Source organism: Sorex fumeus, unplaced genomic scaffold (assembly GCF_029834395.1).
Source record: "Sorex fumeus unplaced genomic scaffold, SorFum_2.1 ptg000032l, whole genome shotgun sequence".
Classification (NCBI taxonomy): domain Eukaryota; kingdom Metazoa; phylum Chordata; class Mammalia; order Eulipotyphla; family Soricidae; genus Sorex; species Sorex fumeus.
This window is the reverse complement of record NW_026606089.1, coordinates 10103369-10175457: the sequence shown is the minus strand read 5'-3', so window position 1 is coordinate 10175457 and position 72089 is coordinate 10103369. Positions and strand designations below refer to the sequence as shown.

Sequence of the window (72089 nt, the reverse complement as noted above, 5' to 3'; positions counted from 1 at the left end):
CGGTATTTGAAGCCTGTGAAGTTATTAATTCTTAGTAACCTTTGTTGCCATATTGATTGAACATTAGGATTGTGACATTGCCAAAAATGAAAAAAAATTTTTTTTGTTTATTTTTGTTTTGGGTCTGTTTTTGGTAGTTGGTGCTCAGGGGACCATATAGTGTCGGGGATCAAACCTGGGCCACAAACCTGGACTTCTGCATTCCTTAGAATTATCTCCATCAAGGAATGATGGGGGCCAGAGAGATAGTACAGCTGTTAGGGTATACTTGCGTTGCACATGGCTTGGGTCCCCTGACCCTACCTTGAGCATAGCCAAATGTGGCCTCCTAAATTTTATCAAGTACTGAAAAAATAGTATTTCATTCCTACACACACACACACACACACACACACACACACACACACACACACACACTCTACACTTGCATTCTTACCATTCTCTTTTTGGCTTTTTCTGAATCACACCTAGTGGTGCTCAGGGCTTATACCTGGCTCTGCACTAGGTAGCACTCCTTGCAGTGCTCAGGTATTCATATAGTTGCTAGGGATCGAACATGGGTTGGTCGCATGCAAGGCAACCACCCTGCCTGCTGTACTCTCTCTCTGGCCTCTTACCATTCTCTTGTCTTGGTGTGTATGTGGGGAGACATGCATGGCAGTACTTATGGGGCCATATAATCCAAGGCATGTGCTATACATACATTTGAGCAGTATCTCATGTCCTGATTCTGCAAACAGCTTTGTAGTAGAATCAATTTTTGGGTTTTTTTGGGGGGGTCACACCTGGTAATGCACAGGGGTTACTCCTGGCTCAGAATTACTCCTAGTGGTGCTTGGGAGATCATACGGGATGCTAGGAATCGAACCTGGGTTGGCCGTGTGCAAGGCAAATTCCCTACCCACTGTACTATCACTGCAGCCCCAGTAAATCAGTTCTATACTTGCTCTGGGTCATATATCTAGGAAGTTACAGAGCTGAGTAGATTTAATCTAATAACTGTAACGTTTATTTTCTTTGTACTACAAAATGCTTTCTAAGTAATTATGTGATCAAGACTTATGTTTGAGTTGTGTTACTTCTTAAGCTATTTCATTGTTGTACCTAATTTTTGGGAGAAGCCTTTTATTTGCTTTCTTTTTGAGAATTTCTATTTTGGGGTCCTTCTGCTGATAATCAAACTGAGACCTGTCAGTAACTAATGTCCAGTTTTTCTTCTGTTTTAGAGTTTATATTCCCTGCATCTATGTGTTGAATAAGATTGATCAGATCTCCATTGAGGAACTAGATATCATCTATAAGGTGCCTCACTGTGTACCCATCTCAGCTCACCACCGCTGGAATTTTGATGATCTGTTGGAAAAGATTTGGGACTATCTGAAACTAGTGAGAATGTAAGTCTTTTTTTCTTCTCCTAAGTCTCCTCTCTACTTCCTATCCAGTGAAAAGGCAGCATTGCTTCAAGAATTAAACTGGGCTGGAGCGATAGCACAGCGGTAGGGCGTTTGCCTTACAAGTGGCCAACATGGCCGACCCGAGTTCGATTCCTCCGCCCCTCTCGGAGAGCCGGGCAAGCTACCGAGAGTATTCGATATGCCAGACACAGTAACAACAAAGTCTCCAATGGAGACGTTACGGGGCCCGCTCGAGCAAATCGACGATCAACGGGAGGGCCTTTACTTATCCTTAAATGATATTTTGGAGTTTTTTGGTTTTTTTTTGTGTGTCGGGGGGAGGTTAATTTTGGGCCACAGTTGGTGACTCTCAGGGGTTACTCCTGGCTTTGCACTCAGGAATTATTCCTGGTGGTGCTCTGGGGACCATATGTGATGCCGGGGATCAAACTCAAGTTGGCCACATGCAAGGCTACCCACTGTACTACCACTCCAGACCCATATACTGTGGAATTCCTTTTATGTTTTGTTTTGTTTTGGGGTCATACCTGGTCCTGACTCTGCACTCAGGAATCACTCTCATGGGGGACCACGTGAGCTGCCATGTATTGAACCTGGGTTCGCCACATGCAAGGCAAACGCCCTGCCCTTTGTACTATTGCTCCGACTCCATACTGTGGAGTTCTTTATTTCTTTCTTTATTTTTTTATTTTAATGAATCATCGAGAGATATATTTACAGACTTACAGACTTTCATGATTGCATTTCAGTGTTTAAGTAAGTCCTCCTCCCTTCACCAGTGCCCATTCTTGTGGAGTTAACATAATGTTTATTTTGAGATATAAACAAATTTCTATTATTTGCTGGCCATTCTTGAGGTACTTTCTTCCTCAAATTGGAAGTTTTCTTGGTCTGATGTTCTCAGGAGTGAAGGAGGATTGATTTGCATTCAATACTTGAAATATTCCAAGAAGTAGACAACCTCTGTTCCCTCTCTGTTCTAGTTATACCAAACCCAAAGGTCAGTTGCCAGATTACACATCTCCAGTGGTGCTGCCTTATTCCAGGACCACAGTGGAGGATTTCTGCATGAAGATTCATAAAAATCTTATTAAAGAATTCAAATAGTAAGTATTATAAGTCATGACGTGCCTGGTTTTTACTGTGAACTATTGATTCTAGTAACTAAGTAATTCTTAAAATAGAATTAAAGAAATTGGGCATCAGAGGACATACCTGGTAGTGCTCAGGGGCTACTCCTAGCTTAGTGTTCAAAGTTTGCTCTTGATGTTGAAGGGCTATGTGGTGTCATGGCTTGTACCTGGGCCTCCTGCATGCAAGGCATGTGCCCTTTGAGCTATATATTCTTGGTCTTCAATTATCTTATAGTCATGTTCTGTTAAATGAGCTCTAGATGCCTCTTTAGCTTAGAATGGTTGACACACAAAGCTCTGTGTCTTTAATTAGCTGCTTGGCAAACATGTGTTAATTAATTTGTGAAGGAAGATAGTTTTGATTAATACTCATTTAGAAAGATGTACGGGGGGCTGGAGCAATAGCACAGCGGATAGGGCGTTTACCTTGCACGCGGCTGACCCAGGTTCGATTCCCAGCATCCCATATGGTCCCCTGAGTACTGCCAGGGGTAATTCCTGAGCGCAGAGCCAGGAGTAACCTGTACATCGCTGTGTATGACCCAAAAAGCAAAAAATAAAAAAAAAATAAAATAGATGAATGGGTAAAGAAAGAGATAAGTATGTGTTTAAGAGAGAACACAGGCTAATCCAAGATAATAAAATAGGCAGTAAAATTGCTTCAAAACAGGCAAGCAAAGAAACATTGAACAAGCAAGAAAGATTAAGTGTTCAAGGGAGAAAACGGGTTTGAAGAGCAAGTTTTTTCTTCTTAAGCATCTTTCCCCTGAACTATCTCTCCCGCTCCTGGTTATTGGGATTTACTTTTATTTATTTCGGTTTGGTAACCACATTATTTGGCAATAATGCTCAGGGCTTACTCCTTGCTCTACTCTTAGGGGTCACTTTTGGCGGGGTTCAGGGGACCACATTAGGGATTGAACCTGGATCTGTTGCAAGCAAGGCGAGTGCCCCACCTGCTGTACTGTCTCTCTGATCCCACAAATGTTAGTTCTTCCTGCCAGCAATATACCGGTCTCACCTATTGAGATTTCCTCAATCTGGGTTTTTATGCTTCTCACTGCTGATACAAAATACAAAGCCACCTTTTATTTTACTTTATTTTATTTTTAGTTTCTGAGCTATACACGGCAGTTTTCAGGGCTTTCTTTTTCACCAGTTTCTTTTTGTGTTTTAGGAATCTCCTTAGCATTTAGTTGTTCCTTCTCCTTTGAGTGATTTTAAGTGCTTTTAGGACATTGTTTTTGATGGATGACATTGACATTTTTGAAGAGTACTGATCTATTTGTACATTCTCTCTTACTATGGATTTGCCCAATGGTTTCTCATGATTGACGTGAGATTATGACTTTTGGGTAATACTAAACTACTGATGGTAATATTTACTTCAGTCCCTTGGTTAAACTGCTGCTGTTTAGGTTTCTCTTCTATACAGATTATACAGATTACTCATTTTCTATTTGACAAATCTTAGGAGAGATATTTAAGCTATGCCAATTGTTTTTCTCTGTACAGCTTGTTTTTGGGACATTCCTAGTAGCTTGGTTCCGGGGGGTTTCTCCTTGCAGTGATCAGGGGACTGTGCAGTGCCAGGAATCAAACGGGTGCCTCCAGCATGCAAAACATGCACATTAGCCCTGTAAGCTACCTCCCTGGACCTTCTTTTTGATCTCTTGACTGATTTTAGTATCTTTATTTATTGCTGTGCCATTTTCCTGGTCCTGATTATTGCCTCTACTTTTTACATATATCTGTTAAACTTTTGGGGAGGTGGTAGGTGATTTGGGCTTTACTCGTTTGTGCTCATGGCACAGATCCCTTCTGGTTCTTTGTAGGGGTCACTCCTTGGGGTGCTTGGAGGACCATCAGTAGTGCTGGGGATTGAACGCCAGAAGGCCTTGTGCAAGGCAAGTGCCCACCTGCTGTACTCTCTCTAGTCCCTAGAGTTCTGCTGTGAGAATGATCACTTTTCCGCTGCTTACTAATTATACCAGTTCATATCTTTATGAATTCTTGAATATTCTACAGGCTGTAATCCAGTACTATAATTTTGTTCCTTGGATCTTTCCAATTTTGGACATAGGAACTTCCTCAGTTTGGCTCATTTGTTTGATAAGCTGATATCGTTTTTCATGTTTCATTTTCCCCTACCAGTCTGTTTACTTTTTGGTACTACTAAATGTTCCTGATTCATAATAACTTTTCCTTTACTATCCCTACAATCAATCACTTCCCTCAAAAACCCTGATTTTCAATATCTGTGTGTTAATGTACTTCTAGTTAGTCATTGCTTGTAGGTCCTCTCAGCAGAGTAAGAAAATGTATATGTGAATACTAATTCAAGCTTACATATTTTTTTTTTGCATCTCTCCATTTCTTCTCTCTCTCTCCCTCTTTCCATTGTCTTTGTCCTTTCTTCCCATCTACCTATCTACAGTTCTGTTTTGGGGCCACACCCAGTGGTGCTTCGGGCCTGTTCCTGCCGTGTTGCTTGCTTGTGGTGGTTTGTGACAGTGCTCAGAGGCATCATGTGGTATTCAGGAGGAACCTGGGTTTCCACATGAAAGCATGATCTCCAGCCCTTGGAGCCATCTTCCCAGTTCAGTCACCCATTGATAGTGATCTTAAAAACCGTGAATTAGTGGAGAGATAGTATAGTGGGTAAGGTGCTTGCCTTGCTCAGAACTTATCTCGGGTGGGTTCATTTCCCAGCACTCCTTTGGTCCCTTGAGACCTGCCAGAAATGAATGAACACAGAGCCAGGGGTGAACCCTGAGCATAGAGCCATGAGTAAGCCCTGAGCAACTCTGGGTCACGATCACGACCATCCTGTTGTTTGTCGATTGCCTCGAGCAGGCTCCAGTAACGTCTCCTTCGTCCTAGCCCTGAGATTTTTTTTAAAAGTGCCATATTCAAGGCTCTTTCAGGGTTAGGAGAATGAGACCCATCATTGTTACTGGTATTTGGCATATTGGGTATGCCACGGAGAGTTTGCCAGACTCTGCCATGTGGGCAGGTTACATTCGGTAGCCTGCCAGTTTGTCCAAAGTAGGAATGAGATGATAAGATGTCGCACGGCTAGAACCTCCAAACTCTGGGTACAGCCCCAAAAAAACAAAACCCATGAATTAGTACTGTTACTTTCAGTTTCCATTCACTATTATAAAATTGTTTTTTAGCTTTGCTCCTTTTCTTATTTTGAACTTCAGTAATGATAAATATGGCTTTCATTATAATCTATTTTAATTGTATGTAGATGAGTACATGATTGTAATGCATAATCCATTGAGTTTTTTTTTTTGGTTGAGGGACAACACCCCATGGTGTGCAGGGATTATTCCTGGCTCTGCACTCAGGGAGCATTCCTGAAGGGTTTGGGTGACCATATAGAGTGCTGGGGATTGAGCCTGGGTGGCCACATACAAGTCAAGCACCTTAGCCACTATACTCTGACCAGCCTCTGAAGATTTGTGTATTTTTATGTGAGAGAGAAGTATTTTAACTGGATTGCAGTATTTATAATTGCTTTCATCTTTGTAGACTGAAATTTTAAAAGCTATCTTTAAGCTGGAGCGGGAGGGTGGAGAGGGGCATGCTCTGGGCTTCTTCCTGGCTTTGCATCCAGGGATCATTCCTGATAGATGCTCACAGGTAGTGCAAACCAGCATGGGCTGCATATAAGGTAGGTGCTCTCTCTTCGTCCCTACACAAATACCACTTTAACAGTAGGAAAAAATTCTGTTTTAGGGGACCGGAGAGATAGAACAGTGGGTAAAGTGTTTGCCTTGCATGTTACTGACCTGAATTTGATCCCTGCCACCCCATCAAAAGTGATCCCTGAGCACAGAGCCAAGAGTAAGCACCCAAAACAAAAGAAATTCAGCTTTATGCCTGCAAATTATAACATTTATGATCCATTGCTTTCCTGTCCTCGGCTGCATGCACTCATTCTTTGTTCATATACAATGTGATAAACCATTTTTATGTTCATATTTTTGCTTTGGCACCATACATAGCGATGTTCAGGGGTTATTCCTGGGTCTGCACTCAGGAATTATTCCCAGTGGTGCTCAGGGGAACATAAGGGATCCCTAGGATTGAACCCAGGCTTGGCTGCATGCAAGGCAAGCACCGTACCCACTGTACTATTGCTCTAGCCCCAACATTAATGTTTTCTCTGTAGGCACTTGTTTCTGTTATCTTTCTTTATTTAATGATAATTGGTTTGTGGCTTTTTTTTTTTCTTTTTGGGTCACACCTGGCAATACACAGGGGCTATTCCTGGCTCTTGCACTCAGGAATTACTCCTGGCAGTGTTCAAGGGAGCATATGGGATGCTGGGAATTAAACCCGAGTCGGCCGCATGCAAGGCAAACGCCCTACCAGCTGTGCTATTGCTCCAGCCCCAGTTTGTGGCTTTTGATGTTTTGCTGCGTTGCTTTCCAGAGAGCTGAACCTATATACATATATTGTAGTCATCAGAATAGGAGACAATGACTTTAGGGCACTTTTGCAGGCACTGTATTTGTACTGGTAAAACTTGTTTTTTCTAGTTTGAGACAGTAATGCTTACCTTACATTGTTGTTGCTGTCTTCCTATATACTGCACTTAAAAAATGTATAGATATGTTTTATTAACACCGTTATTTTTTCCTGGTAACCTAGACATAGCACAGCAGTAGGGTGTTTGCCTTGCATGCAGTTGGCCTGGCTGAGCCGGATTCGATTCCTCAGCCCCTCTCGGAGAGCCCGGCAAGCTAACCGAGAGTATCTTGCCCGCACGGCAAAGACTGGCAAGCTACCTGTGACGTATTTGATATGCCAGACACAGTAACAACAAGTCTCATGATGAAGACGTTACTGGGCCCGCTCGAGCAAATCGATGAACAACGGGAGGACAGTGCTGCAGTGCTACAACCTATTATTTTTTTAATGAACTTATTTAGTAATTACTTTTGGAACACACACACATATATATATTTTTTAAGAGGGGGGTCACACCCGGTGATGCACAGGGGTTGTTCCTAGCTCTGCACTCAGGAATTACTCCTGGCGGTGCTCAGGGGACCATATGGGATGCTGGAAATCGAACCTGGGTTGGCCGCGTGCAAAGTAAACTCCCTACCCGCTGTACTATTACTCCAGCCCCACCGGAACATACATTTTAAAGAAGCTATAGGGCAAAGAGTATGAACGCAATTTACTACCTTTTTACATAGTTCTTTAGCATGTATAAGGCAGGTCTCAGCAAACTTTTGTTCACATTGCGAGCTCCTAAGAAAAATACCTCCTACGAAGTTGGTTGAGTATCAGTTACAGTTTCTTTTTAAGGAGAATTTGCCTCACATTTCTGAGTAAGGAGGACCTTTGTTTCTATTTCTTTGTTGTTCTGGTGCTATACCTGGGGTTACTCCTGACTGTACTCAGGAGTTATTTCTGGAGGATTTGGGAGACCATATGTGAAGATGCTGGGGATAGAATCCTGGTCAGCCATGTCCAAGGCAAGCATCCTATCTACTGTATTGTCACTCTGGTGATAGTATTGAATGGGAACACTATACTGATATATCTGTAAGATTCAACTGTACAATTTGAATTATTTATAGGTATTTTTCTGTCACCCTTTATCATTGTTCAACTAGTGTATCACATGTTTTTTGTGGGGAGGGGAACTTTGGTGCTTGGGGTGGGGGGTTTCTTTCATCGTGTGTTTTGGAGATTTTGTAGTTCCTGGGATGAAACCTGGACCTCCTGAATGCAAAGCATGCGCTCAATCCTCAACTTGAGGCACTATTTCTCCAGCCCCATCTCCCTAACTTTCTTAATAAATAGACTTTGCAACAAGAGAAACTTCCAAAAGTTTTTTTGCTTCTTTGTATGCAAAGTCTAAACTAAAGTTTTTGAGTATGGTCCTAGACTGGGGACAAGGGATCTTGATTGTTGTGGTGGTTTTTAGTAGAAAAGTGTCATCCAGGCAGATGGAATATTTACACTAACTCTTCTTTTTTTCCCTTCCATACAGTGCTCTGGTCTGGGGTCTGTCTGTGAAACACAATCCTCAAAAAGTGGGTAAAGACCATACGCTGGAGGATGAGGATGTCATTCAGATTGTGAAGAAGTGAAACCTTTCCCTTTCTCCGAGGCCAACCACAGCAACTTTCCCTTTGACCAAGCACCCTGTCCCAAGCCCCTTCTTGTTTTGGCAGCTACTGGATCAGGATTCAGGGGTGGGAGATAGAGGCACCCAAACTGGAACTTCACTTATCTTGGTTGTCACCATGTTTATTGAACTGCATAAAAGATCTGGTAGGCCAGCTGGCTATGTACAGTTCATGTGTCATGTCAGAATCTGTTTTGGGGATGATGGACCAAATGAGGAGGATTATACCTAGTGAGGTAGCAGTGGAAGGGGTATCTAGGAGCTTGGTCTTGTTAGATCTATAATTTATAGAAATGTGATGTGCAAAATCTTGATGTCATGAAAAACTTCCAATAGGATGTGGCCTTTGGGTCTTTTTTAAAATGGTCTTTTCTAGAGACAGGTAGACTTGATCTAAGCTAATTTCCTTGCAAAGTTAGTTCCTTCAGGAGATGTAATAATACAGCATATGCCTGATTAGGCAGGCACATCGATTTGAAATTAAGCCCATCTGTTATTAGCTGCAGGATTCCACACAAATTACTCAGCCACCATCAGTTTCCTCTTACAATGTGGTTAACATGTAGTTTACCTTCTAGAATGGGGATTGTTAGTATTAAGGGAGATTGTTCTTCAGCAGGTAAGATACTCGCCTTGCACACGGCCAACCTGGGCTCAATCCGTAGCATCCCATATGGTCAGTTGGGCATGCCAGGGTGATTGCTGAGCACACTGCTGGGAGTGACCCTATCCTCCCACCCCCCCAAAAAAAGTATGGGGATTGTATTTATAAAATGCTTAGTACAATATCTGGTATATTAAGTGAATACTGGCACCTATTGTCACTGGTCCTTTTCCTTTATGGAACTCGGCTCCATATTCAGAGCAAATTTCTGTGTTGGGTTGTTACATTGAGTGATAAGCTAAACCATGTTGTGTCTTCTTTGCAATAGTCTAGCCTTTTTGCTTGGTTCCTTATACTAAGGAGTGAAGGCACGGAGGCAGAATATTGCTCCAATGCTCAATTTGCAATACAAATTGCAGCTCTGTGTATGTGTGGAGGTGTGGGAGTTCAGATTAGGAAAAGTGGATTGCTTTAGAGTTTACTAATGATATAATCAGAGGTTACAGATTAGGAAAAGAATCTTTAAAAAATGAAGATGTGAAATCAGTTGGAAAAATCTGTTGTGAATTGAGCTAATGAGAATATGGGCAAAGGGATGGTGTGGATATGTGCACACAGGAGAGAGCTATACTAATTTACTCTTAGTTCTTTGGATATTTTAGAGCTTCTAGCGTTTGTGATGGGTGGGGATGGAAGATTATCCACATACTCTTTTCTAATACTTGCTCCTGCTACCTTACTGAGGCAGTTGTTTCCCTTTGATAGTCTTCCTGGATCTTGGGTTTAGCCCTTCCCCGGAAAAGATAAGCCCCCAGGCCCAGCCTGCTGTCATAGTCACTTCGGGATATAGACCTTGATATCACTAGTGAAACAGGCTGTGCTCTCTGGCACTGTTTCCCAGAATGGGTGGTACCATCCTAGGGGGTGATAGTAGGCTCTTGAACAGCTGAAGGTACTAGGTTTCCAGCAGAGCCACCATATAAGGAGGATCGGAATAGCCAAGTTTGGGAACTTCCAGCATAGCCTATGCTTTACTCCTCAGAGAAACTTGGGCTTTCTGAGCTATAGAATGCCCAAGGTTTGCTCTTCAGAGTACTTGGGGGGAATTATGTCCAACTTAGTTTTCATTGGCTAAGAATTTAGCAATACTAAAATGTTGAGAAGGATGTTGAAGTCTAGTTTATCCAAGACTTCAAGATGTGTTTCTGAATAGCTCTCTCAGCGTTCTGCTCTAGATCCCCTCATGCTTGGGGAGAAAATTGCCCTTTCTCATTTCTTGTGTTTAAATTCAAACGAGGTAGTTCTGGGAGGGGTAGAGTTTTGTGTTAGGAATGTTGCCCGGATGGGTAGGGCTACAAAGGCATGACATCCCTACAACTAAATTTTTTTTCCCCCAAGTGGCATTCTGTTTTGGGTCACACCCAACAGTTCTCAGGGCTTCCTCTTGGCTCTGCGCTCAGGGTTTACTCCTGACGGGGCTCAGGACTGTGTGGGGTGGTGCTGGGGATCAAACAGATTGGCTGTTGTAAGCAAGAATCCTGCCCACTGTACTACTTCTCAGCTCCTAAATGTTTTTTCATAACGAACTCCAGGACTACAGTGTGGCTTATGTTGTGCTTTTGGCTATATGTAACAGCAAGCACTTAATCAGTTGAAATAAAAGGAAATGTAGTGTCATGTAAGTTGTCCGGAGCTCAGATGGGCTTGTGACACCTGTCACATCACTGAGGATTTAAATTGTATCAAGCTATTGTCCACAGTAATTTGTCGACTGGTGGGCAGTTGATTCCCTTCAGTGTTTGTTGCAGTCAGCATCTAGAGGTTGCATATAAAGAGGGTTGAATCTATCTGAAGCTGTATCCTTGAAGCTGCCTTGCCAGTATTGTATGGCCTAAATGGCCACACCCAGCTGTGCTTGGAACTATATATGGGGCTGGACCCTCCTTCTAGAGCTACCATGAGTTTTTCTGCAGCTCTTTACTGTTTTACTTTGCTGTTTATACCTTGTATATATTAAGTTTCTTAAATTGTATTTCCAGGCCTGGTTGCTTCTAAACTGGTCTCATGCCAGCCAAACTTTTCAAAGCTGATGCATGTAGGACATTTGTTAGCAGAGATATCATTTTCTCTCCGCCCTCTTAACTCCTGGAAGACTGCATTGTTCTCTTTACCTTCCCTCACTCTGAATATACCAAATTAGTTTTGTTAAACTCCGTCTAGCTTCTTCAGCAACAGTGCCTATTGCGTTCTTGCTCCATCTCACAAATTACTGGCTAATAGCTTTGCCCTCGCCAGAGTCTAACATAAAATGGAAGTTCTTACTAGAAGCTCTAACTTGTCAGTGTGGAGTAGAAACTGAAACGTGGTACACAGAAAAAGATGTGGTTATCTGTGCAGTGCCATTATGGTTGGAGACTGCTTTCCAGCTCCTACCTGTCGAAACAAAACATTTGCCAGAATTTTAGACACAGGGTCTATTTCGAAAGCTGAGGAATGATAGAATACTACTGGGGGTTAGGGAGGACTAATGAAGTACTGCAGAGCCAGATCCTCTCAGTCCACAAAGCAAGGCCATATGCTTTATGTTCTTGGGAGTCTCAGAATAGGTGGGCAGTTCCACTTTTATTGGCCAACACCCTCAGTATACACGACCTTATGGTTGGATCCAGTTGCTTTGTCCTTTACTCATGAATTCATGAATAGTGAGTGTCATTTGACTCTGTAGCATGAAGTAAAAATAGATGACGTGTTGTTTTGTTTTTTAAGCACCCTGTGGTGCTCAGGGGTTACTCCTGACTCTGCACTCAGGAATCACTCCTGGCAGTGCTCAGGGGATTATATAGAATGCCAGAGATTGAACCGAGGTCAGCCTCATGCAAGGCAAATGCCCTACCTGCTATACTATCACTTTGGACCTAGTTTATGTGCTCTTAAGCACAAGTGTTAAGGAATATAACAAAATCATTTGAGCCTTGATGAAAATAAGTATTATCACCTCAGATAAGAAGACCTGTCCAAAAAAAATTCAAGACCCTAAAGTACTCTAGTATAATCCATCTCTTCAATGCAGTGACTACAGGTAAGGTGAATAATGAAAATAATTGAGCTGAACACAGTCATCTGTTAACATAGGCGTCCAAATCTTGAGGAAAGTTTTATGAAAAAGACTAGGGGTCAGAAGAGCCAGGGCTCTTCCCTTGCATGTGGCTGACCCGAGTTTGATCCCTGGCAGCCCATATGGTCTCCTGAGCCCGCCACGATTCCTGAGTGCAGAGCCAGGAATAAGGCCTGAGCACTACCAGATGTGGCCCAAAAACCAAAGAAAAAAGAAAAAGACAACTGTAATAGAGCAAACAGGAATTTCTGAGATTCTTCCCCGACACACCATTCCCCCCCCCCCCCCCCCCCTTTTGGGCACCAACAAACTGCTGGCTCTTTGCCCCAGTAAATGTGGGTTTGGAGAGAACTAGAAAATACATTTAAACTTTGTTTTTGCCAGGTGGGCTTAATTGTGGAAATTACAGAACATGGAGTTAGCCATGAGGCTAATACAGTTCAGCCCAGCTGGCCCATTTGGGGAAAGGTAATGGGGTGGTTTTTAAAGTTTAAGAAAGCTTCTCTCCTAATGAGATTAGAGTTTAGTTCTGATTTAAAGAAAAATCAAAACTTCAGATTGATTCCCTACAAGGAGCTTGCCTACTGAGCCCTATTTCAGGATCACCTGCTTGGAAGTAAGCAGGACTCAAGAAGAAATAAGCACAGCAATGGTATTCACTTCATTCACACACTTAGCATATGCAACTTTAATCAACCAAAAGAAAAAGCCCCAAATGTACAAGTGAAAAAAAAAAAAACCCCAAACTCTTGACACAGGCTACGTTTATGTACAGCTGTATAAGTTCAAAAAAAGCTATCCTATATGTATATACAAAAGTTGTTTATACACAGGTCTGTACATAAGAGTCTATACATTTATTTCCTCAGAACCCTTAGGTGCCACCTTTTGGTGAAGACACCAACACTTCATTCACATATTTTACAAAAAAAAAAAAAAAAAAACCCAAAACTTTCCAGGATTGACACACTGCATCCTGTATTTGGACCACATAGGCTCCACTCGATTGGTTAAGATCCTTCTGTGACAATGCAGACCACGCCAGGGTCCTGGGCTCTCACAGGGTGCTCCAAAGTAAAGTCCCAAGCTATCCCAAGATGAGGAAGCAGAGTTCCGACCAGGGTGCTGCCACAGGTCCAAGGTTAGGTTGAGCCCGTCTACCCGGCTCACTGTCGGTATTCCAATTCATCTACACTGATGACTTTGGCGGGCATGGAGGGCAGGGGCTGCTGTAACACATCCGAGCCAAACCATTTGGCGAGGCCCACTGGGGAGCTGCTCCTCTGGCTGGGGCGGTGCTCCAGCTGGGAGTGCACGTGGGGCAGGCCTGACCGACTGGGCACATTCTGAGGGGTTGTCTGAATGCTGACAGCTGCTGCCTGGGAACCAGAGCCTGGAGGATGAAGAACTGTGGGCAGAAGAAAGAGTTCACCATTTAGACCATGAAGGTGACAGTTCTATTAGGCCCTGCTTCGCTCAAATCCTAGCCCACTGATAGATTGGGTTTTTTTGCCAGAGTGGTTCTGAATAGCATGAGCTATTCAGAAACAATCCAAATTTGAGAACCCATCCTAGCTGACATGACTCCTGTTCCTTCGTGGTAAGCAGCTGCATCTCAGAATACTGTTAGGATGGTGAGATGGAAGGCATCTACTTTGGGAAGCCCCTATGCTGACACTACTGGAGGGATTCTCAGCCTATTCTCTAAGAGGCAAAAGACAAAGACATTGATTCTCCCACAATATTTGCAGGAGTTCCTAATTCCAGAAAGTAGGTTGTATTCTTACTTTAAAAGACTGGATGGCTAGAAGGGACAAAAAATGACTGAGATAGATGTTTTAACAAACATCCTCCTTTTAACAAAAAGAAGCAATGGTCAATTTTAGCACATTTCCTCCATTACAAATTTGTAACCTAGGTTAGCCCAGCTATAGTTTACCTGGCCCATTCCTGAACTTACCTGAGCGCTGTAGCTGCTGTTGCATCACTGCCAGATGCAAAGGTGTTCCAGGACGAGGGTTTAGGAGAGGGTGACTAGGGGCAGGTAAAGGGTAAAAAGGTTGGCCCAGAATTGGGCCAGATAGTCCTTGTAAATGAGTCAGATCCATCCCAGGAGGAAGCACACCTGTTGGTTAGAAAGAAACTGGTGAGAATTTTTTTGTTTGTTTTTTGGGTCACACCCGGCGATACACAGGGGTTTCTCCTGGCTCTGCACTCAGGAGTTATTCCTGGCGGTGCTCAGGGGACCATATGGGATGCTGGGAATGGAACCCGGGTGGGCCGCGTGCAAGGCAAATGCCCAACCCGCTGTGCTTTCTACACCACCACCAACTGGTGATCATCTTAATTTACGTGGAAATGTGCAAGTTTGAGTTTAAAATTCTACTGATCTGATAGTTAAGAATGAAGCATGCAGGGCCAGAGAACTAGTCAGGCAGGTTGGACCTAGCATATGGTGATCTAGTTTCAAGACCAACAGGAGTGATCCCTGAGCACAGACTGAGGAGTAAGCCCTGAGCACTGCCAGGTGTTGTACAAAAACAGAATGAAGAATGCTCAAACTTTGGAATGGAACAGGGATGGACTGGATTGGATCTTGTTGCCTAATCCAATTTAGTAAGGAAATCTAGTAATGCCTTTCTAGGAATGAAAACATCCTGTATTTTATCAGTGCTAGTCATGCCAGTCTGTAACTCACCAGCTTGAAGTAAATTTGTAAGATGCTGTGGATGTATTCCCTGGGCCAGCATCCTTTGGACCAATCCTGGATGGAGCTGATGAGCAGGCCGAACGATTGGGACATGGGGGACAAGGGGAACTTGATGGACAGGGCGGAGAAAAGGTGTTCCTGGAACTGGTGATGCCAAAGTAGGAGTTTTTCTCCCAGTTGGTTTAGGTCGGTAATCTTGTTCTTTGGTGTAGCGGTTGTTCTGGGACAGTGGAGTGGAACATGAAGGTCGCAATGTTGAAAGTTTGGGATTTGTAGTAGGAGAAGAGTCCCGATCAGCACTGGACAGAGAGTTAGGTGACAGGAGATTCTCTGTAAAGAATTAAACAATATTTTGTATTAGCCAAAAACTCCTCACAAATGCTTTTCCTCTTAATCATCTAGTAAATCTTACTTCTTAGCTCACAATCGTTATTTGATCCCCTCAAATTTAAAATATTGTCACGGTCACGGTCCTCCCGTTGTTCATCGATTTGCTCGAGCGGGCCCAGTAACATCTCCATCATGAGACTTCTTGTTACTGTGTCTGGCATATCGAATACATCACAGGGAGCTTGCCAGGCTCTGCTGTGCGGGCGAGATACTCTTAGTAGCTTGCCGGGCTCTCCAAGAGGGGTGGAGGAATCGAACTCGGGTTGGCCATGTTGGCTGCGTGAAAGGCAAATGCCCTACCGCTGTGCTATCGCTCCAGCAGATCGCATAAAATATTGTATAAACCATTATCTGTCCCAGGTTTTTAAAGAATTTCTACTTTCAAAGATTATTCCTCACATGAATCGCAATGAGCTGATGTATCAGATCTGGACATCCAGTTAAGTTTGTACCTTGCTCTGTCCATATGGCTGTGTTGGAACAAGTTCTAATCAGTTTCTTGGAATTAAAATGCTATTTTAGGGGCTGAAGTGATAGTACAATGGGTAGGGGGTTTGCCTTGCATACAGCCTACCCAGGCTTCATCCCCAGCATCCCATGCAGTGCCCTGAGCACCACCAGCAGTAATTCCCAAGTGCAGAGTCAGGAGTAACCCCTGAGCATTGCTGGGTGTGGCCCCAAAACTGAAAAAAATTTAAATGCTGTCTTAATTTACAGGCAAAAAAATTGTAAAAATATTCAGATCTATTGCAAAAGTAAATTAAAATAAATACACTTTGATGAATTTTTTCGGTGGGGGCTTACTACTGGGGATGCACTCAGGGATCATTCTGGACAGTGCTCAGGTTAATCATGTGGGGTACTGGGGATCGAATCCAGGTCAGTGGTATGAAGCACTCTTCCCACTGTACTGCTGTGATCGCTAATAAAGGAAACTTAACCATTACTACTATGTAATTCTAATGTATTAGAATCAGTATCATCATGTCCTTTGCAATCCCAACTATGTATGTCTTTTTTTGATTTGGACCACACCCACCTATAGTCAGGGTTTACTCCTGGCCCTGTGTTGAAGGGACCGTATGGGATGAAAGGGACTGAACCTGGGTCTACCACACGCAAGGCAAGCATCCGACCCACTGTACTATCTTTCTGGTCCCCAGCTGTGTGCTTTTTAAAAGCCATTCTGAGCTGGATATAAATGAGGAGGACTTAAAGAACATGCCTTATATGTGGCTAGCCCATTTGATCTCCAGTACTGCATATGGTGATAAATGGTGCCCTCTGCACCACCAAGCACTACTAGGATGATCCCAGCACACTGCCAGGTATGCCCCAGAAAAACAAAAGGCTTCTTTCATTTTCTTCCCTTTCTTTTTTTTGGGTGGGGGAGTGTTGGGGTGGTACTCTTGGCAAGTGCCCTACTCACTGTACTATCTCCCTGGCCACACATGCCTCTACACTGAACCTCTTGCAGATTTTGTTGAACACAGAGTCATCAAAGTTCCCAAACTTTTTCCTGGACAGATTTAGGTCATGCTGATCAGGACAGCCCCTATGCCTTCAATATTTTCTATGTTATTTTTGTCTGTATTTGGGTTACACCCATGTGGTGCTCAAGGATCACTCTTGGTCGTGCTTAGGAGGCCATAATACAGTGCCAGTATCAAACTCAAGAGATTTACCAACTGTACTAGCTCTCCAACTCCACTTTATTCATTTATTTTTAATTTTGGGGCCAACCCCAGTGGTGCTCAGGGCTAACTCGTAACTCTACTCAGGAATATCACTCCTGGTGGAGCCATGGAGGATACTGGGGATCGAATCCCTGTGCAAGGCAAATGCCTTATCCACTCTACTAGATCTCTGGCTTCTCACTTCTTCTTTGGGTTTTTATATTTTTACTGCTTTAAAAATTTTAAGTTTATTTCTTCTTGTCACATTCTCTTTTGGATAGTATACCCGTAACAGTTCCACAGTACCTTCACTGGTCTTCTGAGTATCTTCTTTGCAATCACCCAGAGCTGTTTTTCCAGACGCTGGCTCCTCTTTGCTTTTCTCTTTGCTCTCATACATCTTACGAATCACTGAGGTAGGGGTGAAGGAAGGAGAAAGCTGCAGAGAAAAACAACATTAGCACACTCCCCAGAAGCCTTTCCCTAACCGAGCAGGAAAGGTAAAACTAAACAAGCGGAAGTGACCCCTTACCAGCTACACAGAAGAGACCAACTCCAGCATACTGGTGAAGGACTAGAAACAAAATGAGTCCAAGAGGTGGCTGTTCCAAATACAAAATCCCTTATTCACGGGCTGGAGCAGTAGCACAGTGGGTAGGGCATTTGCCTTGCACGCGGCCAACCCGGGTTCGATTCTCAGCATCCCATATGGTCGCCTGAGCACCACCAGGGGTAATTCCTGAGTGCAGAGCCAGGAGTAACCCCTGTGCATCATTGGGTGTGACCCAAAAAGCCAAAAAAAAAAAAATCCCTTCTTCATAACTACTTAGTCTAGGACAGAGGGTTAATTAAAATAAAGCACCAAGCAACCTATATCTGTGGTGATGGAGACCTGCTTATGCAATCTGCTAGAACCATTTCCCCAGAGTAGGAAGGCCAGAAAATATCTGGAGCAACAGCTCTTCCATCTGGAAAAGGAATTTCTTGGGGGGGCAGTAGGGGAAGGTAAAGGTCTAATCTCCCAAGCAGTAACCAGTAGACCCAGAGGCCTGTTCTGGTGATTCTGGCTGAGCTGGCCCCACTGTTCAGTGGAAGGGCCCGAGGATGTGGTGCTGCTCTGGCCCTGCCCAGGGTACCACAGCCATCCCAGCAGTGCTCAGTATCCTTCAGGACCACACCTAGTGATGCAAAGGATCAAACCAGGTTTCCCGACAGCATGTGCCTTAACCCCTGTATCTCACTTTGGCCCCTGGGAAGGGACTATTCAGGGAAATTCCAGAGCCTAATAAATTACTCCATTTTTCTAATGTTCTTCCATTTCTTGGTACCAAAAACTTTACAATCGTTCTAATAGCCTTCTCAGTGAACAGGACACAGCTTTGTGGTTATTAGTTCCCTCTCATTAGTTCACTTTCTTTTTCTACTTTTATGGTTTCTATCATAAAGCCTTAAATCCCTGATGATCAAAGAGTACATGAATCATGAACAGAAAAAGACTCTGCCTTGCAGAAAACCACTTGTGATCTTGAAGCACAGAGAAATAGTGTTTCCTTTATCGGTTTTAACTAGATGATCTGTGGGATATCAAACTTTAAAAAAAAATGCTAGGAGCAGGAGAGAGAGTGTATAGCAGGTAGGGCTCTTGCCTTGCACACATGGCCAACCTGGGTTCAATCCCGGCAACCCATGTGGTCTCCTGAGCCTAGCCAGGAATGATACCTGAGCACAGAGCCAGGAGTAAGCCCTAAGCTGCACCAGGTGTCATCCCAAAACTAAATTTCAATAAAAATTAAAACAATGCTAGTTAACAAGTGAGTTGAAAAGCGATTATCTGTCACCATAGATAAGCAAAATCCCTTTGTCCCAGACTTAATTCATATCGCTGAACCTTAATATAAGTTTGGGAACTTCCCAGCATGGTTAAGTGGACTTCCCTCGTCATTCCATCCTTTTCTCCCCCACTTTCAACCAACTCAGCTCCCAATTCCAACTTTTTATCTGGCTAAACACACTACATACTGCTTTGTGTGGAACATACTATTTGCTGGAACATACTTTTCCTAAAATAGGAGCATCACTAAGTATCCTGAGAAGGGAAGGTACATAAGATTATTCTAATAAGTAACAGGCATGTAATGAGAGACCAATATATCCGGATTTCTGTGGGAGGCACTGAAGGACAAATTGGTGTTCAGAGTGGTACAAGACATATACACAAATAGGGAGAGGCCTGAAAGTTTTTGACCGGCGCTAAGATCACTGACCATGCTTGTAATGGAGGCAGCAGGGGCAGGGGAAGAGGAGCTCCCTCGGTGCACAGGTGCTGGTGACTTGGTCACTCGCTGCTGCCTGTAAACAAACCAAGTATCAATTAGTCCTTTGCTGGTCAAACTGCAGGCCTAAAACTACATAATGCTTAATAACAGCCTAGGATATAATATCCTGTTTCCTTTCTCCAATTCAATTTCCTAAGTGTTTAGTAAGTGCCTTATACAAGACTGTGTTACATTCAGAGGGAAGTAAAAAGCCTAATAAAAAATGATACTGATTCTTTAAAGAATTTCCTTCTGCGGCTGGAGTGATAGTACAGCAGGTATGGCACTTGACTTGCATGTGGTCGACCTGTGTTCAATCAAGGGCACCCCACATTGATCCCTGAGCTCCTCCAGGAGTGATCCTGAACACAAAGGTCGGAGTAAACCCTGAGCACTGCTGGGGGTGGCCCCAAAACAAAAACAAGCAAAATAGAAAAAATATGCTGTCACACTAAAGGGACTCTAGGAGGGAGATGTGCTAACCTGGGTGTGACCAACAAGCTATGGCAGAACAATGACTCAGGCAGAACAGGTACAGGGACTTGGGAAGATCCTGATTATGTAGTTATTCAGGATTACATACACACACATATATATTTTGCTGATACAGCCAAAATGTTTTTATTTATTGAGAACACATATAACACTGTGATTATATCAGTACTTCGCCTTCCTTAAATAGCACTTTAAGTATGCGTTAAAAATATATGTCAACATTTAAGAAATGTAACTCATAGTCCTTGGTAAACATAACTCCTTGGTATATTTTCTTGCTGTTTCATACATAAATAACTTAATCTACTACAAAGTCATAAGTAAAACTATTAGTTCTTATGACCCAAAAGTATATACAGATTTTGGGACTGGACAGCTTATGACTTTATAAATATCAACATGCAGTATTTGCAGTACTTATTACCAAACAGCCTAACATCACAAGTCAACACTGTCTCCTAACCAGTTCTGTCAATACATCTTCCAGTGTACCTGGTTAAGGATGCACGTCATAAAAGATAGTAAAATGGCCTGGGATATTCAAGTGGTGAATAATGTGCCTTGTTAGTGCAAGGATTACATATATTTTATTTGCATACTACACCAGTGGGGATGGAGCGAAAGCACAGTGGTAGGGCGTTTGCCTTACACGCAGCCAACATGGCTGACCCGAGTTCAATTCCTCCACCCCTCTCGGAGAGCCTGGCAAGCTACCGAGAGTATCTCGCCCGCACGGCAGAGCCTGGCAAGCTACCCGTGATGTATTCGATATGCCAAACACAGTACAACAAAGTCTCCAATGGAGATGTTACTGGGCCCGCTCGAACAAATCGATGAAAAATGAGAGAACAGTGACAGTGACGACACCAGTGAGGTAGGAAGACTTTCATTGAAAGACCCTGCTTCAGAGGGTAGGAAAAAACCCTGATCAACACAGATGTCTGAGACACTAGTTAAAAAAAGAGACAGAGCCAAGAGCTTCCACTGTTGTAAACTCATTTGCATAACACAATCCCCACAATTTGTCGTATACACAAGACTGATCCCAGGCCTCACAAGTTGAAGACATCTCTCCTACCTCCAGACATTCTTTCTACTCATTCTCCTTTAACTTGGAAGAAAATGAAACAGCAGATTAAGACTTAAAACACCCAGAGGAGACTGAATTATGTGAGCTCACTCTTTAAAGAAAGCATCATTAGCTATGTCAGACCTACCAGTAAGGCAAAATCATTTGGTCAAGATTTGGAAAGTTTTCTCAATCAAACAGTAAGAATTATAAAACCCGTGGCTTTGTAGTCTAACCAAGGTAAGCTCCACTACTACTCCTAAAATTCTTGTATAAAGTGAGGGGAGAGACATGTTTTCTCAGTGATTAAGTTCCAAATCTGCATGACTTACTCCTTTCGGTAAACATATTTGAGCACCTATGTACAAGGTCTGTTCTAGGTGCTGGGCAAGTAAGAAAATAGACAACTCCCTGGCTTCATTACATCCTTGTGGCTGCAGGATGGAAGGGGTTAGACGAAAAAATAGGGAGACAAACCAAAATATAGTATACTAGAAGATAAGAAAATTTAAAAAATAAAGCAAGAAGAGCAAGTCTGTTGAAGGATACGCTGTATATTTTTAGGGTGCCTGGGAGGCTGACATTTGAATGGAAACAAAGGTCTCATTGATAGCAACTTAGGTCTACTTGAATTTCTATTATTTTACATTTTGAAGGGGTTGGTGGTTCTGGAAATTAACCCAGGGTCAAAGACATGCAAGGCAAATGCTCTATGGCTGCGACATCTTAGCCCTATGAGTCACATCGAAAAATTCATTCATCTCTACATCTCAAAAATGCAGTTATGTTGTCCCATCTCCCTCATAGTGGCTGTTGCTATGAGCAAATAAAATTCTAGATATTTAAAGTGTTTTGAGAGTCAAGATGTAATGTCTGTGATTATTAGTTTAACTACATTTTGTCAGACTGAAATTCAGTGTAAAGGGCTGTGCAGTTGGGTCCTATGCTCTTGCAGTTTAGAATGAGATTACAGATAGGCTGTATGAAACAGGACACTCACTGGTCCACTTTCTGAAAGTGTTGACTTATGAAAACAGCTAAAGAAAGACACAGACATTAAATGGCAATCTTAATAATCAAATCCAAGAGCCAGAGAGAGTACAGCAGGTAAGGTGTTTGCCTTGCACCCAACTGACCCAGGTTTGATCCCTGGAAGCTGATATGATCCCCTGAGCCCACCGGAGGTGCAGGCCAAAAACGAAAACAGAAAAAGAATCAAACCCAAACAAATATATTTAATTACGAAGTACTGAATGGGTAGGACTACTGTTCAGGGAAGCATATCTTAGTGATATAGCTCAGAAAACAGGTGGTTTCAAAGGGCTGGACACTGTCACTACTAGGAAAGGTACTATGAGACATGAGATACGGCTAAACCACCTTATAATAAGCTACGCATTTGCCCAACAAGGGTTTTCATTAATGTCTTACTTTACAATATAAAGAGAATATGGTTTCCCTATTTCACTCCTTACAACTGGGAAAAAGAACAGGAGAAGGCTGGTAGGAGGCTCCTCCAACCCATGCACTGCAAATAATTCCCAGAGGAAGGAACACCAGGAGTGATTCATAAGTACAGAGCTGTAAGCCCTGAGCACAGTGGGGTGTGGCCCAAAATCGACCAAAAATAAAAAGGAACAGGAGAGCTGGAAGTTAGTAATCAGTTAATAGCCTTAGTCAGCAAACCTATTAAGAAACCTAGTAAGTCTATTTGCCCTGGGGCTGGGATGATGTACAGTGAAGGTAGGGTAGGGCACCTACACAGCCAACTCAGGGATGATCCACAGCACTTCATAGGGTCCCCTGAGCAAGCTAGGAGTGATTTCTGAACACAAAGCCAGGAGCAACCCCTGGGTATGGTCCCAAAACAGCAACAAAAACCCCAAAACCCGAGTTCATTAGCGCTCACCAACAAACTTCTGATTGAAAGAAAAAAAATCAGGGGTTGGAGGGATAGTACAGTGGGTAGGGCATCTACCTTGTAGGCAGCTAACCCAGGTTCAATCCCCAGCCCCAGCACCCCATGTGATCTGGCCAGGAGTGATCCCTGAGTGCCACTTACAAACAAAAAAACTTTTATCAGGGAAAGTTCGATAACAGAATCCGCAGAGGTAGATGTGGGAGCTGTGCTTCATCGTCTAAGTGTATATGAAAATAGCCTTTGCTAGTCATTGGAAAAAGGAATCCTTTAAATCAGTAATATAAAATCTAGGATACAAAGTGGGTCTATGGTCCTGTAGTAGAATTCAGTCATGTTTCTTCTACTCTAACTTCAAGAAACGAAACTCTCAGAAATACTGGATAGCGTATTAGTATGCATCACACAGTTCTATTTTGAATAACTGGTTTACTATTCTCAGATAAACAAGTTGCAAATCCCCATCAAGGTAGGATTATAACATACCTATTTCTGAACCCATCTCGGGTTCTGTCCACCTGTGGTTTGCCAAAACCAGGCTGATAGAAATTTGCTGCTGGCACTGTAAGGTCATGTGGTAGGGCCAGTCCCTCCAAAGCTGCCTGCTGCAGTTCCAGCTGGCTCATCTGCTAAACAGAAATATCAGTGGACAATGAGCCAAAGAATGAGGAATCCATGCACGTCATACGAAGGTCTCTCTTTGCTCTCATAGAAAGGTATGTTTGTTTAAGCAGCAACCGAGAAAAAGTAGACGCTGGATACCTGTCTAAACTCTCCTACCATGCACTTAACTACTACTACTCATGTATGACTAATTGATCAGCACTTCACTGAACCTGAGTTACAACTCAGAATCACTTCCAAGTATTACATCAGTTTAAACTTTCATGCTACCAAGTAAGAAGAATGATTCAAAACAAGCACACATTGAGTTTGAGAAAGAGTTCAGCCAGACCTGGGCTGTAATAGGGCTCATGGACTTGCGCATGCCTTGAAATGGATCTCCAAGTAGTTGCTGTGGTCCTGCTGTGAAACCTGTTGGGAAAGTTGCAAAAGTGAGTTTTGGGCAAGGGATGTAGCTCAGTAGTAAGGTGCGTGATCTGCAAATATGAGGCCATGGGTTTGATCCCTGGCACCGTGCAGTGTCCAGCCAGCAGACATTCATCAGAGAAAACAGTATCGCTAAGAAATGTATGCTGCTTTGTATAATTGAAACCCAAGTACAAAAATTTGTAAGTCTACAACTGTACCTCATGATGTCTTACTAATAAAAATTAAAAAAAAAATAAAAAAAAAGAAATGTATGCTGCTGCCACCTGAACACCATGTCTCCTAGAAAGTACTGATTTCCCCTGCCAAGGAATGTCTCTCTTCTGTATCTCCACAATGGACTATTATTTTACCTCAACAAAGCACTTACAAGTGAATTATCCATTTCCCCCACTAGTATTTCAGCTTTGTCCCTTTTGGAGCTAATAACTGTAGGACTGGATGGGGTTAGGGGCTAAGGGCTGGAGCAGAGTACAGCAGATAAGGCATTTGCCTTGCATATGGCTGACCCGGGTTCAACCCTGAGCAATGCTAGAGGTAATTAATTCCTGAGTACAGAGCCAGGAGTAACCTCTGGGCATCACTGTGTGTGAACCAAAAAGAAATAAATATCACAGACTTCTGGACTTAAAGGAAAAATCTTTGGACTTCCACTAATAACGAAGAGCTGGGTCAAATTTAGGATAATTGCAAGTGAAAAACAACCCACCCATAATTATAATATGAATATTTATCTAGAAGGGCAGCACAATTTGAGTCTCCTCAATCTGCCCAAAGAACACGGAATCAGAAATCCATATACTACTTAAACTCCAAGGATGTCCAATGTAAAGATGTTGCCATTTCTAGGCGACATGGTATCTATCACCTCTGTGGGTGAAGGCTAGAACAAACATTGGTATACAAGAATATTTACCAATAGGCGATGGTATTCTAGGACGCAGGTAATCTGCGGAGGCTGCTCGTGTCTGAAACACCTGTGACAGGGGAGGAGAAGGTGCTCTTTGGCCCAGTAAAGATGTGGTATGCTCCAAGCTCCCCATAAGGCCACTCAGAAGGTTGGAAGAGACAGGTCTCGTAACTGGTGGACCCAGAAGTTCCTAAGGCAGAAAAAACAGATCTTTGTGAACAAACCAAATTCTTTTTAGATACTGGATCATCGATTACCTTTTGAATGCCAACAGAGAATCTCCAGGATGCACTGAGGGACTTGGCACATGTACTAATACATTTTTCAGAACATTAAGTTACAAATGTTTTAACTTAGTGCTACACAATAGGTACTTTTAGTATTTTGGGAGTGGGGACATGGTTGGGTGGGAGAAGGAGGTTGCAAAGTAATGCTCAGGGGTCTGGGGCACACAATGTAAACTATGCCAGTCAGGCTGAATAATTAAATCTGTCTGACTATACAATGGTATTCAGGTCCAATAGTGCTGGGATACTTCTAATCTTCTAATTTTCCTTTAAAAAAATTCTTTATATGGTCTTTTTGTTTTTTTTTAGTCATACCCGGCGATGCTCAGGGATCATGCTGGCTCTGCGCTCAGGAATCACTCCTGGCTTTGCTCTGTGGAACATATGGGATGCCAGGGATCGAACTCTGGTCAGCCACATACAAGGCAAATGCCCTCCCCACTGTCCTATCGCTCTGGCCCCTCTAATTTTCATAGAAATTGGAAACCTATAAACTGGAAATCAAGGCTTTGTCATTTCATTTGCAACCTTATCACCCCCATTGAGATTAACATGCAGTGTCAGACTTCAAATACTCAAATTACCAGGTAATACGAATTACTTTCTAAGGCTCAAAGCTCGAAGATTACACAAAATCAGTTCACAGAACTATCGTTCAGGACTCCAAGGCCTCAGTACAAGATTGTAAAGTACCTGCAGGATGTTCTTAGGGACAGGCTGGCCTGGAATCTCAGCAGGGGACATCAAGTGGCTTTCAAGGTTCCGCTAAAAAAGTCAAAGGAAAACTGATTTTAACCTTCTTAACCACTTAGTTTACATATCAATCAGGGAACCACAAGAAAGCATTAAGATAAACAAAAACAAAAAACAACTCCCCAAGGAGTTGACAATGGATGATGTCCCCAGCACTGCAGGATGGTGACAATGACAATGTCCAAGTCACAGAAAATTTAGGCCCACTCATGCTATTTTTCACAGGTTGGCCCCAGTAATCTGGGAAGAGAATTTTTTCACAGATACACAAAAAACCTACTCAGACTCTCAGCCACAGTCTCTAGCTCTCTGCGGGGGCCCTAATCTATTTTAATGTTGCTAATCACTGTGACTATGTGGGGAAAAAAATATATACAAAGGAAGCCACAAGAAATTGATAATTTTTAGATTTTAATTCTTGTGGCAAACTTTGCTACCCATTATCTTTAACAAGATGTTAAACCTAGCCAAGTATCACTATAATCCAAAGCTTCCTGTTTCAGGAAGTTTAAACTTTATTATCTTTTAACAAGATGTTCCAAAACTGATTTCACGCAGGACAGAATTCAAATGATCTATTTCTGCCCTTTCTGTGCAGCAGCAGTGATGTTTTGCATCTACCTTGTATTAGCTCCTCACTTCAGGACATTATTGTGCCCGTTGAGTTCTGCCTGACATGTTTCTCTAAGAGAGTTTTCCCTTCCACTAGATGGAGCTGCCAAGATCTACAGCAATATCCTCAGGTATGACAAATCGTCTAAAGATCCCCATCCAAGTGATTATTGGTTTTGGAAGTGAGATGAACTGTAGATGATTTTAGTAAGAGAGCTCCTCAAGAGTTATTCAATTCCATCTAACAAAAACAAACAGGCACCTTTATACTGTATGTCTTACTGTTTTTGGGGGATAAGGTCTATAATTCAATTTCACATGAATTGAGATTGAACCAATGTATTCTAAAGGATGAAGCTTTATAACCTAAATAAAGGCATACCAGACATATGTAACATATACATAGTATACACAGCCACAATAAAGATGTGATTTTATAAGTGGACCATGATTTAATAGGTAAATCAAGCAATACTTTGGAGTGACACTTGAAATGCTTGTTACATTACTTTCCTTGTTGCTGTCTTTTCTACGTTAGGTTGGGTTTGTATTACTCTTTGCCTAAAAACTTCAATATGCTCCATCCTTTAATGCAGGTATTTGAGGCTCACTCTCTAGGTAGAAACCAGATATATTTCAGAGCCTGAAATCCAAACATCAAACTAGTTACTTTACACAGTAACAAACTAGTTACTACCCTCACAAAACAGAGTGGTCAACTGTGTTACAGTAAACCCTACAATTATACATGAAACAAAATGTTAGGCATGAGGTAACTAATAATTTCTCTTCAATTTCTTTATTTAGCTCACATAAAGAGAAGTCACAGAGCACTAAAGCGCTAGTACAGTAAGTAGAGCATTTGCCATGTACACAGCCAACCCAAGTTTGATGCCTGGCATCCCATTTGGTCCCCCAAACAAGCAAGGAGTAACCCCTGAGCATTGCTGGGTGTGGCCACCAAAATAAAAGAAGCAGCTCACAAAATTTCACCCATACCACCACAGTTAATACCTAATCACTAGGGCTGGAGTGATAGCACAGTGGGTAGGGCATTTGCAGACAGCCGATCCGGGTTCAATTCCCAGCATCCCATATGGTCCCCCAAGCACCACCAGGAGTAATTCCTGAGTGCAGAGTCAGGAGTAACCCCTGTCTATCGCCGGGTATGATCCAAAAGGCAAAAAACAAAACAAATAAAAACCATAATCACCAAAACACAAAGGACAAGAAAGAACAGAATAGTTGCAATTGTTGCAATTTTTTATTCTAGTTTTCTTTTGAAGCACTGTTATCTAAAACTACGTATGAGAACAACTCTGAACAATTTCTAAGAACTCCCCTGTATTTGGTATGGTATGTCAGATACCTAAAAATATGTCTACTTCTCTGAGAGGCCTCCTTTCAGAGCTCTATTCATGTACATGTGTTAATACTCTACAAAAATAATCTCACACATATGGGCTGGAGAGAGACTACATGATGAGTAGGGCGCTTGCCTTGCAATCGGCTGACCTGGGTTCAATATCCGGCACTGCGTACAGCCCCCTGAGCCCCACCCTTAGCATAGCCACGTTTCCAAAAAAAATAAAAAACAAAAAACAGTAAGGGAAGAACCAGTACATAGTTATTGAACTGAAGATTTTGTCTGTAGAACTGAAGCTTACAATGCGGGGGAAGTTGCAAGGGGTAGGTCCCTGGGACACTGGTGGTGGGAAATGTGTTTTCTGGTGATGGGTGTGGCACTGGAATAATGCATGCCTGAAAAAGCATAATCAGGACACTGGAGAGAGTTAAACAGTGGGTAGGTACTTCTCTTGCACAAGGCTAACCAATTCCCAGCACCCCATATGGTCTCCTGAGTTTGCCAGGAGTGATTCCTGAGTGCATTGTGTGATCCATCCTGTACACACACAAAAAATATTAACAGTATTGTCAATCTCAGTACGATGAAAATGGCTTAAAAATAAAAAGAACATGGAGCTATTAAAAGACTGTAAAAATACTGATATTAAAATAATAAAAGCATTTTGTTGGAGTAGCACTGTCCTCCTGTTGTTCATCGATTTGCTTGAGCGGGCCCAGTAACGTCTACATTGTGAGACTTGTTACTGTGTTTGGCATATCGAATACGTCACGTGTGGGCGAAATACTCTTGGTAGCTATAATAATACCGGGGGCTGGAGCAATAGCACAGCAGGCAGGGCATTTGCCTTGCACGTGGCCAACCCGGGTTTGATTCCCAGCATCCCATAGCACCGCCAGGAGTAATTCCTGAGTGCATGAGCCAGGAGTAACTTTTGTGCATCGCCGGGTGTGACGCAAAAAGCAAAAAAAATAATAATACTGAACTACAACTTGGTAATGGTAATGGAGAAAAATTCACTCGCAGTAGCAAGGCCAGAAAAAAGGCACCTCTGCTGAAATCTCTTCTAATTAGGTAAGAAATGCCACAAGTCAACGTGTCCCCTGGGACAGATAGGACTCATGCATCCTTTGCCTCCTTAGATAACTTGTAGATCCCAGTTTAAAAAGGTGACAGGAAGAAACAAGAGGAAAAACTCAGTTTGAAGGCTGGGGAGAGAGCTCAAGGTGATTCAGAGTTTTGCCTGGCAGGTACATGACATATTCTGATTTTTCTTTTGGCGGGGGAGGGACGGGCCGCATCAGGGGTGCTCAAGAGTTACTCCTGGTGGTGCTCAGGGGACCATACGGGGTGCTGCAGATTGGACCTAGGCTGGCCATGTGCAGCACAAGTACCTTACCCACTCTACTGTCTCTCCAAGACTTAGTTTTAATCCATGGATTCCCAAGCATCTTTGGATAACCCCCAAAGTTTGGTGACCCCCAACTCAAAAAAAATAAACCAAAAAACACCTCAATTTGGTAAAAATGTTTGTTAACACCTAGCTATGTTTATGTTTAATATTAAGATTAACCCTTCCCTGTATTTACCCTGATTTTTCTTTCTCATCGATAGTAATATTGACACACAGGAATGACTAAGAATGATCCTACAATAACCATTATGATAAAGACATTCTGATCTGTATACCCGCATTTAACTGCAACAGAGTCAACATGTAACCAGTTTTAACTTAAAGCTGTTTTTACAAGTCTGTAGTCATAGATTTTCTATTAGCAAATTCAAAAAAAAAAAAAAAGCAAATGTCTGCCTCTTTTGCAAACCACAACACCCAATGAGAGAGAGAGAACAAAAGAGAATGCCCTGCCACAGAGGCAGGGTGGGATGGGGGGATGGGGGGTGGGAGGGATACTGGGATCTGTGGTGGTGGGAAATGGGCACTGGTGGAGGGATGGGTATTTGATCACTGTATAATTGAAACCCAAGCACAAAAATCTGTAACTCTACAACTGTACCTCATGATGTCTCACTAATAAAAATATATATAAAAAAAGAAAATATAGATGTACACCTATGCTCATTGCAAATATTTATAGTAATAAAGACATGATGGTAAAAAAAAGGCAAATGTCTTGAAAAATTCATCCTAAGACAACACAAATTATTTATGTATTGTCAACTGCCTAATCAAGAAGGTAGGTAACTCCAGAATCTAACTGGAAGATATGAAAAGCAATTGCACCATTAAAAATGCTCTAATTTTTTTTTTTGTTTTGGTTTCTGGGCCACACATGGCAGTGTCCAGGGCTTATTTCTGGCCGCATGCTTGGGGATCACTTCAGGGGCTTGGGGCCAATAAACAGTGCCAGAGAAAGAACTGCAACTGGCTACATCCAAGCCAAGAACCACATACCATCTCTCTGGTCCTCTCTCGGGTGGCAAACATCAGAATTTTTTAGGCTTACATGGCTGAATAAACAGATTTTCTCTGGAATTTATGGAAAAATATTTTGGGGTCACAGCCAGTCATATTTGGGGGTTGTTCATGCTCAAGGGTCACCCCCGTGGTGCTTGGGGGACCAGTGACAGGAATAAAACCGAGGGTCATGATGCGCTTCAGCTCTTGCGCTATCTCCCCAGCCCTGCAAAAAAGCATTCTTACATCTTTTCTGAGCAGTGACTTCGATTATGTCTGAATCTTTCAATCCACACGCTTCTTCCCACAATATACAGATTAATCATAAGCACGCTTTTTCCTTTCTTAGGGGAATGGGGGACCCACACCTATATATGCTTCAGGGTTTACTCCTGATTCTGTGCAGGAATCACTCCTGGAAGCCTGCTTTTTCTAATAACAAACAATGTGATAAAAACTAAAGAGCACATAAAACCATCAAGCAAGCAATGAATGATTACTAATGAAAACAAAAGAATTTCCAATTTACTCAGAATGCCATTTAAAAAAACCCCATTTATTGTGGCAGGGAGTGAAATAGAAAGCGGGGGGGAAAGAAAAGGCAGAGGTTTGTACCAAATACTCACGCTGATCTTGGGCTGAGAAGGCAAAGTCCCACTTGCCTTCATGGTGCTCACAAGCTTGTTGAAAGCAGTCATATCTCCATCTTTTTTGAGCTGCCGACTGCTGGTTACAGCACTCAGAGTCTCCTCCAACTGTTCTGCCATGAAGGGAGTTGAATTCTTCATTTGTTGATCCACTTTCAAGCCCTTGAGCCCAGCTTCTACCTCTTCCACTGAAAGTACAACTCCTGAGTGTGCTGAAAGGTAAGAAAGTACATGCTATGCTAAGAAAGGAATACTCGGGGCTGGAGCAGTGGGTAGGGCATTTGCCTTGCACATGGCAGACCCAGGTTCGATCCCCAGCACCCCACATAGTCCCCCATGCACTGCCATGAGTAATTCCTGAGTGCAGAACCAGGAATAACCCCCTGAGAATTGCTGGGTGTGGCCCAAAAAGCTTTAAAAAAAAAGAAAGAAAATACTTGATAAGCGGTTCCTTTGGTTACTATAATGGTTAAGGTGAAAATCTATTTCAGTGTTGAAATAAAGTGTTCAGAAGAGGCTAGGATTCAAAAGAGACAAGTAGGGGCCACAGAGATAGTACAGCAGTTGGCCTTGCATGCGGCCAACTGGGGTTCGATCCCTGGCATCCCGTATGGTACCCTGAGCATCACTGGGTTTGGTCCAACCCCCCTATTCCCCACCCCCATTTACAAACATACACAAAGTAATAATTGTTCAATCTGTAACTTCATAGTTCATAAGACACAAGAAACTGGGAGGATCATATCACGGGGTGCTATGCCCAAGACCTGACAAGAACCAATAAACAGTGTACCCTTTTATGAGTCTTCTGGAGACTGTGATCTGGAACAGAAATTCCAGCTAAACAATGGAATCATGAAATCAAACGTACACAAATTTGTAAATGTGTCTGTCAAGGTGACAGGCTGGAGGGGCGGATGGGAACCTGGGGACAATGGTGGAGGGAAACTGACACCGGTGCTGGGGCTGGTGCTGAACTATGCTGAATTACTGGATACCTAAAACTGTGAGTGACTTTGTAAACCATGGTGCTTTAATAAATTTTTTTAAAAAAGGAAGGAAGAAAGACAAGAATGCAATCTCAGCTCAACAGCAGCAAAACTGCTACCTGCGTGATGTTTTCATGTTGAGGGTGTAGCTGACTGGGGCAAGAGTGTGATGAGTTCCCAAGTTCTGTTCAGGACAATTACAACTTTCATTATAGAATAATGAAGCTCCAGGTACAGTGGAGGTGTTGAAGGAAGAATTCTTAGCAGAGTGTCCAAGATTCACTGACTACCATATTCTTAACAAAGTGATACTATCTGACAAGTTTTATTACTCTGTTTTGCAGCCACAGGCACAAAATGAAATTCACATATCCAGGGTAGGGGCTCTACCATCGAGCCTATCCTGGCCCAGAGGATTTTTCAAAGACTATTAAACTCTCCATCTATTTGACTTCTGATGAAATAGTATGTTAGAAGCAACTGCTTTAAGTCTGAACATCCAAACTTTCTCAAATACCGAAAAACGACTCTCATAAAAACTTACAGCTCTCTTTAAGTTTTTCTTTATTTGCAGAAAGGCTGGAAAGAAGAGGTTTTAAATCCACTTTGGCTTTCTGTAGCATTTCTAAAATATCTACTTTATTTTCAGCATGATCTTCCAATTGTATAGGAGCAAAATAATTCCCCGAATTCTGTCCAGGAGAGAGTATGGCTTGCTCTAGACCTATCACAAGAAAATGTATTTACAATATGTCTAATAAAGCACAGAAACATTAAATACTTCAACAGTTTTAAAGGACATAAATTTTGATGGACTTCTGACTAATGAAGAATTCATGTCAGAGAAAGCTCAAGTGTATGTCTAAGGCCAGACCAGGAGGTCACTTTACCTGCAAGTCTCTCCAGTTCTTCATGAGGTGTTGACCCAAGACTGCTGGATCGGCTTCCTGATCGACTTGGGTTAGAGAACCACCTACTGAATCGACTGGCAGAGACTGACCCTTCTCCCAAAACATCTTCTATCATCTAAAGACAAAACAAGTCACGATAACAGTTTCAAGGACAAGAAGGTTCAGAGCTTAAGAGAGGATAATTTATTTTGAAACCCCTTGGATGCTGCTGGCCCATGAAATAAACTGCTCAGAACCAAGTATTTTAAAACGATTTTTCTTCCCTTTCTGGATAATTTCTGAGCAACCCAAAGTAACCAACTATACACTTGGTAATTACATAAAGCAAATCCTCTAGCCACATAAGGCCTAGGCCTCAAAAGTTTAGTAAGAATACTATAATATTTCAAGTTTCTTTTTGATAAGGGGTTTTGGAACCATAACCTTACAAGATAAGCACCAAACTGGTCAGCATTTCCCAAATGCAGATCTGTAGGACACCAATAGCAATTATAAAAATTCACTCCATGGGGGTATGATGCCGCCAATAGGTCAACCTGTACCTGCGGGGCAAGTATATCAGCAGCTTGATGGTGCCTTCAGGCTTCCATACACCCCAAAATTGCCGCTGTGCCTTTGGCCGGACCCCAACACCTTGGGGCCAAGTTTACCAAGAAATTAAGCAGCCAAAAGTTAGGTATGTGGGAACTATGCCACAAACTACCTCCGGCTCAGCTATAAAGCTCATTTATTGGCCTTATTTCAAAGACCCGAAGATAAACCTCAAAAGAGACCAAAAGCCAGTTAATCTTGAACATGCACACGGCTGAACAGACTGGAGTAAACTGGAGGGGGGCAGGTTGGCCTGTGCCTGCCCAAGCAGAGCCCCCCAATTGTGCTTCCACAATTCAAAATTGCCGCTACACCGCTGGTCTGACTCCACTGTCTCAGGATGGACCTCACCAAGATACAATCTGCTGAAAATTCAGGTGTGCAGGTTTGTGAATGAAATCTCCAGGCTTTCAGAGTTGAGGTGGGCTACCTTCCCCACTTCCCAATACACACGGAAGCACTGGCACTCGTTTCCACGAATCAACTCCAGCACCACCCTGTAAAATCTATTACTGCCCTTGCTTCAGAGACCCAGAAGTAAATCTCAAAAGAGATCAAAAGTCAGAGACACAGCAGTTAGTCCTTGCAGACAACACAGAGCTGGAGATCTTTCTGGGCCCCCATACCAAGCCAATTTCACCGGGGCACTCCAGATGGAGCAGGTGCAGTCTCCCTGCCTACTCCAGATGGAATCCTGGCGACCAAGAGCTTCCAAAAGCAAGGCCCAGGTATGTGGGTTCCAGGAATCAATCCCCATGCCACATGGTGGCAGAGGCACTGGGCTGTTCCTCCCAGGCTCCCCACCAGCTCTTCGGCGTGGCTGTCACATCCACAATGTGCCTCCGGGTGCCATCTTAGCACACCAACGACCCTGGTCCAGAGACGCCCAACTGAATCCCAAAATGGATTGGAATCCTACAGAAATGTCTCTGGAACCCAATCATTTACAATCTAGGCCGCAGCACCTAAGATATTCAAAATGAGCAATGGACAATAAATGATCTAGCATCTGTCCCTGGCAGGCAGGCTTGAATGGTGGTTGGAAAATTCGAGCAAAACACAATGTGCAAAAGTAGAGAGAGAGTATTGGGAAAACTGCCTGCAGAGGAGGTAGGGTGAGGACTGGGATGGTGGGTGGGGGGATATTCTGGGAATACTGGTGGTGGAAAGTGTGCACTGGTGGAGGGATGGGTGTTTGGTCATTATACGGCTGAATCTTGAATATGAAAGCTTTGTAACTGTATTTCATGGTGATTCAATTAAAAAAAAATTCACTTCCAAAGTCTTTATATCACTTATGCTTCAAAAACAGTAACGGTCTTGACATCTGAGTAATTTTTACTCCAACAGTACCAGCCTAGCAAATGGGTCAACAGGCATCAAATTCTTAATTATTCCCATTAAACCTTTCAAGGCAACAAATATGCAGTAATATTTAATAATAAAAGATAAAAACACCCCAAGACAGTTAAAAATTTTGAAGGAAGTATTTTGAAGACCCAGTTCCACCTGAACCAGGGTTACTCTGCCCAGGTTTATAAGCTCTTATACTTACCGAAGCCAAGCATGGCACCTTATCAAGGTTAAAGAACTCATTGAAGTCAAATTCTCCTGGAGACTGCTCAGGCAAGATGGTGTCCCTCGGTACTTCCTGGTCAGCAGCAGGCTCCTGTGCAAGGATGACCTCTACCTCATCCTCCTCGGCCACTCCTCCATTGCACTCAACTATGCCTGAAAGCAAAACCAAGACAAGAAAGAGTGATCTGACTTCTATGTGCACATTTGATGTTCTATTAGGAACTAGATAAATGTCTTCAACTTAAGAAGGGCCAGAGGGCAGGAGAGAGAGTATAGTGGATAAGCAGTTTGCCTTGCATGACCCAGTTTGATCCCTGGCACCCCACCCCGCCAAAAAAAGAGGGACGTTGGCTGGAGAGATTGTAAGTGGGTAAGGTACCAACCTAGGTTCGATCCCCAGAACCACGTAGCACCTCCCACCGCAAGTCCTTCCAGGAATGAACCCTGAGCACAGAGCCAGGAGTAAACCCTGAGCATCACCACGGTGGCCCAAAACAAAACAAAAGGGCTAGAGACATAGTACAGTGGGTAAGGTGCTTATTTGCATGTAGCTAATTCAGTTTCATCTTCAGGACCCCAAGCAGAGAGTTAGAAGCACACCCTATGCACAGCTGGGTGTGACAGAACAAACAAAATCCAGGAGGCCAGAGAGAGTATAGTGGCTAGGGCAACTGCATTTTATGTGGCCAACCTGGGTTCTATCTCAGCTCCCTATATGATTCCCTGAGCGTCACGAGCATCCCTGAATAGACAGCTAGGAGCAAAAACGACCAAGTGTGACTCCAAAACAAGCAAAACTAAAATGGTGAAGAGATAGGTCCACCTAAAGGTGATTTAGAAGTTATCGTTTCCTGTGGTCCCCTAATAAAGCCCCTGTCCCCTGGCTGGGGAATGCTGCTCTCAGTCACTATGTACAGTGCCTTCTGGACCAAGATTATCCTTCCGCAAAGCAAAAAACCTGGTACTCAAACCTAGGCCAGCTCAACTGGTTCTTCATCAAGCCCGACTGCCTCTTCCCCAATGAGCCCAAGGCTAACTACCTCAGTACTTAGAATGCAATTTTAAAACCAGGTTGCAACATTAAAATTTGCAACTTCTGGGGTTGAGAATATAGTTCCAAGAGGTGGAGCACAAGCCTGACATGTGTAGACTGAGACTGATCCCCAGCACTCAAGGCACTTTAAGGACTGCCAGGTGTGGTTTGGTTGTCGTAGCACCAAACCTTCAAGTCTGAACTATCAAAACCAGTGTAGCTGGGTGTGGAGCATATAAGTTTTTTAAAAAATAAATTAAAAAAATAAAATCCAAACCAACACCAGGGCCTCCTCACCCCCACCCCTGACCCAGGCCCAGAATAAGAGAGCAGTGTCTTAAGAGTGCCGGCCTTGTGAGTCTGGTTCTGAGCTCCAATTCCCTGGGTCCCACTAAGTCTATGGGAGTGTGATCCTGGCAGTTCTGGTAGATAAGCGATTTCTAGCCACACTACAAAGTGGATAAAAGATGAGTGAGAACCACTGCCAGAAAGTGCAACTACTGGGAAACAAAGTTTGCAAGCACCACAGCCTGATGTGCAAACCCCAGCGAGCACCACATCCAGGCATGTGACCCCTGGGCACTGCAACATCCTCAAGAGCAGCAAAAAAATGGGGAAGGGAAGGTTAAAGATGAAAAAGAAACCACCAACCTGGGGCTGGAGAAATAGCCCAATGGGTTGAACACAAGCTTTACATGCAGGAGGCCCAGGCTCAATGCCTGTAAGTCACAATCCCCCCAAACACTACAGAAGTGACCCCTGAGCACCGCTGAGTGTGGCCCAACTCCTGCCCCCTGAAAACTCAACCAGGTAAAACATGGTGCCATTTTCTAAGTATGCAATTAAGCTAAAAATAAACACACTGTATTTTAGAACAGTGAATTTCTCTGCCAACGTTTTCTGACCTTCTTTCACAGATGCTGTCCGCCGCCTCGTTCTTTTTCTCCCCTTGTGATCTTCTTCCAGTATCTTATCATCGAAACCAGTCAGTTCAATGGTTTCAGACTGACTTGTGGGTCCAGCTGAGAACCATTCTGGTTCTTCCTCTGTGTAGGAATCATTTCTTCGACGTTCACCAAAGACACGCTTACTATCCCCAAACTCCCTCTGGAAAAGCACATAATGCAAGATGAAAACTGTAGGTACAGAATTTCTACCTCACTCAGGGTCTTGATGGCTTAAGTGATGAAAGCTCACTAGTACCATGAAGACACTATTTTGCTGATCTGAAGTCTCTCTTCCCTCTAGTGTTCCGTATTCTCTCTTTGCTGAGAACAGATTGGGCTCAGAAAGCCAGAGAGACAGAGAACATAGGGGTTCAGTCGCATATCTTGTATGGGGATGCCTCAGTTTGATTCCCAGCATCCCATGGTCACCCACCACTACCAGATGTCGCCTGGTTAATCGCCAGCACCACAGGGCTCATCAAGCGAGGTGCCCTGAGGTAGGGGCAGGAGGACAGGTACACACCCGGGATCTCAAAGTAGCCTTGTATAAATGAAGTGAATGTTGAGTCCCTAAACACAAAAGAATCTAGAAGACAAACCCTGAACCGCTTGTCCTTGTAGTCTCTCTCTCGATCTCTCTCTCTTAAGTCCCGAAGGTCCTTATCACTAAGACGGTGATCCTTCTCAAAGGTCCGAGCAGAGATGATCCTTCCACTCCCAATCCTCCTTCCACCAAGCAGGCGAAGTCCATCACTATCTTTCTCCAGAGGGCTTCCCGAGCGCCGGGAGCTAACAGCTGCTGTCACATGGCAGCCCCCACCAAAGCTTCGTCTCTGTGGGCTGAGAACAACATCTAAGTCATCTTCTTTCACACGTTCCCGTGGATCTGGAAAGAAGTCAGAAAAAGGAAGTTATACAAACCACCAAGGGCATGTTTCCTCTGTAGGTGGTACGCCCATGGCTGGTAGTGATGGGGGTACTGGAAAAGAGTCATAAACACAGATACAGCATTACAGGTACATCACATATGTGATTAACACAGAACCTTATGGGGCGGAAGCAGTATACAGTCATACGGTACTTGCCTTGCACAAGGTCTACCCAGGGTCGGTCCCGGCACCCCATATGGCCCCCCCAAGACTTTGGAGTGATCCGTGAGTGTGGAGCTACAAGTAAGCCCCAAGCACAGCCAGGTACGACCCTACCTAAAGAAAGAGCTTTTGGCTTTTCCTAATTTGACCAATAAATGTATTTTATAATAAATGATATTCTACTATTAGTCACCATAATCCCTTTAAGTAAAAAAAGTTAGCTAATAAGCTATAATGCATTTTTAAAAATAACTAAATTGTTGGGCTGGAGCAATAGTGCAGCAGGCAGGGTACTTGCCTCAAACGTCAAGCAACTGACCTGGGTTTGATTCCTGGCACCACATATGCTACCCCCACCCACCCCGCCCTGCCCTGCCAGGAGTGATCCCTGAGTGGAGAGTCAGGAATATGCTCACTGCTGTGACCCACCAAAAAAGAGTTTCTTCAACAAATGGTATTAAATGGATATGCAAAATAACCACAAAACAACAACAACAACAACACAATAACACAAAAAGAACTTGGGCTGGGGAAATATCACAAAGGGTCAGAGTGCATGTCTTGCTTAAATGAGGCACCAAATTTGATCCTCTGAACCTGTATGTACACTATGAGGGTGGTCCTAGAAGCCCCCAACACTGCTAGGTCCATATGCCTAATCATCAGCCCTGACTTCAATGTCCTAAGTCTGGTGAGTGTGGTCCCTTGGGCTTCTGTGAGTACTGCTGGAGAGGTTTACCCAACTCCCCAAAAAGAACTTAAATCTGTGCCTGGTATCAAACAAAATTTAATTCCAACCAAATCACAGATACAAGTGTAAAACCTGAAACTAAAAAACTTCTAGAATATGAGGAACTTTTGTCACACTGAATTAAGCAAAGTTTTCTAATGCATGATGGCAAGAGCGTAATTCAAAGTTCCACCTCCAAGAAAAAAAAAAGGACGAATTTGGCTCAATTAAAATTTAAAGCTTTGGGGCTAGAGAGAGAGCTCAATGGGCTGAGTGCAAAGAGGGAGGCCTGAGTTTACATGGTCCCCCAGTACTTCTAGGAGCAACTCCTAAACACAGAGCCAGAAAGAGCCCCTGTGAACTGCCAGCTGTGGTCCCTCCCTCAAAGAAAAAAAAAAAAGACCAATAAACTTCTGGGGCTAGAGAGATAGTACAGCAGGTAGGGCACTTGCCTTATACATGGTTAACCTGGGTTGGATACCCAGCATTCCCGGCATCCATATGGTCACCTAATTCTCCCCAGCAATGATTCCTGAGCACAGAGTCAAGAATAAGCCCTGAGCACAGCCAGGTTTGGCATTGAAAAACAAAACAAACAAAAGCTAAAACTTCTGGGCTAGGGATATGACTCAATAGTAAAATGCATGGTTGCGAGGTTTGAAACCCAGTGTTGCCAATTTTCCCCCAAAACCTATGCACTTCAGTTTGGTTTTGGGGGCATACTGGATGTGTTCAGGAATTATTCCTGGCAGAGGGACCAAATGTGTGAAAGATCAAGTCGGGCCCACCAGGTGCAAGGCAAGCAACTTAACCACTATACTAGTTCCCCCACTTCTAATTTCTGTTCTTTGAAAGATGCTATTCAGAGAATGCAAAATCAAGTTCAAAAACAGATGGGGATAAAGGGTCTTTATTTAGTACATTTTAAAACAGTAAAATGATCCAATTTACAACTGAACAAATGGTCTGAACAGTCACTTCACCAAAGAAGATATGGCAAATAAGCATACGAAAGATATCCAACATTAGTCATTAAGAAAGTGTAAATTAGACCACAATGTGATACGATTAAAAAACTATTAGAACATCTAGAATAAAAAAAGACTAGCCATCCCAAGTGCTGATGAGGATGTGGAGCAAGAGGAGCTCTGAAACACTGCTGGTGGAAATGTAAAACTGTATGACCTCTTTTGGAAAAGTCTGGCAGTTTCTCAAGACATTCAAGATTTCTATATGGAACCCTCCAGTCTACTTGTACCTATTTACTCAAGATGAAAACAAACATGTCCACACTGACTGGAACGTGACTATCCATGGAGTTTCAATTAAGTCAGAACCTGGAAACAACCTAAATGTTCCTTAATAGATAAAAGAGTAAACAATCAAAAATCCATATAACAGACTACTTTTTTTTTCTGGCAGGGGGAAGTGCCATATCTGGCAATGGTCAGGAATTACTCCTGGTTCCACATCAGGAAATTACTCCTGGTGGTGCTTGGGGGACCATATGGGATGCCCAGGATTGAACCTCAGAGGACTGCGTACAAGGCAAGTGGGTAGGGTACTACCTACTCCAGGCCCCATACAAAGGACTACTACTATGTCATAAAAAGTAACAAGCTACCCAAGAACTGGAACCCAAGACTATTCTACAGGAAAAGCTACCAAAAGAGTGCAAACTATGTAATTTAATTTTTATACAATTTAAGGAAATGCACACTAATCTTTAGTGACAGAAACCAGTTCTGAGTCTGCTTGCAAGTAAGAGGAAGGGTGGAGAGGAAGGGACTCAAGATACTCAAAACTTTGGGGGATAATGGAAATGCTCATAATTTTGAAATGGCTTAAAAGGTTTATGTAAGCAAATAAAAATATCAAATGATACAATTTCAGGGGCCAGAGCGATAGTAGGAAAGGTGCTTGCCCTGCACGTGCCTAACCCAGGTTCGATCCCCGACATTCGATATGCCTGTATAGTCTCCCGGGCCGATCTACCTGAGTGCAAAGCCAGGAGTTAAGTCCTGCACACCACTAGGTATGGCCCAAACACAAAAACAAAACACCAAAATCAAACTCAGTGCCATGTGCATGCTTGGCCTGCGCATCGCCAGCCCTACAAGACAGTTTCCTGCTCTCCCAAGAGTATTTTATAAAGGGTCTTCCTCTCATCTCAAAAGGTGACAAGTTTCTAAGATGGATTTTGTATTACTATGTTTTCATTTCAAGGAGTAAAGGTATGAAATAGCAAACTTCACTCCACATCCAAATCATAAATCCTCCTATTCAGATCAAAATGTACTAAGAACTGCCGGAACGGATTCATTTGGACCAGAAGACTAGTTTCATACATGAAACTAATCATAACCAGATTTCCACCACAGCTTTACATTCTCTACCACATCCATGTCACAAAAAGACACCAGTACTTTAAATTCATAAGCACAGAGCCAATACCATCTCCCTGCCAATAGAAGACTAGGATTTTACTGCTAACAAGGAAAATTCAATGGGCAAATCAGTTTCCTAATAATGACACTTTTCCCCAATGTAGAAGCTCTGACAGCTGAAAATGAAGCAAGCAGCAAAGAGCACTGTCTCCAACCTGCTGCATTCATTTCTGAGTGACTGTGTGCTCACCTACTATCTTGCGCACCAGGGAAGGCCGGTCTGTATCCAAATCTTTCTTCAGACTTTCCACTGGTGAACTCCGCCCTGAAGCTGGATAGAGAGAGGCATGCCACTTCTCAGGGTCCCAGACACCATCACTACAGGTCAAAGGGTACCAACAGTTAGCATCTGCACCCACGAACTATTGATGCAGTCTAATTTCTAGACGGTTTCAGGTAAACACCTTTTCAATATAAAACCTGGAAGTTGCCACCAGAAAAACTTTTTCAAGATGAAAACAAACCAACAAAAAAAAAACAACTATTGGGGCTGGAGAGATAGTATAGCAAGTAGGACAGTTGCCTTGCACAAAGCTGACCATGGTTCGAACCCCGGCACCCCATGTGTTTCCCTGAGCTCTGCTGAGTGTGGCCCCAAAACAAACCAAAACAACCCCGCAACTATTAACTCAGCAAAACTTTATTTACATGAAACCAATAATCACTTTGAAATCAGTGGTCAGTGCATTAATAAAACATTCAGATGAAAACCTTGGGGTCCAAATAAATTATTACAACTATGCTTGACCAACACAAAGAAGATGCTTTATAATCATTATTCAGCTTAGTGAACATCAATTAGTATAAGAGAGAAAACAATCCTTTATCAGAAGCAGATCCTGAAATTTATGGTGTCTACTTGTCCAGAATTTTTTTTTTGGGGGGGAGGGTCTCTCTGGCAGTTCTCAGGGGTTATTCCTGGCTGTGTACAGGGAACCATGTGGTGCCAGATATCTAATCCAGGGTCCTGCAGGCAAAACAGGCACTCCAGCCCTTAGTTCTATCTTCCTGGCCCCTTTACACAAAATTTTTGTGCACAATTTTACAGTTTTCCCATAAGAGAACAGATAGCTCTTTAGTACTGTAGTTCGACTAAAATTGCAGTTTTGTCACTTTTATTTGCTTTTCCCTAATAACTGGGTGGACACAGTATGCAGAGCAGAAATTTTTTTTATTTTATTTTTTGGGGCCATACCTGGCTGTGCACTTGCCTTGCATGTAGCCTACCGGGTTTGATTCCCCAGCATCCAATATGGTCCTCCAAGTACCACCAGGAGTAACAGCCAGGAGTAACCCCTAAGTATTGTGTGGTGTGGCCCCAAAACAAAACAAAACAAAACAAAAAATCCTGTCCAGAGCAGTAGTACAGTGGGTAGTGGGTAGAGCACTTGTCTCGCACTCCACCAACCTTAGTTTGATACTCCTCCCCTCCCCCGCTTCCTCCCCCCCCATCCCATATAGTCCCTCTAAGCCCTGCCAGTAGTGATCCCTGAGGGCAGAGCCAGGAATAAGTCCTGTGCACCACTGGGTGTGACCCCCAAAACCAAAAACAAATGAACAAGAAACTAGTAACAACAAACCCCCATCCAAATAGAGTAAGTCATTATTCAAATATGACCTTCACCAAGTCAAAGAATTTAGGAATCCAGATTTAATAGTTTTTCTATTTCAGATATAACTATTTGATCCTATGCAAGAAATTAAACACAACAGCTGCTTTCTATGTTAAATGTGAATACAAACCATTAACCTTGCCATTTAAGAAATTAAAGAGATTTTTAGTTTTCTGAGCCACACCCAGCAGTGCTGGAACTATTCTCAGCTCTGTGTGGGTCGGTCGTGGTGTCACTCATGTCAGTGCTCAGGGGACCAAATAGTGTGCAGGCCCAAATCTGGGGCTTGTGCACTCTAGCCCTTGGAGCTGCTTCCCCAGGTCTCCAATGACAGTCTTAAGGTGGAGATAAGTTTTAAATATAACAAGAAATTTTCCAAATCACTCTATGGTCTCGAATGGAGGGCCCTCAGGATTGTAAAAGGCCAATCTGAAACATTGAAGACTTTTTTGGTTTTGTTTTTGGGCAACACCCGGCTATGCTCAGGGTTTACTCCAGGCTCTGAGCTCAGAAAGCCTGGGAGGATTGGGGGAAGGGGCAGGGAAAGGGGGTTGCATGCCAGAGGGAGGGGGACGGGGACGGGGACGGGGAGGGGGGGGCACATTTGTCTCTGTAGGAGTGGGAGGTACAGGTAAGTCTCAGAATTTTCCTGGTAAGTTTACTGGATGCAGGTCCCAGGAAAAGCCTTCAAACAGTGTGAAAATCACTGATTTAAAAAAAAAAAAGGCTCCGTGAGAATTGCTGGGTTCACATCTTATTTCTGTTTTCTGATGATGTACCACCACTGATCAAGTCATTTTCTAGTTTCATTTTCATCACTAGTTGAAAGACTTAGTACAGCTAACTTGGTTTTCCAGTATGCCTTATAATTCAAATGGTTTACTATTACTCAATAATTAAACGATGAAGAAAATGCAATGCAATATTATGCAACTATATTCAAGAGCTTATGTGCAATTATAGAGATACAATGTCATTAGCTCTAAAATCTCCAGACTCAATCATTACTTATCAAAAACATCCAAAACAACAAGTCTTAATTTTCGTAGTTTGGTGCTACAAAAAAGTTGACCAGAAGAAGCAATTTCTAGCCCCAAATACCTGTCGTATTTTTCAGAGAGGAATGACGGTCTCTGTTTGGAATGAGGGCGTTCTTTTATATCCAATAGTTCCTCCTAGAAAGAGAATCAAAAGGTAACATTTGAATAATATTTCTTAGGTCACACACAATTAACTTAATTTTCTTCTCAGTAACTGTTTCCATCTTCAACATTTTAAAGTTCTTCTGACTTGAATTTTTCTAGAAGGTCTGGAGAGAGTGTAAAGAGGTTAAGATGCTTACCTTGTATCTTGCAGCCAACCCTGGTTCAAATTCCTAACACCTCATATAGTTCTCCGAGCACCACAAGGAGATACCCCCAACACAAAACCAGAAATAGCCCCTGAGCACTGCCAGGTGTGACTAAAAAAAAAAATTAAAATGTAACTATGTGGGGCTGGGAAGATAGTACAGCAGATAATGTGCTTCTCTTGCAGGCCCAGGTTCAATCCCCGGCACCAAATACATTCTTCGAGTACCACTACCGAGTGCTCAATGAACACAGAGCCAGGATAAGTCTTTATTTTTAGTAAGTCTTTTTTTTTTTTCCCGCCAAGAGTAAGCCAGGTATGGTCTAAAACCAAGAACAAACAAAAAAACCAAAACTGTAAGCATAGCAAAATATTTACAAAAAGCATGAGCAGAATAACTTCAATTGCAAATCTCTAAGACATACTCTCATAAATCAGTTCAATAATATAATTCCACAAGAATAAAAGGTCATCAAGGTAGAGAAATTTAGATTTACATAAAACCTTCAGTATCTTACCTCTCTGAAATTAGCTTTAGAAGATAATTCACCAAAAGGTGTAATTTTTTAATGGCTATCAAGTAGCAAGGAAATAAAACTACACCAAACACCCATACGTCATTTAGTTTGACTGATAGTAAATATTTCCCTTACTAACTTGAATAACGTTTGGCGTCTATTTCTAACATTTTTCTGAATCATACAAAGAGTAAATTGCCTGCCATAGTCTTTCACCAACTGCTTTAGTGCTATTTCATTTGAATGGAGACTTTTTCGTTTTTGCTTTTTGTTTTGGGTACACATATGTCTGTGCTCAGGGCTTACTCCTGGTGGGCCCGAAAAACCATCAGGGGTTGTGAAGCTCCAACTCAGGGTGTCCATGTGCCAGGCAAGTGCTTTCCTCTCTGTACTCTCTCTGGCCCAAGTGAGAACATTCTTTTACAGTCTTTCTTACCTGGGTTCCCTGAAGTAATAATTAAGATCTACATAAAGTGATTCCCATCTTAAGGACTGTACTTGGCCATTATCAAATCCAAGGTATAGAAGAGAAACAAACCTAGTACTACGTACAAGTGTGTTAGAGTACAGGAGCTTACTTCTGTATAACTGAGTTGAAAAGAACTATCAGGTTTTAGAAAGTTTTCACTTAAGTAACATTGGCTTGTAACATTATATAGGCTTCAGGTATTCAACCCTGTATATATAATACATACAGATTTGTTTATCATCAAAACCCTCTTTTAACTCATCCCATTCCTTCTGGTAACCACTATTTTCCTTCTAGTTTGCTTTTCTCTTTATATGTTTATCTAACTATGAATGAAATAATAGCTCAGCTTTTTGTCTTCCTCCCTTCCCTTATCATTCAGTATAACATCTCCTTACTAGGTATATCCCTCTTGTTGTAAATATTGGGTTGCAACTGTTTCCACAGATGACTAATATTCTATTGTTTGTATATTCCATATCTTAATTATACTAGTATCTCTCAATTTCAAACTCTTGGCTACTGAAAACTAATCCCATGAACACGGAGGTGCAGATATCTCTTTAAAAGGTTTTGTACTGGGGCTGGAGAGATAGCACAGTGGGTAGGGCGTTTGCCTTGCACACGGCCGACCCGGGTTCGATTCCCAGCATCCCATATGGTCCCCTGAGCACCGCCAGGAGTAACTCCTGAGTGCAGAGCCAGGAGTAACCCCTGAGCATCGCAAAAAGCAAAAAAAAAAAAAAAAAAAAAGGTTTTGTACTGGGGCTGGAGCGATACTACAGTGGGTAAGAAATTTGCCTTGCATGCAGGCCACCCAGGTTCAATCCATAGCATCCCATATGGTCCTTCTGGTGCACCACCAGGAGTAATTTCTGAGTGCAGAGCAAGGAGTAATCTTTGAGCATCACCAGGTATGATTCAAAAAGGGAAAAAAAAAGGTTTTGTACTGTTTGGATAAAAACCCAGAAGAGGATTAACTGAATCATATGGCATTTCTATTTTCTTTTAAGGAATCGTCATACTTTTGCATTTTCCTTTATGGCTGAACTAAGAGCACCCACATTAGGCTGTGTGCAAGATAAGTGTCCTACCAGTTGTACTATCTTTTTGACTCCTTTATTAAAAACTATTTTTAAATAGAGACTGGAGCAATAGTATATGAAATAAGGCACTTGCCGTGCACAATGCACACACGTGGAAGACCTGAATCTGAATCACCAGAATTCTGAATCACCAGAATTCCATACAGTACACAGAGCCCCACCAGGAGTGATCCCTGAGCTCAGAGCCAGAAGACAGACTTGAACACACCTGTGTGTGCCCTAAAACCATCACCACCAACAACAAATTTGCTTTTAAATAGGGGTCACACCCAGTGGTGCTGGGGGGCGGGGGGGGGGGGGAGAAGAGAGGTATGTGGCACCAAGGTGTTACCAAACACATACGCTAAGTGTTTGCTGTACCATTTAACCTAACTCCCCAGTCCCAAACATCATTTGTTTAAAAAAAAAAAAATTCCCTTTCCCTTTGTGGTGATTGTTGCAATGACCAGGGGCCTCCAACTTCAGTTACGGTACTTGCACAATCTGGCTGTGCTGTGCCAGAGATTGCACATTTTGCTGTAGCACTGAGAATCCTAAAAAGCAACAGGTCTTAGGCCAGAGCGATAGTACAGTGGGGAGATGCTTGCCTTGCACATGACTGACCGAGGTTTGATCCCCGGCATCCCATTTGGTTCCCTGAGCACTGCCAGGCTTAATTCCTTAGTGCAGAGCCAGAGTAACCCCTGAGCATCACTGGGTGTGTCGCAAAATAAAATAAAGGTCTGGATCACACCTGGACACACTGTTGCATGCAAGGCAGGTATTTTACTACTGGGCATTTTACCCAGGCCCTCAATAAGGTCCTTTGTATTCACAGGAGTCAATCTACAGCCAGATATTGTCCTATCTCTTTGGTCTCTAATCTAGAATATTTTTACTTTTGGCTTTTATGACACTGACATTTCTAAGGTCTATAGCGCACATTTAAAAACATTATTCATTGGGGCTGGAGAGATAGTATAGCAGGTACGGCATTTGCCTTCCAGGCAGCAAAACTGGGTTCAATCCCCAGCATCTCATATGGTGCCCCCAAGCACCGTCAGGAATGATTTCTGAGTGTAGAGCCAGGAGTAAGCCCTGAGTACTACTGGGTGCAGCCCCAAAACAAGAATCTTGGTGGGAGGGCTACTGGGATCAATGGTGGTGGAGAATGGGCACTGGTGGAGGGAGGGGTACTTGATCACTGTATAACTGAAACCCCAGCACGAAAGTTTGTAAGTCTACAACTGTACCTCATGGTGTTTCACTAATAAAAAAAATATATATATCAATTGCAATTTGATGCTCAGAAAATATTTAAAAAGTAATTTTTAAAGATTGTTTTTATATTGCCTTGAAATAAAAATGTAAACTATCAAAAAAAAACAAAAAGAATCTTTTGAATATTAAAAAAAAATATATATATATATATCCACATTGGGCTTGTGTGCATATGTCATGCCTCATCCCCTCCTTCCCCCTCGGTTTTTTTTTTTTTTGGCCACACCCCTGGTGGTGCTCAGGAATCACTCCTGGCTGGGCTCAGGGGACCACATGGGGTGCAAGGGTTGGCCATGTACAAGGCAAGCACCTTATCCACTGCTCTCCGGCCCTCTATGTTGGGCCTATCTGATGTTTCCTCATGATTAGACTGAGGCCAAGCAGAATTCTAACCAAGAAATGTTTTCGAAACGCTGTATGACTGAAACCCAATCATGCGCAGCTTTGTAAAAAATAAAATTCATTATAAAAAGAAAAGTGTTCTTAAAACATCACGTCTGGATGCCACATGCCCTGTATTAGTGATGTTCTCTGGTATTTGTACTATTTAGTTGCTACTTTCCTACTTGTAATTAATGTACCATCCATCACGAATGAAATACATGTTTTGCATATAGGAGCCCTGGGTTTAGTCTTCACATGGCACCCTGTGCTGATCCTGGTATGGCCCAAACAACCCCCTGCCTCCTTCGCTAAATTTTTGCCTCAATTTATCCACTGAATGATTCCTGTCCATGCCAATCTTGTTTTGTTTTGTTTTGTTTTTCCTTTTCAGGTCACACCCGGTGGTGCTCTGGGGTTCCTCCTGGCTCTGCACTCGGGAATTACCCCTGGCGGTGCTCAGGGGACCATATGGGATGCCGGAAATCGAACGTGGGTTAGTCGCGTGCAAGGTAAATACCCTACCTGCTGTACTATTGCTTCAGCCCTCTCAATCTTGATTTTTAACTCTAACTTACTCTTGATATTTAATCTTGCAGGGCCTCATACAGGCAAGGCAACAGCTCAACGTCCGAGCCACATTCCTCACCTGCTCTCTATTGTACCTGTTAGCACTTGTATTACATTATAAGGACTAACCCTCCCATATCCCCTGTTTATGTACCTATTTATTATTGGCAGGACACAGATTCCTACTTTTTCCAATGGACTATAATTCATTAATGTCTTTAATTATTTTGGTGCTCAAAATGTACCAGATTAGTTAGTGGAAGCCTCCTTCAAGGTAACTTCTGTGTTCTTCTGACATGATCCACCATTTTATTTATTTATTTTTTTTGCCACACCTGGCTGTACCCAGAACTTACTTCTGGCTCCGTGCTCAGGAATCATATCCAGTGGTGCCCAAGGGGTCATGTCGAGTGACAGGGCTCAAACTGGCAAGGCAAGAGCCCCTTCCTGCTATACTATCCCTCCAGCCTCCCAGCACTTTTAAAACAGCACTTTGCCTTCTGGCTTATCTTGCACTCATCCTGTTAATAGTCCTGAAGTCAACCCTTTTCCTAAGAAACTTTAGTCACTTTGAGTGGCTAATGGAACAAAAAACCAAGGTCTGGGAACTGATTCCTCATTTGCTTCTAGGTTTTTTCAGAAGAACTAAAAATATATATGCACTTATATGCATAAAATAGATATTACACACCTGCATATAATCACGTGCTAGCACTTACACAAAATTCATTGCTTCCTTTTTACATGCATTTAGACATTTCCTACAACAAAGTCTCTCAAACTAGAGGGATCATTGCACATAAATAAGCATACCATGAACTCAGTGTCCTCAGAGACCTGAAGCACTGAACTGCTTTTTCCATGATTACAAAATACCAGGAAACCAGTTGACATTTTAGTCTTAAAATCAAAATACTGCAAAAGCATTTGTATTTATTTAGGAATTATACCTCATTAATTGGGTAGATGTCTTAAAAAAAAATTAGAAGTCTGAAATAAAATCCAAATACTGGAACACTTGAAAAAATTGTAAAAACACTAAAATACTTTCTGTAAATTATCTGTACCCCTGAGCACATTCTGGTATGCCCAAACAAAGTCCTCCCCTCACCCTCCCACAAATGGAATCCAGTGAAATATATAGGGAAAACAGCATCAGAGCTGCAGGGATGACAAAATTTGGCAGAGAATGGGCCAGTGCTAGATGTAAAGCACTTCCAGCAGAGACAAAAAGGACTGTACAGACTACAAATACCTAAACATACAACATAGAATATTACAAAGCAATTTTTTGCCATCAGAAGTAACCCAGTGGAGCTGGAGCAATAGTACAGTGGGGAGGGCATTTGCTTTGCACGCAGCTGACCCAGGTTTGGTTCCCAGCATCCCATATGGTCCCCCGAGCACTGCCAGGAGTAATTTCTGAGTGCAAAGCCAGAAGTAACCCCTGTGCATTGCCGAGGTGACTCAAAAAAAGAAAAAAAAAGTAATCCAGTGTTTATATTTTCTTATTCTATACAAATCAAGGGCTGGAGTCACAGCACAGCAGGTAGGGTGCTTGCCTTGAATGCTGTTGATTGGTTCTAACTCTGGCATCCCATATGGCCCTCCAAGCACTGCTAGGAATAATTCCCGAGTGGAGAGCCAGCAGTAAACCCCAAGCACCACCATATGTGGCCCCCAAACAAAAACAACAAAAAACAAATGCCAAATTAAGTACCTGAGCATACTATTAAATCAGTACAATTCATTCATACATAAAAATTCTCAATACAGGGGGCTGGAGAGATAGCACAGCGGGTAGGGCATTTGCCTTGCACGCGGCCGACCCAGGTTCGATTCCCAGCATCCCATATGGTCCCCTGAGCACCGCCAGGAGTAACTCCTGAGTGCAGAGCCAGGAGTAATCCCTGTGCATCGCCGGGTGTGACCCAAAATGAAAAAAAAAAATCTCAATACACACATTTCTAAACAAGCTTTGTATGACACCTTTTTAAAAAACAAGCATCTTCCTTCCAGCAGTTTTTGTGCCACACCCAGTGGTAGCTCCTCCCAGTTCTCTGCTAGGGAGTTGCTCCCAGCAGTGCTCTGGGGACCATGTGGTGCCAGAAATTGAAACCAGGTCTTCTTCAAGTAAGGCAAGCACTTTAACACAGTACTATCTCTTCAGCCCCATCCCCAGAAGTTCTTGAGCAGCTGTGGAGTCACTTCTAGCAATGCCTTTTTGTATTTAAATTCCAAAGGATAACAGAGGGCCCACATGATAGTGTTCTCAACTACTAATGTAATTGTTGGCTAAAACTCTTAATATTTTATTTAGAAATAGATGGGGAAGATGGCTTGTTAATGTACCCCAAAACAAACAAACAAAAAGAAATAAAAGAAATTTAAATAAACGTAACAAATATTCTTCTAAAAAAATGGGATTAAGGAGATGAAAACTGTGATAGAGTAGTCTATATGGAATTTGAAAAAAAAGGAGAAAAAGGGCTTTAATTTAAGAGGAAATGTGAGAGGCAGGGGCCATAGTACGGGGGTAGGGCATTTGCTTTGCATGCAACCAATCCAGGTTCAATCCCCAGCATTCCATATGGTCCCCCCAAACACTACCAAGAGTGATTCCTTAGTGCAGAGTCAGGAGTAACCCCTGAGCATTACCAGATGTGACCCTCCCCCCAAAAAAAGGAACCGTGAATAAAGAGTGTACCCTCGTAACAATGTATAAACATTATTGTTACAATGTTCCATACTAATATAAAATGTTAAGAAGGAAATTTGGGCCACAGAGATAGCACAACAGCCAACCCAGTTGAACCCCTGGCATTCAATCCCTGGGACTCCATCTGGTCTCCCTGAGCTCCAGCAGGAATAACTGATTCCTGAGTGCAGAGCCAGGTGTAACCGCTGCGCACCACAGGGGTGGCCCAAAAACCAAAAAGAAAAGTCTTTAATGTGTTAATAAGGAAAATCTAGTGACAGTTATTTACCAACATTATGCCCCAGTTTTTCTCTTAAAATTTTTTAATATCTTAATTTATAATCTTTTAAATTAAATCACTGAGATACACAGTTGTTTATGATTGAGTTTCAGTCATACAATGTTCCAACACCTGCCCCTTCACCAGTGCACATTTCCCATCACCAAGGTCTCCAGTTACCCTCCTGAGCCCGCCCCCTGCTTTTCGTTAAATCAAAAATTGCTTTTAAAAAATAAAGCTTGAGGTCAGAGAGATAGTACCGTGGGTCAGGAGCTTGCCTTGCACACAGCTGACCCAGGTTCAATCCCCAGAATCCCATATTGTCCCAGGAGCACTATCGCCAGGAATGATTTCTGAGTATAGAGCCAAGAGTAAGTCCTGCACATTGTCAGGTGTGGCCCCCAAGCCAAGAAGTAAAAATTGAAAAAATAAAGCTCATTCATCTTGGGGCTGTACCAATAGTACAGTGGATAGAATGTTTGCCTTGTATGCATACAACCTGGGTTTGATCTCTGGCATCCCATATTATCTCTGAGCCCTACCAGGAGTAATCCCTGAACACAGAGCCAGGAGTAAGCCCCAAGCAATGTCAGGCACCGCCCCTCAAAATAATAAAGCTTATCTCTACCTCAATACCATGTAGACAAATTAACTCATACAGAGGGTAGGGCATTTGCCTTGCACACGGCCGATCCCTACCAGGAGTAATCCCTGAACACAGAGCCAGGAGTAAGCCCCAAGCAATGTCAGGCACTGCCCCTCAAAATAATAAAGCTTATCTCTACCTCAATACCATGTAGAAAAATTAACTCACACAGCGGGTAGGGCGTTTGCCTTGCACACAGCCGACCCGGGTTCAATTCCCAGCATCCCATATGGTCCCCTGAGCACCTCCAGGAGTAATTCCTGAGCGCAAAGCCAGGAGTAACCCCTGTGCATCCTGGGGTGTGACCCAAAAAAGCAGAAAAAAAAGCTCAAAATGTATCAAATGGCTCAATATAATGCAAAACTAAAAAAACATAAGAAAATGCATATATAAATTTCCATGACCCTGAAATCAACAATGTTTCTTAGCTATTTCACAAAATACATGTACGGGAAAAAAAGTTAAATTTGGACTTTAATTTTAGAAGCTTTTGTAGAATATCAAGGTATCAAGAAAACAAAGACAACCCACAGAATAGGAAAACTGCAAATCACAGATCTCTAAGAGTTTACTATCCAGATTTTTTTGGTGGAGGGTTGAGGGGTCACATCTGGTGATGCTCAGGGGTTACTCCCAGCAATACTCAGGAAACCATATGGGATGCAGGGGATCAAACCTGGGTCAGCCGTGTGCAGGCAACCTGCTGTACTATCTTTCCAGCCCCATAGTATCCAGATTTCAAACTCTTACAACTCAAAAACAAGACAGCACCCAACCGAAAAACACGTAAAGAAGTTCAGCAGCCTTTTCTCCAAAGATACACAAATGGCCAACACACACACAAATGATGTTCAACATCATTAGCCAACATAAAGACAAGACGTTTTACAGACACTAAAATGGTAGGTAATAGGGGGAAGAGAGCCTTGAGAGCACTTCAATCAAGTACAACAAATAGACAATCACAAAATAACATATGGAGGAGAAAATAAGAAAAGAGAGAAGAGGAAATAAAGTGCTGACAAGGATGTGGAAAAAAATAGAACCAATTGATGGGAATGAAAAAGGACATAACTGCTTTGGAAGTTCATAAGTTAAAACAAGTTCTGCTATGACTCAATTAAACAAGTTATGCTATGACTCAATTCTACTACTCAGTATGTATCAGAGAATTCAAATATATATCCACACAGAAACATGTAAGCAAATGCTCACGGCACCGTTACTCATGAAAGATAAAAAATTAGAAACAATCTTTGGCAAACTCCATAGAACGGAATATTATGATTTGGCAATAAGAAGATACAGAATACTGACACATGCTACCATATAAACCTTGAAACACTTAAGAAGCCAGATGCAACAGAGCACAAATATATACCTTCTGTGTTAGAGAGGGCACATGGTGCCAGGCATTAAACCTGGGGCCCTGAGTATGCAGTCCAGCCTTTAGGTTCATGAATCATCTCCTTAACCCTTTATGATTCTTTATCATAATTCAGAATAGCAAAGCCCAGAGACACAAAGAATAGTTTCAAGGAAAATGAATAGTGGTTACTATTAAAGCGTACCATATTTGTTTGGGAATTATTAAAAGGTACCATATTTGTTTGGAATGATGGAAGTATTCTAGAGTTGATGGTTGAAAACTGAATTTCCTAAAAACCACTGAATGTTACACTTCAAAAAAAAAAGGTGAATAACATTACAATGAAAAAAAACAAACTTCTAAACAATAAATTAGAAAGCCAGAGGGATAGGACAGTGGTTAGGGTAATTACTCTTCCCATGGATAACCTGGGTTCAATCCCTAGCACACCATGTGGTCCCCTGAGCACTGCTAGGATCAATCTCTGAGCACAGAGCCAGAGTAGGGTGTTTGCCTTGCACGTGGCCAACCTGGGTTCGATTCCCAGCATCCCATATGGTCCCCTGAGCACCGCCAGGGGTGATTCCTGAGTGCAGAGCCAGGAATAACCCCTGTGCATTGCCAGGTGTGACCCAAAAAGCAAAAAAAAAAAAAAAAAAAATAAAGTATATTAAGCCAAGAGAGGTCCAGCTGCAAGCTTATTTTGTTTCTCCTCTTAGAGACTTACTGCTCTTAACTATATATTGACAAAGGTCAACTGCACTGTAGTAGCACTGTCCTCCCATTGTTCATCAATTTTCTCGAGCGGGCGCCAGGAACATCTCACAACAAATTGTGAGACTTGTTGTTACTGTTTTTGGCACAACAAACACGTCACGAGTAGCTTGCCAGGCTTTGCCGTATGGGTGGGATACTCTCGGTAGCTTGCCAGGCCCTCTGAGAGGGGCAGAGGAATCAAACCTGGGTCAGCCGCGTGCAAGGCAAACGACCTACCCGCTGTGCTATCGCTCAGGCTCGTTATTTTACAGCAACATCCTAAAATATGTGATGGCATATGATGGCGCATCAGTCCAAGAAGATTCTCCCACTTAGGTGAAGAAGAAAGGAAACCATGAGCTAAGTCGACACAAACTTTACTCTTTCCTCAACTATGCACAGGATATTTCCTGTGCGCCAGTTTTACTATGTCACACAGATAGGTGCCACTGGGATCATCTACCCCAAAAGCTATCCACCTTCTTAAGAGAAACGTTTTGAATTTCTCGTCTCACCAAGAGACCTAACAGTAACCCCGTTCTGGAATTTTTTCAAAGAAAGCCTTCAACTTTGGCTAAAGACAAAATCCTTGCTAAGTGCCAACCCTGAGATGGGTATGTTTCCCTCCCTGTAGGTATTTCGGTAGAGAATGTGAGATTACACTTTTGTAGTCCAAACACCCACAGGAACACAGATCATGGAAATTTTTAGTATAATTAGCATCTGGATCAGAAAAGAGTTAATTCTGAGTTCTAACTTTTTATTACTTCGTTTTTAATTTCAGGCACTGTAACTGAGTCCTCACTTTTTGCACAGGTTGCTAAAACCTGAGCCTGCACGATTAATTGCTTGAGTCACATGCAGGGAAGTATGAACACTCCCTGCCCCCTGCCCCAGTGTCAGGAACCAAGCCCAGAGTCTAACACATGCTAGGAAAATTCTTTATCCCTGAGCCACATCCCTGGTTCCTGGCTCTTAACTTCCCCACCCCCTTCCTTCCTTCTTTTTTTGGTTTTTGGACCACACCAGCAATGCTCAGGGACACTCACAGTGGTACTTGAGGATCATGTGTTGTCAGACTCAGGACTGGCCACGTGCAAAACAAAGCAAGTGCCACCCCCCTATAATATCTCTTTAGCAGCCTTTCTTTCTTTTCCTTTTTTTTTTTTTTTAGCTTTCAGGTCACATCTGGTGGTGCTCAGGACTGAAACACATTCAGACACATGTAAGTCAAGTGTCCAATCCCTTGGACTATCACTCTGGACATACTCAGTAAGCCTTTCTTAAAATTCTGTTTCAAACCTCCTAAAACAATTCACTTTTAAATTAAAAATATGGACACTCTTTCTCAGTGATCAGTAATTTCCTCCCCCCCCCCCCCCATTTTGGGTCGCACCTGGTGGTGCTCAGGGACTGAACCTGGGTAGGACACATGCAAGTCAAGCTCCCTAACTGCTATACTATCGCTCTGGTCCAGTGATGAGTATTTAAGCAGAACGCAAATGAATCTGAGTATAAACCCAAAACAGTGGTTAAAGTTTTGGGGGGCCTGAGCTGGCCTTGTATGCAGACAACTAGGTTTGATATCTGCATCCCATATGGTCCCCTGAGCACTGCAGGATGTGACCCTGCTGCCCCCCCCCCAAAAAAAATTCTCACCCGATTTCTAGGAAATCATTGCAAAATCATGAAATAGTTAAACATTCTAATGTCATTCTTATGTTAAATGAATTTCACCCAAATCATTTATAGAAGGAAATAAAAAGAGATTTACCTTTATGAGTTGAAATCTCAAAATTTCAGCTTTTATTATCTACTTTTTTTTGGTTTGGGAGCCGCAAGGGGTGACCATGTAGTTCCCAAAGATTAAGCATGCACTCAGTTCAATGAGTTATCTCTGATTCCCCTGGACTCTACTTTTAAAATAACGGGCATTGGTAACTAAAACAACAACAAAAATTGGGGGACTGGTGAGATAGGACAGGAGTTAAGGCACTTGACTTGCAGGCAACGGACTCTGGTTTGGACCCTGACACTGTACGATTCCCTGAACACCACCAGGAGCAGCTGCTGAGCATAGAGCCAGGAAGGAGTAGCTCCTGAATACTGCAGGGTGTGGCCCAATTCCTCTCTCTAAATCAAAAAAAGAAAAGCCCCATGTTAACGTTCAAAGCACTCGAAGTGTTCTGGTATATTACTGTGTGTGGGTCCTTCCCAAAGAAAACAAACATCCCAGGAGCAGCATTTGGATTGGATCTACCTTAGATCTTTTCCAATTCTCATCTTTCACATCCCTTCATTTGGCCTTTTGGGTTCCAAAATAACTGCCAAAGTGACGCGATATTTCATTCGATAGTCAAAGGACTATTTGGCAAGGATTTAAACATTGTAGGGGCCAGAGAGAAGGTAAGGTGCTTGCCTTGCATATGGTCAAGACAGTTTTGATCCTCAGCACCACATGGTCCCATAAGCACTTTGAGAAAAGACTCGTAAGCACAAAGCCAGGAGTAAGCCCTAGGCAGCGCAGATAAAAATTTTTTAAAAATAGGTCTTGCAGGCCAAAGAAATAGTATGGCAGGTAGTGTGCTTCCCTTGCACATGGCCGACCAATCTGTAGCATCACAAACGATTCCTGAAGCACACCAGAATAATCATTGAGCACAGCCTGTAGGAGATTTGGGGGTAGGGGGAGAATGGGCCATAAAACAAAAAGGAAAAAAGGTCTTTTTTTGGGGGGGGAGCTTTTTGGGTCACACCCAGCGATGCTCAGGGCTGACTCCTGGCTCTGCACTCAGGAATCACTTCTGGCGGTGCTCGGGGGGCCATATTGGATGCTGGGAATCGAACCTTGTGCAAGGCAAACGCCCTACCCGTTGTGCTATCGCTCCAGCCCCCAAGGAAAAAGGTCTTAATGGGTTAATGGCATCCACAGAAGGTAGTCAGGCAATGGTGGACTAAATATAGAGGTACATGAGTAAATGCCACCATTTCCCATCCATGAGGTTTGTTGTTAAAGGCTGGTCAGGATCCTTCGAAACAGACAAGGGGGATTTAGTACCTGAGCTGATCCAAGCATCTAAAGGTAACTAATTTGACGTGAAGATTTTAATTTTAACTTTTTATTTTTGGGTCACACTAGCAATGTTCAGCGGCTACTCCTGGCTCTGCACTCAGGAACTCCTGGTGATGCGGTGCACCATATGAGATACTGAAGACCGAACCAGGGTCAGCTGCATGTAAGGCAAACACCCTACCCGCTGTACTATCACTCCAGCACAACACAAAGACTTTTTATTAAAATGATTTTTTGCAACTGAAAAATGGTAATTGGGAAAAAACTTTAAATGCATTTCTACAACGGATAAAAGCAAGGTAAAACAGTAATAAGCACGCACATACTAGCAGAAAATTTAAATCATCCTTAGGGCAGTGACATTACATCTTTAGTAGGATTTTCTAGTTTCATATTATAATGGCGATAATAACTGTAACATTCAGAAAATGAGTATCTTGATCTAACATTACTGTTTAAAGGAGATCTCCTTAGCACCATCCTTGTCCTTATTAGATAGGCAGTTTACAGGGTACCAGTCACTTTTCTGTAAGTACTTTCTCATTTATTCCTCACAAAATTCCTACAAGATAGACACTATTTCTACCTGTGTTTTACAGAAGATGATATTCAGAGAATCTAACTGGCCCAAAGCCAAAGCCAGATATTAAGCTGAAAATTGAATACAAGATTCTATACCAGTCACTGGGGCTTAACAGATCCATCCCCTCTCCTCTCCATGGCTTCTCTTGAGTGAAGAGAAGGTACAACGCCCCCTCTAGCAACCCTCTCTAGTCTCTCAGTCTTGAGTTTGTCCCTGTCTGCAGAAATGCTGGAAACCCTGAGCTAAAATGCCACTTCCTTAGGCAAGCTTTCCCTGCACCATCTCCTCTTCTGACACCCTTATCTGACTCAGGCCTCTTCTGCAAAGTCTGTGCCGAAGACCCTATGGTAACAACGGCTTTTTACCTAGTACAAGTCCCCCCAACCTAAGTGCAAGCAGGAGAGAACACTCATACAAGTAATGGTTCGAAATCTCAACTTTCCAAAAACAATTCAGAACTGGGACACATAAGAGCAGCCAGATACAAAATCTATGGTGTCACCAAGAATGTCCAGTTATCGAGGTTCTCTGGACTTTAGCTGACCCTGGCTATAAAATGAGTTTTCGTAACATAAAAATGGTATGTTATGAACGCCTTTCAAAGACATTACTTTTTAACTTTTTTTGGTTTTGGGCCACATGTGGTGGTGACCAAAGGGAACAAAGCCAGATAGGCGACATACCAGGGAAGTGCCTAACGCTCTGTATTACCTCTCTAGCCCTTTATAATTATTATACCTTATGAAGATTGTAGCAAATTGTCACATAACTGTCATCTCTTAGAAGTTACTGCTCACTGAACATTTCATTGTCTTTTTTTTCCTCATCATGTCAGAAAAAAGGTATTTCTGTGCTAAACTAACCTTTAGAGGTAAATTAGCAGCATGACTTTTTAGCCATTGCTGTCAGTCACCTTCTGACAAATAAGTTACTGCTCAAATCAGTTCATTAAAAATACCTACTAGATACTGCATAGCAGCTGAGCAATATCATGTGGTCTTCATAACCAGCAATAGAAAACAAATTATTTCATGATGTCTTTTCAGCACGTTTGGTTGTTGGGGGAAAATTCCAAATAATAATGGTGCAACTTTTGTCAAAATAATGAATGTAATCAAAGTAGAGAGAGAGTTAAGTGGAAATCATCTGCCTCACACGCATGGGGAAGGGAGGGATGGGGGGTATATTGGGGTTCTTGGTGGTGGAAAATATGCACTGGTGAAGGAATGGGTGTTTGATCATCGTATGACCGAGACTTAAACCTGAAAGCTTTGTAACCATTCTCACGGTGATTCAATAAATAAATTAAAAAAAAAAAAAGACCTATTAGAGTGGCTCTTCAAGCCTGTGTTTTTCCTTAAACATGTATCTCATTAGCTTGTCTCTTCTATTTTTTTTTTAATGGAAACTTTTTTTTACTTTTTGGCTTGTTGGGTCACACTCAGTGATGCTCTCAGGGATTATTCCTGGCTCTGCACTCAGGAATTACTCCTGGCAGTGCTCGGGAGACCATATGGAATGTCGGAAATTGAAACGGGGTTGCCCGCGTGCAAGGCGAACACCCTCCCCTCTGTCCTATCACTCCAGTCCCAACTTGTTTCTTTACTTATTTGCGTTCTGAAGAAGTCTTAATTCTCTCTCTCGCTCTTTTTTTTTTTTTTTTTTTTTGCTTTCTGGGTCACACCAGGTGATGCACAGGAATTACTCCTGGTAGTGCTCAGGGGGACCATATGGGATGCTAGGAATTGAAACCTGTTTGGCCGCGAGCAAGGCAAACGCCCTACCTGCTGTACCTGAATTCTCTCGAACACATATTTCTTCTTCTTTTTCTCCTCACATCTCACATCTTTCTAAGCAACTTTTGCTCAATAAAATCTATCTTGCAAAAAAAAAAAAGTGTGCTTTACACACACAGACAAAACCCCACTAAAGTTATTAAACGTATGGAGTTGGAGAAATAGTACAGTGGGGAGGGTGCTTCTCTTGCACATGGTCGACCTGGGTTCAATCCCCAGTATTTGATATAGTCCCCTAAGCACTGCCAGGAGTAATTTGAGTGCAGAGCCAGGAGTAACCCTTGAGTATCGCTGGATGTGGCCCCAAAACAAAGGTTATTAAATGTGTATTTTTGACAACTTAACTGATTTTAATCCAGGATTGAAATCAATCACTCTAGGGGCCAAGCAATAGTACAATGGATAGGGCATTTGCCTTGCATATGGCAGAATGAGATATGCTTCAAGGCAGGCATCTTATATGGTCCCCTGAGCACTGCCAGGAAAGATCCCGAGTGAGAGACAGGAATAAGTCTGAGCACTGCCTGTGACCCCAAAAAATAAAATAAGAAAAAGGAATCAGTTATCAATTATTCTACTCTCAGAGGTTTTTCTTCAAGTCTTAGATTCTCTGAGAAGGCTAGAAGGATTACTCCAATTAGTTTGCTTCAGTTGTTTCCATAATGGTTTTAAATCAAGCCCACCTCTACCCCCAACAAAACCAACCCAAAATAAATCACTATGACAACTGGCACAAATTATAAATTAGGAGAGTGCCCTTAAAGATTAGAGGGACTGGAGAAAAAATATAAGGGTTAAGGCACTTGCCTTGCACACAGCTAACCCTGGCACTACTAATGGTCTCCTAGCACCACCAGGATTGATTCTCGAGCCCAGAGCTAGGATTAAGTCCTACGTTGTTGGGTATGGCCTAAACCCATCTCATCTCCACAAAAAAATAATTCATTCCCTAAAGGGCCAGAGAGAGAGTACAATGATCAAAGAACTTGCCTTGCAATACAGCCAACTCATTTGACTCTCAGCATTGTATATGATATAAGTAATGTCAAGCACAGAAGTCAGGCCATAAACAGTCCTTGAGTAACACTGGATATAGCCCCCAAACCCAAAATAAACTGTAAAATGTCTCCCCCCCCCAAACAGTGGGAACTAAAAAAATGCCAATTCATAAGAAGTTTAATGAAATGCATTAAGCTCAGATAATTCCACATCTAACCATTCAAAAATTAACATTTGTCAGTAATTTAATGTCCTCTGCTTTTATTCCCAGCCCAAATAGCAAGTGACAGTACTTAATAGGAGTTTGTGGTAACAGCTCAAAGTATGTGACCTAAGAAAATCTGTTTGTGGCTTGTCTTCAAGCCTATGTTCTTCCTTGAACACTTATCTTTGCCTACTTTCACTCCAGAAAAGCTTGTGTGTTCTGTCTCTACCCTCACATCTAAATAAATTTCAATTAAAACTATCCTGCTTCACCAAAAAAAAAAAAAAAAAAGGAAAAGAAAATCAGTTTGTTCACTTGAAAAAAAATCTTAATGGTATGACATCTACTTTGGAATTCAGGCAGAAGCCAGAATCAATAATAGTAGTATTCAGTAACTTGCATACAAGAATCTTGATGAAGATTCTGTGTCGCAAAGATTTTCCCTGCTTCCTATTTCCTAACCAAGAGTTCTCAAACTTTAATCAGAATTCCCTAAAGGACTCAAAGTCTGGGTTCTACTTCTGTCACTGTCCTCCCGTTGTTCATCGATTTCCTCGAGTGGGCCCAATAATGTCTCCACTGTGAGACTTGTTACTGTGTTTGGCATACCAAATACATCACAGGGAGCTTGCCAGGCTTTGCCGTGCAGGTGAGATATCTCGGTAGCTTGCCAAGCTCTTCTGAGACAGACGGAGGAATCAAACCCGGGTCGGTTGGGTCGGCTGTGTGCAAGGCAAATGCCCTACAGTTTCTAATTAAATTACCTTCAAGATGGGTTTCAGTCCCCCCCCCCCCCCGCCCTTTTGAGCAGGAGGGGGGTGCCGCTTAAGTGGTGCTCAGAGATTCAAGATCGCTGACCAGCCACACCAGTGGTCTGCAGCCAGGGTCCAAGGATGCAGTGCTGGGGGTCTCGACAATATGCACCCTAACCCCTATACTTTCATTGCTGCTGGGGCCTGAGATTTTGTATTTCCGGTAAGTTACCAAATGATACTAAATTCTAGTTTAGGTACCACACTTTGAGAACCAAGTTTTCGGCTATGGTTCACAGGTATCGAAGGGCTGAAAACCACTGATCTAAGCTATTTTATCCTGAAGTTTTGTTTTGTTTTTATTTTGGGGCCACACCAGCTGGTTATCAGGGCTTACTCAAGAGCTCGGGGGCCACATGGGAAATCAGGTACAACTTTGGTCAGGTGTATGCAAGACAAATGCCTTACCCACTGTACTATCTCTCCCTGTCCCTGCTCTGTTGCTACATAAAAAATAAAGGGTTCATGATCTCTGGATGACAGGTAAGGGTTCAAGATCCCTGGATGACAGGTGCAGGACAGGTGCAATTCTTGATTTAAAAATGAGACTGTATTTTATCACCTCTAAGCCCTTCAACTAATCCAATCACCCTAAAAATGACTATTTAAATACTACCAGGGCCTGAATGATAGTTATAGTGTGTAAGTGTTTGCCTTGCACACAGGCAACCTGGGTTAGATCCCACATTCCAGATAGTCCCAAGTCTGCCCAAAGTGATTCCTGAGGGCAAAGCCAGGAGTAAGCCCTGTCATCACTAGGTATGGCACAAAATCCAAAAAATAATTATTACCAGAACATAACCATCAGGCTTATCTCACCTGGCAAAATGGGCTTGAAGGAATTTATAAATTAAGGGACCTTTGTGCTGGGTTTTTGTCTGCCCTCTCTCTATCCCTCTGGCCCTGCCCTAGCCCCCTCCTCTCTGTCCCTCCATAAAAGAAAAATAAATTAAGGATCCAAGACGCCCCCCAAGGATGACAGGTGCATATGGTAAGCCCAATTATAACTATTCTGATTAGTCATTTCAGAGGCTTAGGGAGTAGGCCTACAAGTAGCCAATGTGCCTCTAATTTTAGTACTTTAAACATTGATGGAAGCATAATGGATACCAGCTGAACTCTGAGAACTGAACATCTGAGTTGTTTGACTTCATTAACACCATAAATCAAGTTTTCCAAGGAAGATTCAGGGCACACCTGGGAGCTGATAAGAATCTCTCAATTTTGGAGAATGTGGTTTATTAGAAGAGCAAATGCCTTTTATATCTGAGGCCCTGAATTCAATCCCTAACAAAGCATCAAAACAAAAAGCCCCTCAGTTTTCAAGCCGATCCCTGACATACCTATCAGAATCATACTTCACAAGCTAGACTAAGGAGATTCTAATACATAGAGACACATTGGTATTGTTATCCCGAAGGCACATGAATTCAACATCTGAATTTGCCCACCTTCTCTGGGGGAAAAAAATCCCTCAATTTTAAACAGTATTAAAGTTATCCCATGAAATAACTAATACTGAACTAAAGAGTTAAAGGTTGACAAGTTTTCTAATTAGGCCTTATTGTGTTTTGGTTTTTGACCACGGCCACTCCGGCCCTACTCATTCTGAGTTGCTTGAGACTGATTCTTGCTGTGCTCAGGACCTGGTACTTAAACCTGCACGCAAAGCTTGCGAGCTAGTCTCAGGCACCTCCAGAAGAGCTCTAAGGTCAGGAACAGACTTTCCCACACCCTGCAGTGCTAGGTGTTGTGTCCAAAGAAAGATTATTTTAAAATATTATTTCTGGAGGCCTGAGAAACAGTATAGTGGGTATGGCATTTACCTCGCCAGATGGGGTCCAAAAGTCAAAAAAAAAAAAAAAAAGGGTGGGGGTAAAGAGACGAAAATTCTAGTCCATGAACTTGAAGTGGCAGAAACTTCACTGGAATAAAACAGATAGATGCTTTATTCCAATAGTCTGGGTAGGGCACTTGCCTTGCATGCAGCCAACCTGAGTACGATCCTCAGCATCCCATATGGTTCCCTGAGCACTACCAGTAGTGATTCCTGAGTGCAGAGCCAGGAGTAACCTCTGAGCACTGCTGGGTATAGCCCAAAGACCAAAAAATAGAGGTTTGATCTCAGGATGTCAAAAGATAACAGGATGGCTCAACTATTTCAACTATTATTCCACTTGTAGAACTAAAGGACCACTTATTGTAATGCTAAGAACTTAGGTTTCACACGTTCTTCAAAAGGAAAAGAGCTTAGTTGACCTCAAATTCTACAATTACCAGGATACTGGAAGCACAATGAAAGTAGTACCCCAACACTGCCTAAAAAACAACCCCAACACTAACACTAAACTCTCTTGAATGGAATATAAAGTATAGCGATTGCCACCTACTTTTGGTAGAACAGACCAACAGCTCTAATCCAATCATCATTAACCTAAAGAATCTGTTTGGGGGTTACACCCAGCAGAGCTGAGAGGACCATGTGGTACAGAGAATGCACACAGCCCACTGAGCCATCTCTTTGGTCTTACTAACACCTTTTTTGGTGTATGTCTGAAGCAGTGCTGAGGCAGCCAGAAGGGCCTCTCCCTGTGATCTTCATCAATGGGACCAGTGGCCAATGTGAGAGATGTTGCAGCTGCTCAGACCGGTGCTCCTGGGGTTAGGGGACTCCAGGGACACACCCAGTGCAGCTATGGGTTCATTCAGTGCTGAGGATCAAACCAGTTAGTGGCATTTAAGGCAAGTACCTCAAACCTTATATCATCACTCCAGTTTCTATTTTTTTAAGGCACGGTTAGGTATAGCTGAATTCTGAGGCGGGGTTGTCAAAACGGGCAATACTGAACTTAGTCTTAAGTACACAACAAATTCAATCCCAGCAATGAATATGACAAGCATATACAGTAAGCATATACAATAAGATTAATCATGCATGCTATCATCTAATCAGCGTGTGAAGGTGATTCAGAAGCCTCTGCCAGGACTCCACAAGACTACCATTAGAACCTTCAATCATTGGGGCCTGAGATACAGTAGAGTGTGGAGGGCACTTGCTTTAGCACACAGCCAAACTGGGTTTGATGCAGGCACGACATATGGTCCCCTGATCTCCATCAAGAGTGATCCCTGAGCAAAAAGCCAGGGGTAAGCCCTGAGCACCGACAGGTGTAGCCCAACGCCCTCCCCCCCCCCAAAAAAAAACCCTTTCCAATCAAAACGTACTGGAAGATTAATTTTTATGGAAGTTAATTACTAACAGTTCAAATCATTTTCCCTTCATTTAAGAAGTTTTTCTCCATTCAGAATTCACCTGTCAATGCTTCAGGTTATTTGTTATGAAATACAATTCTAGCACTCAACATTTTTGAAGACCAAACTGACAGAAATTACATTTGGAAGAATACTCACATTCCATTATGCTGAAGCAGAATATGTGAAAAAAGCAATTAACCAGGATTCTTCAACCTGAACACTTTCCCGTTTCTTTCTGTTTTGGGCTACAGCAAGCAGTGCTCAAAGCTCACTCCTGGCAGTGTTCAGGAGACCACATGTGTTGCCAGGGATCGAATAAGGGTCAATTGAGTAAGGGTCTTACCCATTGTGCTATATTTTTAACCCTCATTTCCTTTTTTTTTTTTAACTGCTGAAAATAAACACTAGGCTGAAGAGATAGTACAATGGGAAGGGGATTTCCCTTGCATGTGGTTGACCCAGGTTTGGTCCTAGCATCCCAGATGGTTCCCCCAAGACTGTCAGAAGTGATTTCTGAGCGCAGAGTCAGGGTTAAGTCCTAAGCACCACTGGGTGTGCCCCCAAACAAACAAAAGGAACATTTGGACAGCATTCAATACTTTATAAAGTGGGTAAAAGTAATGGCACCAGTACAAAAAGGACTGTCTTTAAAATACAAATCAATCAGTATCATGGGAAACCTGGTTCAATCATCACAGTAGAGTTTCATACTAAGGAACTTATGGTTACAGACCCAACCGGAAAATAACTTTTTCTGTAAACAGTTTCAAACACATTCAATGTGCTCCACTTCAATACATTTCAGTAACCTAGAAAGGAATTCACAGCTCAGAGTCCTGCCAACACCTTCAGAAATATTCAGTAGCCAGCAAGATACTGAAGCAATAGTTTCAATAGATATACCATCCTGAGGCCTTGGTCCTGCCCTTCTTAGAAAACAATATACCTAGAGAAGCAGTTTAAAATGAGAATTTTTTAAGACTTTTTTTTTTGCAGTGTGTATGGGGGCGCACACCTGGTGGTACTCAGGGCTTATACCTGGATCTGTGCTCAAGGATCACTCTTGGCAGGGATCAGGAGACCATATGTGCTACCAGGGACTGAACTGGACTGGGTTTGGCCATGAGCAAGGCAAGTGCCCTAACCACTGTATTACTGCTTTGTCCCCTAAAATCATAAATTTTTAAGTGAGGAGATGTTGGATTGAAATCTTACTTTCCAGAGTTTATATACAATTTGTTACAAAACTAAAGAACAAAAACCTAGTTATCCTGGCTAAGCACACCACAGAATAGGTAAAGGTAAAGGCCCTCCCGTTGATCGTCGATTTGCTCGAGCGGGCCCAGTAACGTCTCCATTGGAGACTTTGTTGTTACTGTGTCTGGCATATCGAATACGTCACGGGGAGATTGCCAGGCCCTGCCGTGCGGGCGAGATACTCTCGGTAGCTTGCCGGGCTCTCCGAGAGGGGCGGAGGAATCGAACTCGGGTCGGCCATGTTGGCCGCTTGCAAGGCGAACGCCCTACCCGCTGTGCTATCGCTCTAGCCCACCACAGAGTAGCCTTTGGGAAAACTACCTCTCAGGGAAACAGCAAAGGATTTGTTTTGGGGTCACAATGGCAGTGCACATGACGTACACCTGGCTCTGTGGTCAGGGATTACTCCTAGCAGCGCTGGGTGACTATATGGGGTGCCAGGAATCAAACCTGGGTCGGCTGCATGCAATGCAAGTGCCCTTCCCATTTATTATCACTCCGGCCCCTCCAATGATAAGATTTCACAGACAACTCAGTTGAAATTCTTACTCTACAGCACTTGAGTAATTTCCCAGCTAACACAACCTGTGAGCAATAAACACAGGTTCCCATCTGGTATCTAAGCCAATACGCCCTTCCCAGGAGGCACGCATCTAGTTTAAACTCTGGATACTGACACTTCCAGGAGGAAAAAAAAAGTTTAAAGCAACGCCTTTATTAAATCTAGTATTTAAACCTCAGGGTGAGAAGACTATAACCACTTAAGATAATACTAATGAAATACCTACACAATGTTACTTTCCTCCCTACTTATAAGGAAACACAATTTCATCAGTTACAAAGCCTACTTTTGTATAGCGGTGGGGGGGTTTGGAGGCCGGCTGCTTCTTCAGGTCAAGGCAAGCATCTCCATTTTCCGTTTCACCCAAACTTTTCCTATCCATGGCTTCTTGGACTAACAATTCTTTGCACCTGGAAGGCAAAGGAAGACAAAATTGTCACTGAAGGACAGTCCATTATCAGAGATCTCGGCAGTGTAAGAAACCGAAACTTTTTTTTTTAATCCATCCAGTGACTAGTTCTCAAAAACAAACCCTCACCGAAAGATGCTGCTCTAAACCAGAACCCCGCTTGGAAAACAATTACAGGTACGACGTTCTCACTTTTAGTATTCTCAGCATCAACAAGGAAGGAAAGCAGAAGTTGGAAGGTGCCCGAACGGGGCTCACACAGCCTTTGAGCGACTTGAATGAAAAAAGAAACTAAGATCGGTTGCTGTCACCCATGGGGGCCGGCCGGGCAAGGAGCGGGGAAGTTTCCAGGAGTGGGGGCAGGTAGGAGCCGAGTTGGGGATCCGGCAAGTCGGGCGAGGGTGAAGTGCCCATCACTTTCCAATGGACGGCGCCAGCTGCCCCTTGTTACCCGGGGGGCCGGGGCCCGAGTGGCCCTCGCCGGGGCCGGCCGCACCTGTGGCCGCGGCAGGGGCGCCCGGGGCACGGGCGGGCGAATGCCGGCCTCAGCTGGGCAAAACTCGGCTTCCCGGGGCTGCGACCCCCAACCCCCAGCCTCTCGCGCAGGCCCCGGCCTCGCGGCCTCCTTCGGAGGAAGGGCGGGGACGGCACTTCACGGAGGGGCGGCGGGCGGAGGGAGCGCGGAGGCCGAATCCCCGGCCCGGGCGCCCCGCGCTGGACCGGCGCAGGCCCGGCGGCTCGGGCCCGGCCCGCCCCGGCCCGGCCCGGCCCGCCCCGCGCGCCTCGCGCCCCTGCCCACTCCTCGGCTCGCGCCCCGGCGCTCCCGTTCACGCACGCGACCCCGGGAGCATTGCGCCCGCGCCCCTTCTCCGCCCGCCGGGCCCCCCCTCAGCCCGGCGCGCGGAGTCCCGGAGCCCCCCGCCGGCCCTTACTCGGTGCCTCCGCCGCGGGGCGGCCCTCCGTCTCGGCCGCCGCTCCCCTCCCCGCCGCCCGCGCCGCTCCGAGCGCTGCTCCGCGCGGCCTTCGCTCTCGGCCCCCCACCCCCCCGCCCGCTCGCTCGCTCGCTCGCTCGCTCGGGCTGTCTCTCCTCAGCCGCCGTAACCGCGGCCCGGCCCTCCGCCCCTCCTTCCCGGCACCCTCCCCCTAAATAACTCCCCACACGTCCCCGGACCCCGGCACCGCCTTCGGCGCGGCGCGCCCGGATGTGAGGTGCCCGCGGCGGTGCCTGACGGAAAAGCGCACCGCCGCACCCGTTTCCCGAGGGTCGTCGGCCCCGCGCCCCGCGCCCCGCGCCCCGCCGCCGGCCAACGGAGGCGGAGGGTCGAGGGCAGCGGCGGCCAGGCTGGCCGGCGCGGGAAGAAGCGGAAACCCGGCGCCCGGGCACGCAGGCGGTCGTGGCGGGCAGCCCCGGCGAGGACGCCGCGTTCCCACGCGCGCTGCGGGGGCGGGGCGGGCCGGGTGGTTGCTCTGGGCCCCGCGACCCCCGCCCCGCAGCTCAGGCTTGGGGACGGGGGTGAGTGCTGCCTGCGGGGCCGCGGCTGCAGCGTGGCGCGACCCGGACACGCGATTCCCGTCGGCCGAGGACCCCGGGCCTTCGCCAGTGGGAATCTGAGTTCGGCGAGCCCGGGGCGTTTGAAGCTACGGGGTGTGGATTTGAACCCTCAGCTCTTTTTTTCCCCCCAAGCTCTTGTTGGCTGGAGTTTTCTCTTTTCTCCAGTGCATTTCCCCCCTCCCCCGGCCCCCAAGTATCCCCTGGCTTTGAGACTGGAGCGCGGTGACGCGTGGCTGCGTGACTCTGGCTTTTGACCGCGCTTCGGGCGACCGACAAATTCAATGAAACGTTCTTTTCCCGCCCATCACCCGAGGCTGGCTGGAGTCTGCACGCGAAGGGGAAGTGCGAGTGTGGTCGGATGAGAAAGAAATGGCGAAGGTCTCTCCTTCGCCCCGAGACTCTGGCCTTCGGGGGGCGCAGGAACTCACATTGAACCTCCCCACTTGGTGATCAGCGAAATCGAGGGGCTGGTGGAGGGGAGATCGGGAGAGGTCGAGGGAGATAAATGCAAGCCTTGTCGCCCTCCCGGTTTCTGACCGACCGGTGGGACCGCCAGAGTTGGTGTGAAATGATACCTGTCCGTGGAGAGGGAAGTGTTCATTTTTCTCGTTACAGGGCAGAGAAATAAATCAACATTATTATTATTATTATTATTTTCGAAGGGACCCGCTTTGTTTGAGCTTCGGTTTCTTAATGTGTGAAAGCAATAAGGGGGCTGAACTGAACGAAAAATGCTTAGGAGTTTCGGCAATAGAGAAGACAACGATTAGGAATACCTTTTTTTCGTCTGTAGTGCTGAATAAAAATGTGTGTCTGACCATCCCTTCAGGCAAGAGAAAACTACAAAGACCATTTATTTGATTTGATTAATTAATTTATTTTTACCTCTCCTGGCTGTGCTCAGAGATCATTCCTGGCGGTGCTCAGGGGACCGTATGGGGTACGGGGGCAATCGATCCCGCGTGGGCTTCGTGCGCGACAAGTATGTAACTATTGCTCGCGCCGCAACGTCATTTATTCTTGTGCTTAATTTTCTCATCTGCAAAATCTGAAGATGATAACCCTTTTGCAGAACTTTTCAAGCTAACATAGGATAAGGTGTGTGGATTGTCTGAATTTCTGTAAATCGGTTGGATTAGCTTTATACGTTGTAAGTGATAAACAATGGTGGTTTTATTATTTTTAAAACCAAACTTCTGGAATCCCGGTTCTATTTAATTCGGCGGGGGTGGGGAGATGGGGGTGGGGTGGGTTGAGGTTTCTAATCCCTGAATCAGTGTTAGAACCACAGTGAAGATTGTATTCTTGGAACCTCTTAAACCCTACTTCTGCCACATAGTGACCTAGTCATTTCACCTTTAACAATGTTTACTAATCCGTCAAAAAAAAAGTATCTTTTCTTCCGACTCTTAGAGGCAATTAGAGATAATATTTTAAACACTGTATCAGTTATTTATTGCTGATGGCTGGGTAACCATCCCCAGACTCAGTGACCTAATCCAACGTTATTTATATTGCACCCAGATCTTTAATTTGGCCATTTAATTTGGTCCAGCTGGTGTCTGTTCCATTCAGTATCAGCTGGGGTTGCTGGAAGACTTGGGGCTAGGATCATCTAGCTCAATTACAAGTAACATGTTTGGCGGTTGGTGTTGGTTGCCGGCTGCTACCACTGGGCCTGCTGACTGGAATACACGTGGTCTCTGTGACCCGAGCTTCTTCACAACTTGTCAGCTGAATTCTCAGGGCAAGTGTTCCGAGTGAGTGAGAGGACCAGAACCCTGGCTGAACTACTGTGTCAGTTCTGCCACTTCACATTCTGTTCCTTGGAAGTCACTAAGGCTGACCTATATTCAAGGGGAGGCGACCTGAACGCCACCTTTATATTAGGATATGAAAGAATTTGTGGACTTAGTATCACAGGGCTGGAGCAATAGCACAGCCGGTAGGATGTTCGCCTTACACGCGGCCAACATGGCCCACCGGAGTTCGATTCCTCCGCCCCTCTCGGAGAGCCCGGCAAGCTACCGAGAGTATTCGATATGCCAGACACAGTAACAACAAAGTCTCGTTACTGGGCCCGCTCGAGTATCAACATACAGGAAAATCTACTCAAGCATGGGTGCTATCATAATTAGTCCCTGATCTGGATCCAATTTTCTAGGTTCTAGTTCTGGGTAGAACCTACTGTCCTGCCAGGTTCTTTAGGGGTTCTTCATTACAACCACTTTATTATAAAACCTTAGTTCCCAATTCCTTCTCCAGCCTCAATTTCTCCTTGTAAAAGGAGAAGACAATTACCAATAGACATAAAGATTTACTGAAGAAAAATCTATTAATTTATTTTACCTGTGCAAAAGCTAGATGCTTGAAATTGTCTTGTCGTAGTTTGGAATGTTACTGCTCCTGGGCAGGAATGAGAATTTGTAATTCCAATGTCCCGTTTTTGCAATTAGTAATCAATTTTCAAATACTAGTCCTGGAGACTTCTTTGAGAGTAAGAGAAATGATTAGCTTGGGGCTGGAGTGCATTTGCCTGACATGCAGCCGACCTGGGTTTGATTCCCAGCATCACGTGTTCCCCAGAGCACAGCCAGGAGTAACCCCTGAGCACTGCCAAGTGTGACCCAAAATGCCAAAAAAAAAAAAAAAGAACTTAGACTAGTTTTAGAATAAATTTCATATTATTGGGACATTGAGTATCAGATTATTATTTATGGGCCGAAGAGAGAGTTCAGTGAGCTGAGAGCAAACTGCATGCAGGACGCTTTAGTTATATCTCCAGCTATATATTCCAGTTATATATTCCATTTACCCGAAGCACTGCCAGTATGGCCCAAAAATGTAAAAATAATAATTTAGTTTGGGGGCCACTGTGTGGCTCTTGAACTTCTCTGATTTGCTCCTGACAGTGCTCATAGGACTGAGCAGTGCTGGGATCTAACTAGTGTCTCAAACCATACATTCCAGTCCTTTAAGTCATCTCTCCAGCCCCCTGTAAATTATTTTAAAACTATGTGCTCAAATAACTTCTTGTAAGAAGCAAAAGGTTGCTTCCCTTTTCATGCTAAAGTGAAATGTCATCTTCTTTGGATTGGAAAACTAGTACAAAGATTAAGCTGTTTGCTTGCCTTGCATGCTGCTGATGCTGGTTTGAACCCCAGCACTGCATGATTCCCTAAGCATCGCCAGGGGTGATCCCTGAGCACCAC

At 43.5% G+C, this 72089-nt stretch overlaps 2 protein-coding genes across 5 annotated transcripts in view; one reads left to right on the top strand and one right to left on the bottom strand.

Annotated features, from left to right (window-relative positions):
* DRG1 (developmentally regulated GTP binding protein 1) overlaps nt 1-8879 on the top strand; it is a 26058-nt gene extending 17179 nt beyond the window's left edge. Inside the window, exons 7-9 of the mRNA XM_056116496.1 lie at nt 1227-1394; nt 2399-2521; nt 8571-8879. Coding sequence (XP_055972471.1) covers nt 1227-1394; nt 2399-2521; nt 8571-8670 — 391 coding nt within the window. The 3' untranslated portion in view covers nt 8671-8879. The remainder of the gene's footprint in view (nt 1-1226; nt 1395-2398; nt 2522-8570) is intronic.
* A 4119-nt stretch (nt 8880-12998) lies between these two features.
* Nucleotides 12999-68356, bottom strand: EIF4ENIF1 (eukaryotic translation initiation factor 4E nuclear import factor 1). Of its 4 annotated transcripts, none has more exons than XM_056116484.1 (19): nt 68258-68356; nt 67203-67326; nt 44073-44146; nt 41549-41676; nt 37690-37976; nt 37049-37250; nt 35088-35263; nt 32921-33056; nt 32575-32754; nt 31021-31253; nt 25941-26012; nt 24967-25150; nt 23956-24035; nt 23487-23629; nt 19468-19552; nt 17510-17642; nt 15126-15467; nt 14388-14552; nt 12999-13835 (listed from the first exon to the last, which is right to left on the bottom strand). In XM_056116484.1, the coding sequence occupies exons 2-19, from the start codon at nt 67296-67298 to the stop codon at nt 13594-13596; spliced, it is 2958 nt and encodes a 985-aa protein (XP_055972459.1). In that variant the 5' UTR covers nt 67299-67326; nt 68258-68356; the 3' UTR covers nt 12999-13593. The 4 variants fall into 4 exon arrangements, with proteins under 4 accessions (XP_055972459.1, XP_055972460.1, XP_055972461.1 ...); XM_056116485.1 differs by having other exon boundaries at nt 23487-23626; XM_056116486.1 differs by lacking the exon at nt 25941-26012.
* Between the last annotated feature and the right edge of the window lie 3733 nt (nt 68357-72089).

Excerpts from the sequence above, each read along its gene's own strand:
- EIF4ENIF1 (XM_056116484.1), bottom strand. The coding sequence starts at position 67,298 with ATGGATAGGAAAAGTTTGGGTGAAACGGAAAATGGAGATGCTTGCCTT. Across the intron at positions 33,057-35,087 it reads AGGTGCCATGCTTGGCTTCG|ATGATAGAAGATGTTTTGGG; the intron begins GTAAGTATAAGA and ends TTTTGTCTTTAG. Across the intron at positions 13,836-14,387 it reads ACAGCAGCTACAGCGCTCAG|TTCTTCATCCTCCAGGCTCT; the intron begins GTAAGTTCAGGA and ends TTCTGCCCACAG.